This window comes from Rutidosis leptorrhynchoides, chromosome 4 (genome assembly GCF_046630445.1).
Source record: "Rutidosis leptorrhynchoides isolate AG116_Rl617_1_P2 chromosome 4, CSIRO_AGI_Rlap_v1, whole genome shotgun sequence".
Lineage (NCBI taxonomy): Eukaryota > Viridiplantae > Streptophyta > Magnoliopsida > Asterales > Asteraceae > Rutidosis > Rutidosis leptorrhynchoides.
The window spans coordinates 158493313-158565401 of NC_092336.1; positions in this window are offsets into that span (position 1 = coordinate 158493313).

Below are 72089 nucleotides of genomic sequence, written 5' to 3' on the forward strand. Positions count from 1 at the left end.
TTTGCCACATTCGCCTAAATGATGTTTGTAGCACTCATTACAATACGGTAGGTGTCCGGTATAACCCCTCTTGCCGTCGGAGGTGTAAGGCTTCTTAGCAAGGTTGTTGTTGCTTGATTGAGAGGGTTCCCACTTTCTTTTGTTGCCGCCCGATTTATCCTCGGCCTTAGGTGCCGGAACTACGATTTCGTCAACCGTTTCAATTAGTTGGCGAGCCATGTTCATAGCGGCTTGATGAGTAGTGGGTTTGGATGACATCACCCCTTGTTTGATGCTTTTTGGAAGACCGAGCATGTAGAGCTCAATCCTTTGAGATTCGGGGTTAACAAGATTAGGACACATCAAGGATAGTTCGGCGAAGCGTTGATTATAAGCTTTAAGATCGTTTCCGACCGCTTTCAAAGCTCTTAGTTCTTCCTCAAGCTTTCGGGTTTCTTCGCGCGGAAAATATTCAACAATCATCTTTTCCTTTAGATCGGCCCAAGAGAGGGCATGAGCTTCATCGGTACTCACCGATTGAACATAGGTGTTCCACCATGTTAGAGCAATTCCGGAGAAAGTGTGAGTGGAGTATTTGACCTTGTCTTGGTCCCGACAACCGCTTATGCTAAAGACGGCTTCCGTTTGCTCAAACCATCGGGTGAGCACGACCGGTCCCCCGGTTCCATCAAAAGTGTGAGGTTTGCACCCCATGAAAGCTTTATAGGAGCATCCCTCGTTTGAGTTTCCGGCTCCATTGTTGTTGTTGTTGTTGTTGTTGTGGTTGTTATTATTATTGTTGTTGGATGAGTGACCGGCCATGGCCGCATCTACGGCGGTAGCTATCATCCGTTCGAGAGCTTGTTCGGGAGTTTCATTGCGGCGTACACGACGAGGAGCCATTGTTCCTTCAAGACACAAGAATATCGTTGGTTAGTATTTTCAACAATACTAACCGGAGTATGGAATAAGGATAGAGAGAAAATTTTCCTTGACTCGCCCTAAATTCTTTATGTCATAATGTCGGAACGTCCATGTGAATCACCGTAATATAATCCCGGAAATTATATTACCCTGATTCTCATGTGCATTTAACATTACTTCATAAAGTCAAGGTGGCGCGTCAACAAAATTTATCAACATAAGATCAAGATCGAATACGAGTTAGATATCATAGAAGAGTTCGAGTATAAGTGCACAAATAGTCAAGTAATTCCTACTGCAGTCTATATGCCGGTTGTAGTCTAGATTCACCTATGTGCCCTATGACTCGGGGTGGACACAAATGAACTCTAAATCCCTACAACCAAGGCTCTGATACCAACTGTAGCGACCCCATGAAATCGTCAAGTGACGGCGTCGGCTACGTGGGTCCCATTACCTGATTATAAGTCCTTAAGATAACGTTTGACCAAAATATGTCGCCTTCATTTCAAAATAAAGATTGTTTCAAAGTTTACAAGAATTGTTCAACCAAAAGTTAAGTTACAACGTTATAAGTACGATTGAAATCTAGGCGACACGGTTTAAAGTAAAGTCAAAAGACGCTCCATGAAATGCATGTATACTCGACATCCAATGCAAGTATCAATTAATGAGCGGAAGCATGTATCAAGTAGCCAAGTATGAACCTGAGAAAACATGTAGAAAACTGTCAACGAAAAACGTTGGTGAGATCATAAATGTATTTGTAAAAGTATATTTTGAATCACAAGGTTTAGTATCAAGGCGTATACATCTCTAAAGATGTGTTTGTAAACCATAAGATTTAGTATAAAGTGAATTTCAAGCGTATACATCCCAAAAGATGTTGTCTGTATCACGAGCACCCAATTACCAAAACTTAACTGAATCTTCCCTCTGAATTTTGAATATAGTGTTAGAACATACACTATGCACGTTGAAATTACATTTCATCCACTAACGGTAGCGAACCGTCTGAATGAGGGTTCGTTAAACCCGTATGGCCACACAACATAATCACTCGCTTACACTTACACCCTGCAAGTGGAACTAATGATAATTGGATTGAGGACTTTTGTTCTAACTCGTCTGTATCTTTGTATTCGTATTTGTGTTCAAAGTATAAAAGTATGAAAAGTATATATACATGTGAAATGTATATAAATATGTAATGTATATGTTTCTCAGCCCACGATTTAAAAGAATAACAGTTATTGAAAAGGTGGGACTATGATCTCACCTTGAGTGCACGAGTAGTAAAGTACTTCAACAAGTAAACGTGTGCAAAGAACAATGCTAGTCTTGACCTAAACAATAGGTTGTATCAATAACGGTAAACACGATAGGTCAAAGATGTTCAATTAGTCCTATGGCTCGTTACGACTCGATTATTTAGCATGTGAAATCAAATTGCCAAGTTTCATGCAAGATACAAGTATATAAATAAGTTAGGAAGGTTGCATAATCATTTGGTTAAGTTTGACAAAAAGTCAAACTTTGGTCGGTCAAAGTCAACGAAAGTCAACACGTTCGGGTCGGGTTCCGAACTATTTTTCTAATCTTAGAAGTCATATATGAGCATGTTGGCCAAGTTACATGTTAATCGGAGGTGCGTAGCATAGCAAACATTATTCGAAAATTGACCAAATTGGACAGACCCAATCGGCGCGCCGCGCGGGGGGTATGGCGCGCCGCGCCACCCTGCTGCTTCAGCTATTTTTCTGCTTTTTAAATGTGCACGAACCAAAACCAATTCTAACACAATTCTTGACCCGCAAACGCTTGTAACGCCTATCATACATCGTTGGAAAGGTATTTTGACAAGGAATGCAACTAACCACATATCATCAATCAAAAACATCATTTACAATAAACGAAAACTCGTCAATTGATCGAGAAAGGTTTATTTTCAAGTTTCAAGTTCGTAAAACGTATTTTATGATTCGGGAATCCAATTTACACATACGATATGCCGTTTTGAAGGTAATCAAACACACATTGCAACAAAACACTTAACAACAATATCTCATAGCATTTTACGCATCAAAAGTTCATGTAAAGCTTATCAAACCCTAATCCAAGTTCACAAAATCATTAATCATGTTCTTGGAGTTTCCTTAATCAACCTATGAATCAAACCGAAGCTAATGATACTAGTAACACTTTTAAAACATGCACTTTAACAATCTAACAACATTTGATCATCCAAAATCAAGGATTTAGCAAGTAATTTTCATATTGAACTAGTTACACCAAAAACAACGAATCGAGCATACAATTTACATACACGACATCACAATGAGCCATAGACACTAATTAACAACTTTATAACTCAAAAATCTCAAGAACACATAAAATTAGTGATTTTAGAAAGTTACCCAAAATGGATGAGGTTGGTATCAAATCGAAGAGGATGAAACGAGGATCAAGAATATGTAGTCGGATTTGTTGTGAGCTTCCTAAATCAAAATTAGATGATGAATTGCTTTTTGAAAGATTGAAAGAAAATGGAGAAGTATGAGAAGAAAATGGAAAAGAAAATAAAAGAAAAATGGGGAGGAGGTTGACTAGTCAAAGTGCTAGTCACCTCTTTGTCTTTTTGGCAAAACTAGTCCCTTTAGTTTGTAATCGGGTGCGAGAGTTAACCGAACGAATATTTTAAATTACACGGGAGTACGGGAGACGTTATAATCCGATAACGAGAATATTTTAAAATGTTACTTAACAAGGATACGAATCTAGATACGAAGGGCATTATTCAAAAGAAAAAGACGGGCGTTAAAATAATTTAACGGAAAAATGCGGGATGTTACATGATGCACAAAGTGTGAAGAATAAAGAAGTGATTCTAGTATTTCAAGACTATATTGCTTGAGGACAAGCAACGCTCAAGTGTGGGAATATTTGATAATGCTAAAAACGAACATATATTTCATAGCATTATCCCTCAAGAAAGACAAGCTTTTAGTTGCAATTGTTCTATTTACAAGTGATATTCGTTTAAATAATAAAAGGTGAAGACAAAAGATAGATTCGACGAATTGAAGACGCAAACGACCAAAAAGCTCAAAAGTACAAAATACAATCAAAGAGGTTCTAATTATTGATAAGAAACGTCTCGAAATTACAAGAGTACAAGATTCAAAACGCAAAGTACAAGATATTAAATTGTACGCAAGGACGTTCAAAAATCCGGAATCGGGACCAGAGTCAACTCTCAACGCTCGACGCAACGGACTAAAAATTACAAGTCAACTATGCACATAAATATAATATAAAATTTAAATAATTCTTATAATTATATATATATATTATATAATATATTATAAACTGTCGGAAAATTAAAAGACAAAATGGTGTGAGCTGGTTTTACGAACTCCGCGACTTGCGGAGTTCGAAGAGGAAAAAGGCCGCGAGTCTCGGAGGCCCAAATTATGAAACTGCCTATAAAGCTCGCGCGTTCTGATCGTAAAAATATCCATAAAATCAATCTCTCTCTATATATGTATACGTAAATATTTATATTTATATTTTAATTTTAATTTTAATTTTAAATCCTAATAATAAGGGTATGTTAGCGAATGTTGTAAGGGTGTAAGTCGAATTTCTGTCCGTGTAACGCTACGCTATTTTTAATCATTGTAAGTTATGTTTATATTATTTTCATTAATGTCTCGTAGCTAATTTATTATTATGCTTATTTAATACCGAAGTAATCATGATGTTGGGCTAAAAATATTAAAATTGGGTAATTGGGCTTTGTACCATAATTGGGGTTTGGATAAAAGAACGACACTTGTGAAAATTAGACTATGGGCTATTAATGGGTTTTATATTAACTAAACAATACCTTGTTAATTTAATATACAAACTTATAATTTGACGTATTTATATATAACCATATACGCTTGACTGGGTACGGTGGGCGGGATATCTATAAATACCAATAATTATTCATTTTACCGGACACGGAACTGGATTAATAGTTAATAGACTTGTTGAAACAGGGGTGAATTACATTAAAGGGTAATTGGTGTAATTGTTAACAAAGTAGTAAAACCTTGGTTTACACGCAGTCGATAACCTGGTCTATTCATTAAACAAAGTATTAAAACCTTGTTACAATTCGAATCCCCAATTAGTTGGAATATTTGACTTCGGAAATAAGAATAATTTGACGAAGGCTTTCGCTCTTTATATTTATGACTGATGGACTATTATGGACAAATCCGTATGGAGATATTAAATAATCCAGGACAAAGAACAATTAACCCATGGGAATAAACTAAAATCAACACGTCAAACATCATGATTACGGAAGTTTAAATAAGCATAATTATTTTATTTCATATTTAATTTCCTTTATTTTATATTTAATTGCACTTCTAATTATCGTACTTTTTAATTATCGCAATTTTATTTTATCGCACTTTTATTTATCGCAATTTCATTATCGTTATTTACTTTACGCTTTAAATTTAGTCTTTTATTTTTAATATTTTACATTAGGTTTTAACTGCGACTAAGTTTTAAAATCGACAAACCGGTCATTAAACGGTAAAAACCCCTTTTTATAATAATAATATTACTTATATATATTTGTATTTTTATAAAATAAAACTAATATAGCGTTAAGCTTTGTTTAAAAGATTCCCTGTGGAATGAACCGGACTTACTAAAAACTACACTACTGTACGATTAGGTACACTGCCTATAAGTGTTGTAGCAAGGTTTAAGTATATCCATTCTATAAATAAATAAATATCTTGTGTAAAATTGTATCATATTTAATAGTTTTTTCTAATAAAATTTAATAGTATTTAGTTGCAAAAATAAAGCTATTTTATATACACCTCGTCTAACATCAGGCTTATTAAAAATATACATTTTGAAGCTAATAAATTAATTTCAACACTTTTCACATTTTACCCATAATCGAGAGGGATAGTAGATGTAAGTGTTATTTAGTAAATTAATAATTGAATTTTATACCATAATAACCCAAATAAATAAATATATTTAATTAAAAAATTTGGGATTGAAGGCTTTTATCCGTCACTGATTAACAACAGAGTACGAAATAATATCTCTATAAGAGTGTCGGCATAAATTGACAAATATAGATGGCAACTGGATTCAATTAATGTACTGTTATTATTATTATATTAATTTATTTCCTTCTTTTTAGAAGACATGTTATTATAATTAATAATTAATATTATTATATTATATAACATAAAATTTTATATCTACATATTTACATACACACGACTTCATGTAGGAATGAACACTAAATCATTTTCGATCATAATCATGTAACCGCTCCTTCATTCTCATCTCCATCATGGCCAAACCTGGCAACCATCATCACCACTTCGCCCCCGCCCCCTTTGTTGAACCACCTTCACCACCATTAAAACCCATATTTCTCTTCTCAATTGTTGTCTGCTACTACAGTCACTCAACACTTATAACCGCTACTAAACAGCCACCATTCTAACCACTTCACCGTATCACTTCTTTTCTCTTTTTCTCTTATCCACGAAAGCACCACCAATTGGTCACACCCAAATTACAATCTCTACATAAACCTGCTTGTTTGCCATCCGGTTCACTGCAGCTGCAAAACACCACTTGAACATCCCCTTGTTGCAACAAGAAAACCCTCCACACCATGCTACTAACTTGCGATTTATGCTACAGTGGCAGTTTGTTTTTGTTTTAGTTCATGTTCAACACAAACCGACGGAGGGAGTATACTCAAAAAGTGCTATCTATATTTTTGATATATATGCTAACAGATCAGCTACGGTTGTAGCTAATATTCATGTTATTACAAATCCTATTTTTTTTCTTTCACGATGTTAACCGATAGCCATTAGACCACCATAACAACCATCGACAACTTATGCTAATGTTATTTTTTTTTGTTTGAACTTCATCCCAAAATCCACAACACCACCAATCGAACACCTCTGCACCATTGTTATCGGTTGTTGCTAGTTTTCTATCGACACCCAAACACAAACACAAGATCTTCTTTGCTCCGTTTTCGAACACCATTGTTCGCAACATTTGTTCGATGAGAAGAAGGTGTGAAGGAAGATGATGTGAAGCCAAAGGAAAACAATATACTCGTGATGATTAATCTGATGAGGTGTTACAGTGAATTTGATGATGGAGATGATAAAGATCGATGGTGAGGTGATATATCCTGAATCGAAACTGATTCACATATTAAATGGGTTTTATACGATTGGACTTCTTTTCATTAAATGGATTGCTGTTGGGCCGTTAAGTGTGGTTGGGCCGTAGCATGATTAGAAGAAGATGAGTCCTGTGTTTTTTTCTGTTTCTACTCCTATGACCGTTTGAAAGTTAAAAAGTCAAACACATATAATTGCTTTTGCTTCGGGCTGTTAATGGACCAATAATTACAACTTGGGCTTGTAAGGCAAATTGGGCCTGATATGGTTTGTGTTGTTGGGCTTGGAAATTGATTATGATTAATGAGTGTTTATGTTAATGAAGAAGAAATAGGAGACATATTAGTTAAAGTTAAAAGGTTTTAATGGGTGCATAAATCATAGAAAAACGAGATGGATTAGATGGTTAAAGGTGTTATTGGGTTAGCGGGACGTCGTGGGTTCAAACCCGGACTTGGGCATTTTTAAGGACTACTTCTTTGAGGTAGTTTAATTATTACTTATTATTATTATTATTATTATTATTATTATTATTATTATTATTATTGTTATTATTATTATTATTATTATTATTATTATTATTATTATTATTATTATTATTATTATTATTATTATTATTATTACTACTACTACTATTATTATTATTAAAATGATAAGGTTAGGTTTAAAAAAAATAAAAATTTAAGATTAAGTTTATGATTTAAAATAGGTTAATGATATGATTATGATTATTAAGAAAAAGTATGATTAAGTTTATGACAAATACCTATTAGTATTTTTGAAAATTATTAATATTATTGTTATTAACACTATTATTATTATTATTATTATTATTATTATTATTATTATTATTATTATTATTATTATTATTATTATTATTATTATTATTATTATTATTATTATTATTATTATTATTGTTATTAAGTATCATCATTATTATTATTAGAATTACCATTATTCCTATCATTATCATTTTTATTAACCCCATTATTATTATTTTTAACATTAATATTTTTTAATTTATTACATTATTATTATTATTATTATTATTATCATTTTTATTATTACTAGTATCATTATTATTTTATTAAAAACCATATTATTATTATTATTATTATCAATATTACTACTAATATTATTATCATTACTACAATAAAAATTAGTCATATAGAAATATAATTAACTAAACTATATTAACATTTTTATTTATTTATTTAAAGTATATAAAATAAATACATTTAATTAAGTTATGAATGAAACACACAATTTATTAAAATAACAAGTATATCACTAATAATATATAAATTTGTTCGATTACAATTATATGTGTTAATATATATAAATGATATAAGTTCGTGAATCCGAGGCTAACCCTACACTTGTTCAATGCCGTCATATGTATTTTTACTACAAAATACAGTATCGTGAGTTTCATTTGCTCCCTTTTACTCTTTATATTTTTGGGACTGAGAATACATGCGCTGCTTTTATAAATGTTTTACGAAATAGGCACAAGTAAGCGAAACTACATTCTATGGTTGGATTATCGAAATCGAATATGCCCCTTTTATTAGCTTGGTAGCCTAAGAATTGGTGTTTATTATAATTACCACCAATTGACGCGAATCTTAAAGATAGATCTATGGACCTTGACAAGTCCCATTAGGGTTACGAATGCTTTAGTACTTCGATTATCATACCCGATGAGAATTCCAGAATGATGGGGATATTCTATATGCATCCTGTTAGTTCGGTTATCAAGCGTTCACTATATGAATGAATTTTAATTCACGGGTTACGCGTGTTATTATGTACTCGGGTTACGTGTACAATTAAATATCTAAAATCTTGTGGTCTATTAAAATAATGGAAATGAATGTTTAAGATAAACTGATGAACTCACTAACTTTTTGGTTGACACTTTAAAGTATGTTTATTCTCAGGTATGAAAGAAATCTTCCGCTATGCATTTGCTCATTTTAGAGATATTACTTGGAGTCATTCATGACATATCTCAAAAGACGTTGCATTCGAGTCGTTGAGTTCATCAAGATTATTATTAAGTTAATTATAGTTGGATATATTATGAAATATTATGCATGCCATTAACTTTCGATGTAATGAAAGTTTGTCTTTTAAAAACGAATGCAATGTTTGTAAAATGTATCATATAGAGGTCAAATACCTAGCGATGTAATCAACTATTGTGAAACATTTATAATGTAAATGAACGGGGTACTTAAGTTGGTATCAGAGCGGTGGTCTTAGCGAACCAGGTCTTGCATTAGTGTGTCTAACTGATAGTTGTTTAGATGCATTAGTGAGTCTGGACTTCGACCGTGTCTGCATGTCAAAAGTTTTGCTTATTATTTCTAGTCAGAAATCATCTACTTATCATCTGTAGGAAATTACCTACTTATCATTCCTAGTCTAGACACGTTTTACTGCATTGATTGCATGAATAGTGTATAGACAAAATTCATATCTTAGCGTATATGCTAATCCATATCTTAGCGTATCTGTTACTTGAGACTTTGCCTAGCATATTCCGCAAATTCCTCCGTAATCTACGAAATATTTTGTTCTATATATGTAGATATTATGTATAATTAGAATACCATCTGATAGCCAGAAATCAGTTCATATCAAAAAAAAAAAAAAATCCTTTATTCAATCATACGAAATGGAACTCGCCACTAGTTCAAGTCCCTCGGATTCTGATATGGAGTCTCACTCGAGCTCCGAAAGCAGTGTGACCGGAATTGATCAACAAATCAGTCATCATCAATTCTGGATGAATTGGGAATGGGTTCGTAGTTGACTTAATCAATGGAGACGTGAAGAAGGCAATCCCTTCCACCAACCGAATTCACCTCTTGGTGAAGCACTTACCGGCGAACCTATCCGAAACACCATTTTCTCTCTCATTTCTAGAGTAACTCATCACGATTATATTCTATCCACAATTCTAAACCTTATTCATCCGCTCGTTCCGATCGACAATCATCCTGGAGTAATGGAAGAAGTCAACGAGCTTCGCGCTCGAGTAATCAATTTGGAAAACGTGGTGCAAAACCTACCAGCTTCAGCAACAGCACCGGCAACACCAGTACCACCAACAACAACATCCGCAGCACAAGCCTCAACACTACACGCCTCAAACTCACAGTCTGTACCTCCAGCATAATCATCATATTACATGATGTCCTACATCGATTATCTTCGTTCTACATGACGTTCTACATCATTTATCTTCGTTCGACATGGCGAATATGTAATCTCTAATGTTTTAGAGATTAAATATTTTTTAACGGTAAATCATATGAGTTTAATATCATATTAACTCATTAAATTCATGGTTACATCTGAAGAAAATATATATGTAAGTATATATTCATAAAGAAGGTAATTAAAAATTCTTTTGTACAAACTGTTAATGGTGAAAATATTTTAACGGGTAGGTAATACCCGAGGAATATTTAAATTTCACATTAATAAGTTACACTGTACATTCTTCGAATCTGATTCAACAGTCATTTACTATCCTACTTACATCCACAGATATACGTATCCGTTCACCACAGAATAACCATTTTCATTCAATTTCATATTTGGATTTTGATTTATCAGAATCCAACAAGTGGCATAATGAAGATAACATTGGACAAAATAAAATTTGTTAGAAACAAACAAATTAACTATGAGAAATTTTGTTAAGAATGCACGCTAACTATTCCTAGCTATCTGTTCCTAGCTAACTATTAATTCTGTATTACATTTTATTTATCGCAATTTAAATTCTCGCAATTTTATTTATCGTCATTTAATTTCTGTTATTTATTTTACACACTTTAAATATCGGGACACGTATACAATGTTTTGACATATCATATTGACGTCATCTATATATATTATTTGGAATAACCATAGACACTCTATATGTTGTAATGCTCGAGTTTGCTATACAGGGTTGAGGTTGATTCTTAAATAATATATATACTTTGAGTTGTGATCGAGTCTGAGACATGTATATAATGGGTCACGACATGTATTAATTAATTCGAATATTATATATTAAACTATATATGAATTGTTGAACTACTAATTGTGGACTACTAACTGTGGACTAATAACATTGGACAATTAAAATGAATTAAAATATTGATTACAACAGATGAAACTAAACATTTCTTTAAGTTTGCCACTTGATTTCATCTTAAACCTCATTTGTATCTTGACGATTACAATTTGCGTTCAAACCTTTCATGATTCTTGAAAACACCTCAATCGAGAGGATGAACCAACCGCACTTCATCTACGGAAGGAAAGATTCATGCATATAGTTATGCACCTGAAAAACTCTCGGAAACTGAGTAAATGTTTAACACGTAGCTGTGCTAATTCCTTTAGCGTTATTATTACTGAAAATAACCTTGCAACTCCTATTCGAGATAGCCAGTTTTGTCACAGCTCCAGTAAGTCAACTTCGACTTTTCGTTCAAAACAACTTTATTATAACCTTGATATATATGCGTGCTCTATCGTTACCGGAGAACCTTTTAAAACCTACCATATTACCAGCAGACGTACCAGCAACCTCGTTGCTCCTTGACTTAAATCTCTTCGACAAATCAGTATATTTATCTATTGAAGTCTTATCATAAACTTATCAGCATCTTTTAACGATAGTTACCATACCAAATACCGGGATGCATTAATCGATAATCTCGAATTTCTCAGTGATTTTACGACATCAATTATATATATATATATATATATATATATATATATATATATATATATATATATATATATATATATATATATATATATATATATATATATATATATATATATATATATAAACTTGTATCTCTTGGATTTACGAACTTCAATTCTGAATTTCTGAAAAGCGCTTTAGCCTATGAATCAGTTCTCGAGTTTTAAAAAACCTGATGAAGCAGTGAAAACTGAAGACTGCCTTAACAGCTAAAAGTTTAATGATAAAGAATTGTATGTTGGCAAAGCTCAAAAAAGTTGGAACTGGAAAACGGATTGGGCAAACCATTAAGGAGGCTATGGATAAATCACAAAGACTAAACCTGCCTTCAAAGAATCCAAATGATTCAGTATCTGCTGAAGTCATTAACGAATACCTTGCTCCTGACTCTAAACCTTTACGGACAAATCTTCTTCATCATCCTTCGTTATTAGAAATTCTAAGATATCATCGTATCTTTCATTATAAATATCCTCGATATATCTGAAGATATTTTCATAATTATTCTTATCCGAAATCATTTATCTCTTCGCGATATCAGTGTTACATCAGAAAGGAAACTGTTTTAGTTTCTAAATTCTGAAAAATTCGAATTTAAAGTATGAATGTTTTTAAAGTAGTGTTGGGAACTGAAACATGAGTTAGTATAATATAATGACACTTGATCAATGTGATTATATTACAGTAAGTCATGCTGAGTTTCTAATAGAACGTGATGATTCACAGACCATAACATCATCATGTGCCATTTTACACGACTCTTACATTCTACCTAATCTCCAAACATATCAAGGATATACCTTCTTGAGTTTTATCTTTTCTCTTGAATTCTGGTAATTTAACCAATCAAGATCGTGCTATTAAAATCTCTCTCTTAGAACGTTAGCTATGTTCATTTGGAATTTCATACCTACAAATTCTGGACCATTATTTATCTAAAGTCAGGAAGAGAAAACAAAATCATGGAGCTCCGAAATATAAGGGAGAATATAAAGCCCGATAACAACACAAAAACTACAAGCCGTGTATATCAATGTTTATCATAACATAAAGACACGGGAGAATTAAAAACATTATAACCCCAAGGGCGAAGTAAAAGATAACAGAATCCTCCGGTGGGAGTTGGAAAAGAAGAACGATCAATGTGATAGACAGGATAAGTACAAGAATTAGAACTGGATTAAGCATTTTCAACAATCTCTTGGGTGTATAAATTAAGAGAGAAAGTATTGATGTGGAACGGAAAAGGCAAATTTATAATGAAAATATCCGACAGAGCAATCAAGGTAGATAATCGCATTTAATTATAGAGATCTTAATTTCCTTACTCACCGAAGAAACAAATCTTTTAGATTTCGAAGATTTTCTTTAAATCACTTGAATTTCGGAATTTAACCAAGACAACGTCAAAAGTTAAGATGCACCTTATTTTCCAAATTCAAATGTGACTACATCAAAAGTTAAATCTCTATCTCAATCTTTTGTGACAGCTTCATTCGTACTCTTCGAATAATTGAATTATTTTATCTATATTACTCAATGATGATAAAACTCTTTTTATCAACTCATATTCGTCATGAAAACATTTTTATTGTTAGCCATGACCACCTCACTCAAATTTCGGGACGAAATTTCTTTAACGGGTAGGTACTGTGACGACCCGAAAATTTTCGATCAAATTTAAACTTTAATCTTTATATGGTTTCGACATGATAAGCAAAATCTATTAAAATTGAATTTCAGAATTGTTGAACTATTTTATGAAATCATTTGACCTTCGACCAGTTCCGATGATTCATGAACAATTAATTGTAACTTAATAGGTGTATATATATATATATATATATATATATATATATATATATATATATATATATATATATATATATATATATATATAATTGGAAATATAATTTTAAATATTGTACGTTGTTGTTACTAAAATTTATTTATGTAAAGTAAAATAAAAATAGAATATTATAATAATTATTATTTAAAATATATCTCTATATATAAATAAAGTATATTAAAAATAAATATTAAATGATTGTTTTACTCGTTTGATGTTTCGATTGATATTAAGCAAGTTAAATTCAAACTTATGTAATTTTAAAATAAATGGTGATTCGAAAATGAGCTATATAAATTTTAGGCTTATTAAAAATACATTTAGAGGCTAATAAATTAATTTCAACACTTTTCACATTTTACCCATAATCGAGAGGGACAGTAGATGTAAGTTTTATTTAGTAAAATAATAATTGAATTTTATACCATAATGACCCAAATAAATAAATATATTTAATTAAAAAATTAGGGATTTTTTCGAAGACTTTTATCCGTCACTGATTAACAACAGAGTACGAAATAATATCTCTATAAGAGTGTCGGCATAAATTGACAAATATAGATGGCAACTGGATTTAATTAATGTACTGTTATTATTATTATATTAATTTATTTCCTTCTTTTTAGAACACATGTTATTATTATTAATAATTAATATTATTATATTATATAACATAAAATTTTATATCTACATATTTACATACACACGACTTCATGTAGGAACGAACACTAAACCATTTTCGATCATAATCATGCAACCGCTCCTTCATTCTCATCTCCATCATGGCCAAACCCGGTAACCATCATCACCACTTCGCCCCCCGCCACCTTTGTTGAACCACCTTCACCACCATTAAAACCCATATTTCTCTTCTCAATTGTTGTCTGCTACTACAGTCACTCAACACTTATAACCGCTACTAAACAGCCACCATTCTAACCACTTCACCGTATCACTTCTTTTCTCTTTTTCTCTTGTCCACGAAACCACCACCAATTGGTCACACCCAAATTACAATCGCCACATAAACCTGCTTGTTTGCCATCCAGTTCACTGCAGCTGCAAAACACCACTTGAACGTCCCCTTGTTGGAACAAGAAAACCCTCCACACCATGCTACTAACTTGCGATTTATGCTACAGTGGCAGTTTGTTTTTGTTTTAGTTCAAGTTCAACACAAACCTATGGAGGGAGTATACTCAAAAAGTGCTATCTATATTTTTGATATATATGCTAACATATTAGCTACGGTTGTAGCTAATATTCATGTTATTACAAATCCTATTTTTTTCTTTCTTTCAGGATGTTAACCGTTAGCCATTAGACCACCATAACAACCATCAAAAACTTATGCTAATGTTATTTTTTTTTGTTCAAACTTCATCCCAAAATCCACAACACCACCAATCGAACACCTCTGCACCATTGTTACCGATTGTTGCTGTTTTTCTATCAACACCCAAACACAAACACAAGATCTTTTTTGCTCCGTTTTCGAACACCATTGTTCGCAACATTTGTTCGATGAGATGAAGGTGTGAAGGAAGATGATGTGAAGCCAAAGGAAAACAATATACTCGTGATGATTAATCTGATGAGGTGTTACAGCGAATTTGATGATGGAGATGATAAAGATCGATGGTGAGGTGATATATCCTGAACTGAAACAGATTCACATGTTAAATGGGTTTTATATGATTGGACTTCTTTTCATTAAATGGATTGCTGTTGGGCCGTTAAGTGTGGTTGGGCCGTAGCATGATTAGAAGAAGATGAGTCCTGTGTTTTTTTCTTTTCTGTTTCTACTCCTATGACCGTTTGAAAGTTAAATAGTCAAACACATATAATTGCTTTTGTTTCGGGCTGTTAATGGACCAATAATTACCACTTGGGCTTGTAAGGCAAATTGGGCCTGATATGGCTTGTGTTATTGGGCTTGGAAATTGATTATGATTAATGAGTGTTTATGTTAATGAAGAAGAAAGAGGAGACAGATTAGTTAAAGATAAAAGGTTTTAATGGGTGCATAAATCATTGAAAAATGAGATGGATTAGATGGTTAAAGGTGTTATTGGGTTAGCGGGATGTCGCGGGTTCAAACCCGGACTTGGGCATTTTTTAAGGACTACTTCTTTGAGGTAGTTTAATTATTACTCATTATTATTATTATTATTATTATTATTATTATTATTATTATTATTATTATTATTATTATTATTATTATTATTATTATTATTATTATTATTATTATTACTATTATTATTATTATTATTATTAAAATGATAAGGTTAGGTTTAAAAAAAAATTTAAGGTTAAGTTTATGATTTAAAATAGGTTAATGATATGATTATGATTATTAAGAAAAAGTATGATTAAGTTTATGACAAATACCTATTAGTATTTTTGAAAATTATTAATATTATTGTTATTAACACTATTATTATTATTATTATTATTATTATTATTATTATTATTATTATTAAGTATCATCATTATTATTATTAGAATTACCATTATTCTTATCATTATCATTTTTATTACCCCTATTATTATTATTTTTAACATTAATATTTTTTAATTTATTACATTATTATTATTATTATCATCATTTTTATTATTACTAGTATCATTATTATTTTATTAAAAACCATATTATTATTATTATTATTATCAATATTACTACTAATATTATTAGTTATATAGAAATATACTTAACTAAACTATATTAACATTTTTATTTATTTATTTAAAGTATATAAAATAAATACATTTAATTAAGTTATTAATGAAACACATAATTTATTAAAATAACAAGTATATCACTAATAATATATAAATTTGTTCAATTACAATTATATGTGTTAATATATATAAATGATATAGGTTCGTTTGATAAAAAAAATAATAATAATAATACTCCGTAAGATAATAAATAAATAAATATAATATATATATATATATATATATATATATATATATATATATATATATATATATATATATATATATATATATATATATATATATATATAGTATAGATTAGTGTTATATTAGATTAGTTTTGGGTTATGCAAAGGTTATTTTACGGGTTTTAAAGTCGGAGCTGTAGTGACCCGAACTTTTCCATGTTTATATATATTAATTGAGATTGATATTTACATGATTAAATGTTTCCAACATGTTAAGCAATCAAACTTGTTAAGACTTGATTAATTGAAATATGTTTCATATAGACAATTGACCACCCAAGTTGACTAGTGATTCACGAACGTTAAAACTTGTAAAAACTATATGATGACATATATATGGATATATATATAGTTAACATGATACTATAATAAGTAAATATATCATTAAGTATATTAACAATGAACTACATATGTAAAAACAAGACTACTAACTTAATGATTTTTAAACGAGACATATATGTAACGATTATCGTTGTAAAGACATTTAATGTATATATATCATATTAAGAGATATTCATACATGATAATATCATGATAATATAATAATTTAAAATCTTATTTGATATTATAAACATTGGGTTAACAACATTTAACAAGATCGTTAACCTAAAGGTTTCAAAACAACACTTACATGTAACGACTAACGATGACTTAACGACTCAGTTAAAATGTATATACATGTAGTGTTTTAATATGTATTTATACACTTTTGAAAGACTTCAATACACTTATCAAAATACTTCTACTTAACAAAAATGCTTACAATTACATTCTCGTTCAGTTTCATCAACAATTCTACTCGTATGCACCCGTATTCGTACTCGTACAATACACAGCTTTTAGATGTATGTACTATTAGTATATACACTCCAATGATCAGCTTTTAGCAGCCCATGTGAGTCACCTAACACATGTGGGAACCATCATTTGACAACTAGCATGAAATATCTCATAAAATTACAAAAATATGAGTAATCATTCATGACTTATTTACATGAAAACAAAATTACATATCCTTTATATCTAATCCATACACCAACGACCAAAAACACCTACAAACACTTTCATTCTTCAATTTTCTTCATCTAATTGATCTCTCTCAAGTTCTATCTTCAAGTTCTAAGTGTTCTTCATATATTCTACAAGTTCTAGTTACATAAAATCAAGAATACTTTCAAGTTTGCTAGCTCACTTCCAATCTTGTAAGGTGATCATCCAACCTCAAGAAATCTTTGTTTCTTACAGTAGGTTATCATTCTAATACAAGGTAATAATCATATTCAAACTTTGGTTCAATTTCTATAACTATAACAATCTTATTTCAAGTGATGATCTTACTTGAACTTGTTTTCGTGTCATGATTCTGCTTCAAGAACTTCGAGCCATCCAAGGATCCGTTGAAGCTAGATCCATTTTTCTATTTTCCAGTAGGTTTATCCAAGGAACTTAAGGTAGTAATGATATTCATAACATCATTCGATTCATACATATAAAGCTATCTTATTCGAAGGTTTAAACTTGTAATCACTAGAACATAGTTTAGTTAATTCTAAACTTGTTCGCAAACAAAAGTTAATCCTTCTAAATTGACTTTTAAAATCAACTAAACACAAGTTCTATATCTATATGATATGCTAACTTAATGATTTAAAACCTGGAAACACGAAAAACACCGTAAAATCAGATTTACGCCGTCGTAGTAACACCGCGGGCTGTTTTGGGTTAGTTAATTAAAAACTATGATAAACTTTGATTTAAAAGTTGTTATTCTGAGAAAATGATTTTTATTATGAACATGAAACTATACCCAAAAATTATGGTTAAACTCAAAGTGGAAGTATGTTTTCTAAAATGGTCATCTAGACGTCGTTCTTTCGACTGAAATGACTACCTTTACAAAAACGACTTGTAACTTATTTTTTCGACTATAAACCTATAATTTTTATGTTTAGATTCATAAAATAGAGTTCAATATGAAACCATAGCAATTTGATTCACTCAAAACGGATTTAAAATGAAGAAGTTATGGGTAAAACAAGATTGGATAATTTTTCTCATTTTAGCTACGTGAAAATTGGTAACAAATCTATTCCAACCATAACTTAATCAACTTGTATTGTATATTATGTAATCTTGAGATACCATAGACACGTATACAATGTTTCGACCTATCATGTCGACACATCTATATATATTTCGGAACAACCATAGACACTCTATATGTGAATGTTGGAGTTAGCTATACAGGGTTGAAGTTGATTCCAAAATATATATAGTTTGAGTTGTGATCAATACTGAGATACGTATACACTGGGTCGTGGATTGATTCAAGATAATATTTATCGATTTATTTCTGTACATCTAACTGTGGACAACTAGTTGTAGGTTACTAACGAGGACAGCTGACTTAATAAACTTAAAACATCAAAATATATTAAAAGTGTTGTAAATATATTTTGAACATACTTTGATATATATGTATATATTGTTATAGGTTCGTGAATTAACCAGTGGCCAAGTCTTACTTCCCGACGAAGTAAAAATCTGTGAAAGTGAGTTATAGTCCCACTTTTAAAATCTAATATTTTTGGGATGAGAATACATGCAGGTTTTATAAATGATTTACAAAATAGACACAAGTACGTGAAACTACATTCTATGGTTGAATTATCGAAATCGAATATGCCCCTTTTTATTAAGTCTGGTAATCTAAGAATTAGGGAACAGACACCCTAATTGACGCGAATCCTAAAGATAGATCTATTGGGCCTAACAAACCCCATCCAAAGTACCGGATGCTTTAGTACTTCGAAATTTATATCATATCCGAAGGGTGTCCCAGAATGATATGGATATTCTTATATATGCATCTTGTTAATGTCGGTTACCAGGTGTTCACCATATGAATGATTTTTATCTCTATGTATGGGATGTGTATTGAAATATGAAATCTTGTGGTCTATTATTATCATTTGATATATATAGGTTAAACCTATAACTCACCAACATTTTTGTTGACGTTTTAAGCATGTTTATTCTCAGGTGATTATTAAGAGCTTCTGTTGTCGCATACTTAAATAAGGACGGGATTTGGAGTCCATGCTTGTATGATATTGTGTAAAAACTGCATTCAAGAAACTTATTTTGTTGTAACATATTTGTATTGTAAACCATTATGTAATGGTCGTGTGTAAACATGATATTTTAGATTATCATTATTTGATAATCTACGTAAAGCTTTTTAAACCTTTATTTATGAAATAAAGATTATGGTTTGTTTTAAAAATGAATGCAGTCTTTGAAAAACGTCTCATATAGAGGTCAAAACCTCGCAACGAAATCAATTAATATGGAACGTTTTTAATCAATAAGAACGGGACATTTCAGTTGGTATCCGAGCGTTGGTCTTAGAGAACCAGAATTTTGCATTAGTGTGTCTTATCGAGTTTGTTAGGATGCATTAGTGAGTCTGGACTTCGACCGTGTTTACTTGAAAAATGATTGCTTAACAAATTTTGTTGGAAACTATATATTTTTAACATGTGAATATTATGTGATATATTAATCTCTTAACGCATTTGATATTATGTGATAGATGTCTACCTCTAGAACAAGTCCCATTGACTCACCTAATAATAATGAAGAGTCAAATGTAAATTGGAATGATTCGTGGACTGATTCACAAGTTACCGAAGAGGAACCGGAAGAAGAGTCGGAACCGGAAGAAGAATCGGAACCGGATGAAGAAATAGAACCGGTGGGGGAAATAATAAAACAGTTAAGTAAAAGAAAATCCTCAACCAACCGACCAAGGTTAATTATGGTCAATGGTGTTTCCGCCAAGGAAGCAAAATATTGGGAGGATTACCAATTCTCCGATGAATCGGATTCCGACGAGAATTCCGATGATGTTATAGAAATTACCCCAACTGAATTTAAAAAGGCAAAAGAAAATAATAAGGGAAAGGGCATAAAAATAGAGAAATCTAATTCCAATCCCGATGAACTTTATATGTATCGTCAACCCCCGAAGTCCTTAAGTTGTAACAATGACCCGGGAACCTCTAAACCACCAGGTTTTTCTAAACCAATGTGGAAAACGACGGCTCGTATTAGGGGAACATCATATATCCCTAGAAACTTGGCAAAACGAACCAAAACCGAAGAAGAAGAAACAAGCGAGTCGGAATAAGATAGTTGTATTCGTGTGGTGTAATATATGTAATATAGTGTGCTTATGCTTTATGATATATGTAAAAATTGTTTGTATTAATAAGTATTTTTTTTATGAATCTAACTCTTGTCTATTTTACAGTATAAAAACACAAAATGGATAGACAACCCAATATTTTAAGAGACCTACCCGGAGACATGATTGATGAAATCTTGTCTAGAGTCGGTCAGAATTCTTTGGCACAACTATTTATGGCGAGATCAGTTTGTAAGACATTCGAAGAACGTTCCAAGAATGCCTTGGTTTATAAAAGGCTTTCGTTCGAAAGATGGGGGATATCACATTGGGAAATCCATAAGTTACGATGTGTTTACTTTGACGCATATATTGCGGGAAACCCAAATGCTATTTTACGCAATGGGTTAAGAAATTATTTTGACTCAATATATCCGAATATTGGACTTCGTGATTTAGAAAAAGCGGCTAACATGCAACATAAAGAAGCATGTTATGCTTACGGATTAGTAATGTTCGCTTCTCACCAAAGTGAGAACAAGAACATCGGGCTACAACTATTAAACAAAACGTTCCCATAAGTGACGGAGTCGGTAATTGGGGTAAGAAATGAGGTTTTTAGATTGTTATGGGACTGTTGGACATTACGTAACCCTCGTCCCTTTGACGACGTTACAACACGCTGTCTTATCAACGGCCATAACGGTTATGTTCCACAAGACCAAGGATGGGAAGTAATCCTAGTAAAACCAGAATGCATAACTTGTTTCTGGACGTATGAATTACGTGTCTCTATTGCCTTTGCTGAATGACTTGTGTACTAGCTAGAATTATCTTCACAACCATCTTGTATCAAATTTACTGTGTGCTATATTTCATGCTATATGTAAAATAAGCGGTATTGTAAGTTTGTAAAATATTGTGTAAAAGTTTGAACGCGAAATATTATTATAATCAGTTTTTCATATAGAATTGTAGTAGTTGAATTGTATATTAGCTACTAAGTATGAACTTAACGGGTAGGTACTACCCGAATTTAAACTTATAAAACGCTAATATGAAGAAAAAGCTTTTATAAATGAGTTCATATTATGCTACGAAATACTATTAACTACTCTTAATATTCTGTATGATTAATTTGTTCCATTTGACTATTTTGATGGAAATGGCACCGACTACTCGACACACCGTGAATATGAATGAAGAGGAATTCCGTACTTTTCTAGCTTCAAACATAGCCGCAGTACAGGCTGCGCTACATATCAACAATAACCTTGGATCTAGTAGTACAGGAAATTGTGTAGGATGCACCTACAAAGAATTCACTGCCTGTAAACCTTTGAAATTTGATGGAACCGAAGGACCGATCGGATTGAAACGGTGGACCGAGAAGGTCGAATCGGTGTTTGCCATAAGTAAGTGTACTGAAGAGGACAAAGTGAAGTACGCTACGCATACCTTCACAGGTTCTGCGTTAACATGGTGGAATACCTATCTAGAGCAAGTGGGACAAGACGATGCGTACGCACTACCGTGGTCAGCATTCAAGCACTTGATGAACGAGAAGTACCGTCCCAGAACCGAGGTCAATAAGCTCAAGACAGAACTTAGAGGGTTACGAACCCAAGGATTTGATATTACCACGTACGAAAGACGATTCACAAAATTGTGCCTATTGTGTCCGTGAGCATTCGAAGATGAGGAAGAGAAGATCGACGCGTTTGTGAAAGGATTAGCAGAAAGAATCCAAGAAGATATAAGTTCACACGAGCCCGCCTCCATACAACAGGCATGTAGAATGGCTCACAAACTAGTGAACCAGATTGAAGAAAGAATTAAAGAACAGACTGCTGAAGAGGCCAATGTGAAGCAAGTCAAAAGAAAGTGGGAGGAAAACGGTGATAAGAATCACCAATACAACAACAACAGCAATTACAACAATAATCGCAATAATTATCCCAACAATCGCAACATCAATCGCAACTACAATAAACGGCCCAACAATAACAACAACAACAACAACAACAGCAGCAACTACAACAATCATCCCAACAACAATAATAACCGCAATAACAACAACAATCAGAAGCAGCTATGCCAAAGGTGTGAAAAGTATCACTCGGGGTTCTGCACCAAATTTTGCAACAAGTGTAAAAGAAATGGTCATAGCACGGCGAAGTGTGAGGTCTACGGACCATGGGTTAATAGAACGAAAGGAACAAATGGTGTCGGAACGAGTAATGGTGGAGCAAGTAGTGTCGGAGCAAGTTATGCCAATGTAGTTTGTTATAAATGTGGAAAACCGGGCCACATTATTAGAAATTGCCCGAACCAGGAGAACATGAATGGACAAGGCCACGGAAGAGTTTTCAATATTAATGCGGCAGAGGCACAGGAAGACCCGGAGCTTGTTACGGGTACATTTCTTATTGACAATAAATCTGCTTACGTTTTATTTGATTCGGGTGCGGATAGAAGCTATATGAGTAGAGATTTTTGTGCTAAATTAAGTTGTCCATTGACACCGTTGGATAGTAAATTTTTACTCGAATTAGCAAATGGTAAATTAATTTCAGCAGATAATATATGTCGGAATCGAGAAATTAAACTGGTTAGTGAAACATTTAAGATTGACTTGATACCAGTAGAGTTAGGGAGTTTTGATGTGATAATCGGTATGGACTGGTTGAAAGAAGTGAAAGCAGAGATCGTTTGTTACAAAAATGCAATTCGCATTATACGAGAAAAAGGAAAACCCTTAATGGTGTACGGAGAAAAGGGCAACACGAAGCTACATCTTATTAGTAATTTTAAGGCACAAAAACTAATAAGAAAACGTTGCTATGCTGTTCTAGCACACGTCGAGAAAGTACAAACTGAAGAAAAGAGCATCAATGATGTTCCCATTGCAAAAGAATTTCCCGATGTATTTCCGAAAGAATTACCGGGATTACCCCCACATCGATCCGTTGAATTTCAAATAGATCTTGTACCAGGAGCTGCACCAATAGCTCGTACTCCTTACAGACTCGCACCCAGCGAGATGAAAGAACTGCAAAGCCAATTACAAGAACTTTTAGAGCGTGGTTTCATTCGACCAAGCACATCACCGTGGGGAGCTCCTGTTTTGTTTGTCAAGAAGAAAGATGGTACATTCAGGTTGTGTATCGACTACCGAGAGTTGAACAAACTTACCATCAAGAACCGCTACCCACTACCGAGAATCGACGACTTATTTGATCAACTACAAGGCTCGTCTGTTTATTCAAAGATTGACTTACGTTCCGGGTATCATCAAATGCGGGTGAAAGAAGATGATATTCCAAAGACTGCTTTCAGAACATGTTATGGTCATTACGAGTTTATGGTCATGCCGTTTGGTTTAACTAATGCACCAGCTGTGTTCATGGACCTTATGAACCGAGTGTGTGGACCATACCTTGACAAGTTTGTCATTGTTTTCATTGATGACATACTTATTTACTCAAAGAATGACCAAGAACATGGTGAACATTTGAGAAAGGTGTTAGAAGTATTGAGGAAGGAAGAATTGTACGCTAAGTTTTCAAAGTGTGCATTTTGGTTGGAAGAAGTTCAATTCCTCGGTCACATAGTGAACAAAGAAGGTATTATGGTGGATCCGGCAAAGATAGAAACTGTTGAAAAGTGGGAAATCCCGAAAACTCCGAAACACATACGCCAGTTTTTAGGACTAGCTGGTTACTACAGAAGGTTCATCCAAGACTTTTCCAGAATAGCAAAACCCTTGACTGCATTAACGCATAAAGGGAATAAATTTGAATGGAATGATGAACAAGAGAAAGCGTTTCAGTTATTGAAGAAAAAGCTAACTACGGCACCTATATTGTCATTGCCTGAAGGGAATGATGATTTTGTGATTTATTGTGACGCATCAAAGCAAGGTCTCGGTTGTGTATTAATGCAACGAACGAAGGTGATTGCTTATGCGTCTAGACAATTGAAGATTCACGAACAAAATTATACGACGCATGATTTGGAATTAGGCGCGGTTGTTTTTGCATTAAAGACTTGGAGGCACTACTTATATGGGGTCAAAAGTATTATATATACCGACCACAAAAGTCTTCAACACATATTTAATCAGAAACAACTTAATATGAGGCAGCGTAGGTGGATTGAATTATTGAATGATTACGACTTTGAGATTCGTTACCACCCGGGGAAGGAAAATGTGGTAGCCGATGCCTTGAGCAGGAAGGACAGAGAACCCATTCGAGTAAAATCTATGAATATAATGATTCATAATAACCTTACTACTCAAATAAAGGAGGCGCAACAAGGAGTTTTAAAAGAGGGAAATTTAAAGGATGAAATACCCAAAGGATCGGAGAAGCATCTTAATATTCGGGAAGACGGAACCCGGTATAGGGCTGAAAGGATTTGGGTACCAAAATTTGGAGATATGAGAGAAATGGTACTTAGAGAAGCTCATAAAACCAGATACTCAATACATCCTGGAACAGGGAAGATGTACAAGGATCTCAAGAAACATTTTTGGTGGTCGGGTATGAAAGCTGATGTTGCTAAATACGTAGGAGAATGTTTGACGTGTTCTAAGGTCAAAGCTGAGCATCAGAAACCATCAGGTCTACTTCAACAACCCGAAATCCCGGAATGGAAATGGGAAAACATTACCATGGATTTCATCACTAAATTGCCAAGGACTGCAAGTGGTTTTGATACTATTTGGGTAATTGTTGATCGTCTCACCAAATCAGCACATTTCCTGCCAATAAGAGAAGATGACAAGATGGAGAAGTTAGCACGACTGTATTTGAAGGAAGTCGTCTCCAGACATGGAATACCAATCTCTATTATCTCTGATAGGGATGGCAGATTTATTTCAAGATTCTGGCAGACATTACAGCAAGCATTAGGAACTCGTCTAGACATGAGTACTGCCTATCATCCACAAACTGATGGGTAGAGCGAAAGGACGATACAAACACTTGAAGACATGCTACAAGCATGTGTTATTGATTTCGGAAACAGTTGGGATCGACATCTACCGTTAGCAGAATTTTCCTACAACAACAGCTACCATTCAAGCATTGAGATGGCGCCGTTTGAAGCACTTTATGGTAGAAAGTGCAGGTCTCCGATTTGTTGGAGTGAAGTGGGGGATAGACAGATTACGGGTCCGGAGATTATACAAGAAACTACCGAGAAGATCATCCAAATTCAACAACGGTTGAAAACCGTCCAAAGTCGACAAAAGAGCTACGCTGACATTAAAAGAAAAGATATAGAATTTGAAATTGGAGAGATAGTCATGCTTAAAGTTGCACCTTGGAAAGGCGTTGTTCGATTTGGTAAACGAGGGAAATTAAATCCAAGGTATATTGGACCATTCAAGATTATTGATCGTGTCGGACCAGTAGCTTACCGACTTGAGTTACCTCAACAACTCGCGGCTGTACATAACACTTTCCACATCTCAAATTTGAAGAAATGTTTTGCTAAAGAAGATCTCACTATTCTGTTAGATGAAATCCAAATCAACGAAAAACTTCAATTCATCGAAGAACCCGTCAAAATAATGGATCGTGAGGTTAAAAGACTTAAGCAAAACAAGATACCAATTGTTAAGGTTCGATGGAATGTTCGTAGAGGACCCGAGTTCACCTGGGAGCGTGAAGATCAGATGAAGAAGAAATACTCGCATCTATTTCCAGAAGATTCGTCAACACCTTCAACAGCTTAAAATTTCGCGACGAAATTTATTTAACGGGTAGGTACTGTAGTGACCCGAACTTTTCCATGTTTATATATATTAATTGAGATTGATATTTACATGATTAAATGTTTCCAACATGTTAAGCAATCAAACTTGTTAAGACTTGATTAATTGAAATATGTTTCATATAGACAATTGACCACCCAAGTTGACCGGTGATTCACGAACGTTAAAACTTGTAAAAACTATATGATGACATATATATGGATATATATATATAGTTAACATGATACTATGATAAGTAAACATATCATTAAGTATATTAACAATGAACTACATATGTAAAAACAAGACTACTAACTTAATGATTTTTAAACGAGACATATATGTAACGATTATCGTTGTAAAGACATTTAATGTATATATATCATATTAAGAGATATTCATACATGATAATATCATGATAATATAATAATTTAAAATCTCATTTGATATTATAAACATTGGGTTAACAACATTTAACAAGATCGTTAACCTAAAGGTTTCAAAACAACACTTACATGTAACGACTAACGATGACTTAACGACTCAGTTAAAATGTATATACATGTAGTGTTTTAATATGTATTTATACACTTTTGAAAGACTTCAATACACTTATCAAAATACTTCTACTTAACAAAAATGCTTACAATTACATCCTCGTTCAGTTTCATCAACAATTCTACTCGTATGCACCCGTATTCGTACTCGTACAATACACAGCTTTTAGATGTATGTACTATTGGTATATACACTCCAATGATCAGCTCTTAGCAGCCCATGTGAGTCACCTAACATATGTGGGAACCATCATTTGGCAACTAGCATGAAATATCTAATAAAATTACAAAAATATGAGTAATCATTCATGACTTATTTACATGAAAACAAAATTACATATCCTTTATATCTAATCCATACACCAACGAGCAAAAACACCTACAAACACTTTCATTCTTCAATTTTCTTCATCTAATTGATCTCTCTCAAGTTCTATCTTCAAGTTCTAAGTGTTCTTCATATATTCTACAAGTTCTAGTTACATAAAATCAAGAATACTTTCAAGTTTGCTAGCTCACTTCCAATCTTGTAAGGTGATCATCCAACCTCAAGAAATCTTTGTTTCTTACAGTAGGTTATCATTCTAATACAAGGTAATAATCATATTCAAACTTTGGTTCAATTTCTATAACTATAACAATCTTATTTCTATAACTATGATAAACTTTGATTTAAAAGTTGTTATTCTGAGAAAATGATTTTTATTATGAACATGAAACTATACCCAAAAATTATGGTTAAACTCAAAGTGGAAGTATGTTTTCTAAAATGGTCATCTAGACGTCGTTCTTTCGACTGAAATGACCACCTTTACAAAAACGACTTGTAACTTATTTTTCTGACTATAAACCTATAATTTTTCTGTTTAGATTCATAAAATAGAGTTCAATATGAAACCATAGCAATTTGATTCACTCAAAACGGATTTAAAATGAAGAAGTTATGGGTAAAACAAGATTGGATAATTTTTCTCATTTTAGCTACGTGAAAATTGGTAACAAATCTATTCCAACCATAACTTAATTAACTTGTATTGTATATTATGTAATCTTGAGATACCATAGACACTTATACAATGTTTCAACCTATCATGTCGACACATCTATATATATTTCGGAACAACCATAGACACTCTATATGTGAATGTTGGAGTTAGCTATACAGGGTTGAGGTTGATTCCAAAATATATATAGTTTGAGTTGTGATCAATACTGAGATACGTATACACTGGGTCGTGGATTGATTCAAGATAATATTTATCTATTTATTTCTGTACATCTAACTGTGGACAACTAGTTGTAGGTTACTAACGAGGACAGCTGACTTAATAAACTTAAAACATCAAAATATATTAAAAGTGTTGTAAATATATTTTGAACATACTTTGATATATATGTATATATTGTTATAGGTTCGTGAATCAACCAGTGGCCAAGTCTTACTTCCCGACAAAGTAAAAATCTGTGAAAGTGAGTTATAGTCCCACTTTTAAAATCTAATATTTTTGGGATGAGAATACATGCAGGTTTTATAAATGATTTACAAAATAGACACAAGTACGTGAAACTACATTCTATGGTTGAATTATCGAAATCGAATATGCCCCTTTTTATTAAGTCTGGTAATCTAAGAATTAGGGAACAGACACCCTAATTGACGTGAATCCTAAAGATAGATCTATTGGGCCTAACAAACCTCATCCAAAGTACCGGATGCTTTAGTACTTCGAAATTTATATCATATCTGAAGGGTGTCCCGGAATGATGGGGATATTCTTATATATGCATCTTGTTAATGTCGGTTACCAGGTGTTCACCATATGAATGATTTTTATCTCTATGTATGGGATGTGTATTGAAATATGAAATCTTGTGGTCTATTATTATGATTTGATATATATAGGTTAAACCTATAACTCACCAACATTTTTGTTGACGTTTTAAGCATGTTTATTCTTAGGTGATTATTAAGAGCTTCCGCTGTCGCATACTTAAATAAGGACGAGATTTGGAGTCCATGCTTGTATGATATTGTGTAAAAACTGCATTCAAGAAACTTATTTTGTTGTAACATATTTGTATTGTAAACCATTATGTAATGGTCGTGTGTAAACAGGATATTTTAGATTATCATTATTTGATAATCTACGTAAAGCTTTTTAAACCTTTATTTATGAAATAAAGATTATGGTTTGTTTTAAAAATGAATGCAGTCTTTGAAAAACGTCTCATATAGAGGTCCAAACCTCACAACGAAATCAATTAATATGGAACGTTTTTAATCAATAAGAACGGGACATTTCAGGAGCTCTGTCCGTGTAACACTACGCGATAAATAATAAATGTAAGCTATGTTCTCCTTTTTAAATTAATGTCTCGTACTTAAGTTATTATTATGCTTATTTGAGCCAAAGTAATCATGATGTTGGACTAATTACTAAAATTGGGTAATTGGGCTTTGTACCTTAATTGGGGTTTGGACAAAAGAACGACACTTGTGGAAATTAGACTATGGGCTATTAATGGGCTTTATATTTGTTTAACTAAATGATAGTTTGTTAATTTTAATATAAAGATTTACAATTGGACGTCCCTATAAATAACCATATACACTCGATCGGACACGATGGGCGGGATATTTATATGTATGAATAATTGTTCATTTAACCGGACACGGGAATGGATTAATAGTCTATGAAATTATTAAAACAGGGGTGAAATTATGTACAAGGACACTTGGCGAAATTGTTAACAAAGTATTAAACCTTGGATTACACGCAGTCGATATCCTGGTGTAATTATTAAACAAAGTATTAAAACCTTGTTACAGTTTAAGTCCCCAATTAGTTGGAATATTTGACTTCGGATATAAGGATAATTTGACGAGGACACTCGCACTTTATATTTATGACTGATGGACTGTTATGGACAAAAACCAGACGGGCATATTAAATAATCCAGGACAAAGAACAATTAACCCATGAGAATAAACTAAAAATCAACACGTCAAACATCATGATTACGGAAGTTTAAATAAGCATAATATATTTTATTTCATATTTCCTCGTACTTTTATTTATTGTCATTTTAATTATTGTTATTTATTTTATATTGTTAGTTAAATATCGTCATTTACTTTACGCTTCGCTTAAAATATAAAATCGACAAACCGGTCATTAAACGGTAAAACCCCGTTTTATATATTATTAATATAATATATTTTGTACAAATATAATTGTTTAAAAATATAGTGTGCAATAAGCCCGCTCCCTGTGGAACGAACCGGACTTACTAAAAACTACACTACTCTATGATTAGGTACAATGCCTATAGTGTTATAGCAAGGTTTAGGTATATCTCATTTGTAAATAAATAATTAAAACTTGTGTAAAATTGTACCATATTTAATAGTATTTCCTAGTAAAAATATAAACTATTTCGTACCCCCACGCTACGACATCAAGTTTTTGGCGCCGCTGCTGGGGACTCGGCGAAACGCTATATTTTTAATTTATTTTTGTATTAATATATTTATATATATTTTTAGAAAAACAATATAAAATTTAAAAAAAAACACGTTTTTTCAAACTCCACGACTCGCGGAGTTTGCATGCTTAAAACTCCACGACTCGCGGAGCCACCCTGACGCGCCTGCAGAAACCCTAAATTTGCATTTATTACAGTGTTTTAATTATTATTATTAATTATTTAGTATTTAGGGTTAATTAATTTAGTATTTAATTTAAGTTTTAATTAATTTGTAATAATTAATTTTAATTAGTTTTATTTAAATTGTAAAATTAATAGTTTTATAAAATAAATAATATAAAAATAATATTTTTATAAAAATTGTACTTTTTACAACTTTTAGTATATTTTTATATTTTGTTCCTTTTTAATTGTTTTAGAGTAATTTTTGTATTTTTTTTATTTAGTTTTAAGATATAGTTTTTGCCATAATTATTTTTACTTCTAGATTTTTAGGCTTTGCCGTAAAATCTCTTAAGTGCTTTTTCTTTAGACTAAGATCTAGGTGCTTTAGAATTTTGCGACGCCTTTTTAAGTTTTTGTACCTTTTTAAGTTATTGCCATTTGGGATATAGTTTTACTTGTAAGCTTTAATATTTTTAGACGCAACTTTTAATTTTTTAGTTTTTAGTACCTTTTAAGTTACGACGCGCTACTTTCTTTTTATTTTCAACCTTATATTTTTCGACATTTTTCGGCGCGCAATCTTTTTCTTTCTTATTTCTCGACACGCTAGTTTTTAGGACTTAGAATTTTCTCTATTTCTTCTCTATAATTTCTTTAAAATTTCAACGAAAAATTATTTTAAGCGGTTAAATTGATAGACATCCAAATTTTCTGCTTCGTAGTAATAGTTAGATTTGTTAGTGGCTGAGTTGCGAGCTTCCGATTTAAAGGGTTCTGGCTCCCTGCTGCATCTTTTGGCTATTCGAAACGTGGGCAAAAGCAGAAAAGTCTATTAATTGGACAACTTATATAAGTTTTTCTATTTTTATAACTAATAGGATAATTAGTAAATGCACCACATTGTAGCTAAAATTTGGCCATCGCAATAAAATGGAAAATTTTGAAAACAAGGCTATGGAAACTCTTTTTGATATCCAAAATCAATTAAGTCAATACTCTCAAACGAGTGTTGATGACAATTCGATCAGTCAATCTTGGATCACGAACGACGAAACAATAACTGGTTGTGAAATCTGTGGAGATTATCACTCAACATGGGAATGTTACTATTACATTCCTATGGAAAATTACGCACCCATGGAACCTGAATGGAATGATTATGAGGAATGCAATTCTAATTGGGATTATTCCCAAGAATATATCCAAACTCAACAACCAGTAGACGAGGAAAATTATGTGTCTGAAAATTTATTAGACAATATGAAAATCAAACTCGAAGAACTTGATGCTCAAAATGAACAAATGAGAGAGTTTGTAAATAGGCAAGCTGAAACTCTATCAGATTACACACCTATTGATCTGAGGAGTCGTGTGCAAGAAAATCTCATATCATCGAATTTTGATGAATTCGAGAGCTCCGAAATCACCAATTATCCCGATGATACTTTTTATTCAGCTTTAGTAATTTCACAACATATCGACACATTAGCCTCAACCGATGAAATCATCGATCCATCTATGGATGAAGAAGAAGTAAGGATGACAAATTGGTACTCTTGGGAAAACGATAACATTGAAAATTTTACCCCCGAGACCAAAATGGTGGGACCGATAAGTACCGTTAATGAAGAAGAATTTGCTTCAATCCAGCCACAACCTTCCAACCCAATATTCTCAATAGACGAGTCATCTACCAAAGATGAACTACAAGCTGTAATAGATATTAACACCTCGAATTTCACCCAATTGGGTAATAGAGGTGAAAACTTTGATTCCGAGAATGAACGAAAGGAAGTGTTAGGAATTGTCCACCTTATAGAAATATGTATGTCGTTGTATATCGATCCATTTGACCAAGAACCAGAAAAGAGACATATCCATTTACTAAAAGCTACACTTAAAAAAGAATTAAGTAGTGACGATCTGGTGGGTCTAAACTTTAAACTCATTGATATATTTTATACCACCCGAGATGTAAATAACTGGCTCACTATTTTAATTCGTGGAACTTATTCTACCGACTTCACATGTCGTCAGCTAAGTGTGGGGAAGTCTAACCCCACTTAACGTTAAATTAGGGGTTCGGGTTAGCGCATAAGTCGTTAATAAAAATGAACAATTAGGGTAAAAGACGCACTTTCAAATATTAGCAAACAGTTCAGAAAAGCAACCGTTTTTGAAGAAAAACATGTGTGAAATAACAAAAGAAGGAATGAACGATGAGGCGCGCCATCTATCATTCGACGAGCTTTGTAATTACAAACTGGGTATTTTCAATCACTTTTCTACACTAATCACCCTCATGAATTTACAATTAGAGTCTGATTTCATGCAAATGAGGGCATTGCATGATCTCAAGTGTGGGGAAGGGTTATAAATTCTCTCGGGTTTGCACTTAGTTTATTTGCCAAATTTTGTGAAAATTTGAAAAATTTTCAACTAAATGAAGTCAAAATCATGTTTATACATATTTATGAACGATGAAAACTAGGTGTTAATACCGAAATTATCGTTACCTCGGAAAGGACATAAATTGAGAAACACCCTAAAACGATTGAATTCATTTAAAATGGAATAAAAGAGAATAAAAAGGCAAAGAAAGAAACTAAGTGTGGGGAGAATGTACCAAGTTATTCAATTAAAAACTATCTATCACATGTTTCTGTAAATTTATTGCAGGTACTTTTGTTTTGGACGATTTTAATCAGTTTTACCAGATTTACTATAATATATTTGAAATAAAAGATGGATCTACACGATGAATCAATTCCATCATTAAAAGGAAGTAAAGTCTTCCGAAAAAGAAACGCGCTTCTTGATTTAGGTCATGAAGTTGTCGTCCAGACCAGCTGTAGGTTGATGAAAAATCTAGAAAAGTCATCTCTAAAATCAGCAGGAAATCCACGGACCTCAGCATCAAACAGGGTCGCCATGTGGTCAGATTTATCCTAACCATGAGAAGGATTTATCTCGTACAATGGGGGGGGGGCACCGTGCAAATTAGCTTGATAAGACTAATGAATCAGATCTCCAGAAAGGATAATCTCCTTAAAGATTAGAAATCAACTTTTAAGCCTGATATTACTCAATCCTTGAGATTGACCTTAAAGATCGAGAATTACAAACTCATGGAATTCAATGATATCTAAACTCGAGCTTGAACGAGAAAATATTTTGATCAAAATTAAAACCGATTTGTTTTATGAAAACCTATTTTCAATGCGTTCATTACCATTGAACGTAAAATCCTAGGAATTCACCTGGAATTCATTAGGTCACCTGAACCAAATCAGGTATCAACCGTAAGAACGGTGGTTGCATAGCATGGTCAAAGACAGGACCTTGTGCCAGACCGGAAAATTATAAGGGTGAGCTTTACTATTGCTCCTACAAAGGATAGTAATTGCGTCCGACACGTTATAGACCATAATTAAAAGTATGTCAGGGGACATTGCCTTAACAGTTGCTTGTTCAACGCTTTCCTTTACAACCGGACGGTAGTTTACCGAAAGGTAATATACGGAGCAAGTATACTGGATGTGTGCTTTCCTAAATACAAGGTTAGCAAGTGGGTGACACAAAACCTCAAGTTTTGAGCTAAAATTTTAAATCTGAAACCCACAAAACCCACAAAAATATTTTGCAAACACCGGTGAAGGGTTATTCCGGAAAACTTGTCTAGGGTAAAATCTAGCTTGAGTTTTCAAAAGATCAAATGTTTTCATAAAGATCCAATTTCCTAACGGATCTAAATTTTCATAGTCATGTGGGACTGTAAACCGCCTTTCAAATGTGCACTTTGCTTTGGAAACCGAAAGTAAATCGGCTATTTGATTGCAAGTGTCGTTGACCTAAACCCGAGGCAATTGTGGATGACACACCTACCTTTAACCATGGTTCTATCGTTACTACCATTGTTCATACCGCTATCTCAAAATCACTAATGTATAAAGTGTGAAGAATAAAGAAGTGATTCGTGTGATGTATTATATTTCAAGTTCTGTATTGCTTGGACAAGCAACGTTCAAGTGTGGGGATATTTGATAGTGCTCCAAATGAACATATATTTAGTAGCAATATCCTCCTAACATGTAAATTATTTAGTTGTAATTGTCCTATTTTAAGTTGTAATCATTTATATTAAATAAGTGCGAAGACAAAAGGAGAAAAAGACGATTTGAAGACGCAAATGACCAAAAAGCTCAAATGTTCAAGATACAATTCAAAAGGTTCAATTTATTGATGAAAAACGTCTAAAAAAGACAAGAGTACAAGTTACAAAACGCAAAGTACAAGATATTAAATTGTATGCAAGGGCGTTCGAAAATCCGGAACAGGGACATGAGTCAACTATCAACGCCTGACGCAACGGACCAAAAATTACAAGTCAACTATGCACATAAATAAAATATAATATATAAATAATTCTAAAAAATTATATATATATTATATTATTATTTAATAACGTCGACAAGCAAAGATCCAAAATGATGTGAGCTGGAAAATCAAACTCCACGACTCGCGGAGTTTGAAGGCCAAAAACTCCACGACTCGCGGAGCTGTCAGAAATCAAAACGCCTATAAAAGGCCATGCATTCGTTCGATAAAAAATAATAATAATAATAATAATACTCCGTAAGATAATATATATATATATATATATATATATATATATATATATATATATATATATATATATATATATATATATATATATATATATATATATATATATATATATATAGTATAGATTAGTGTTATATTAGATTAGTTTTGGGTTATGCAAAGGTTATTTTACGGGTTTTAAAGTCGGAGCTCTGTCCGTGTAACACTACGCGATAAATAATCAATGTAAGCTATGTTCTCCTTTTTAAATTAATGTCTCGTACTTAAGTTATTATTATGCTTATTTGAGCCAAAGTAATCATGATGTTGGACTAATTACTAAAATTGGGTAATTGGGCTTTGTACCTTAATTGGGGTTTGGACAAAAGAACGACACTTGTGAAAATTAGACTATGGGCTATTAATGGGCTTTATATTTGTTTAACTAAATGATAGTTTGTTAATTTTAATATAAAGATTTACAATTGGACGTCCCTATAAATAACCATATACACTCGATTGGACACGATGGGCGGGATATTTATATGTACGAATAATCGTTCATTTAACCGGACACGGGAATGGATTAATAGTCTATGAAATTATTAAAACAGGGGTGAAATTATGTACAAGGACACTTGGCGTAATTGTTAACAAAGTATTAAACCTTGGATTACGCGCAGTCGATATCCTGGTGTAATTATTAAACAAAGTATTAAAACCTTGTTACAGTTTAAGTCCCCAATTAGTTGGAATATTTGACTTCGGATATAAGGATAATTTGACGAGGACACTCGCACTTTATATTTATGACTGATGGACTGTTATGGACAAAAACCAGACGGGCATATTAAATAATCCAGGACAAAGAACAATTAACCCATGGGAATAAACTAAAAATCAACACGTCAAACATCATGATTACGGAAGTTTAAATAAGCATAATATATTTTATTTCATATTTCCTCGTACTTTTATTTATTGTCATTTTAATTATTGTTATTTATTTTATATTGTTAGTTAAATATCATCATTTACTTTACGCTTCGCTTAAAATATAAAATCGACAAACCGGTCATTAAACGGTAAAACCCCCTTTTATATATTATTAATATAATATATTTTGTACAAATATAATTGTTTAAAAATATAGTGTGCAATAAGCCCGCTCCCTGTGGAATGAACCGGACTTACTAAAAACTACACTACTCTACGATTAGGTACACTGCCTATAGTGTTGTAGCAAGGTTTAGGTATATCCCATTTGTAAATAAATAATTAAAACTTGTGTAAAATTGTAGCATATTTAATTGTATTTCCTAGTAAAAATGTAAACTATTTCGTATCCACACGCTACGACATCAGTAGCCTAAGAATTGGTGTTTATTATAATTGCCACCAATTGACGCAAATCCTAAAGATAGATCTATGGACCTTGACAAGTCCCATTCGGGTTACGAATGCTTTAGTACTTCGATTATCATATCCGATGAGATTCCCGGAATGATGGGGATATTCTATATGCATCCTATTAGTTCGGTTATTAAGCGTTCACCATATGAATGAATTTTAATTCGCGGGTTACGCGTGTTATTATGTACTCGGGTTACGTGTACAATTAAATATCTGAAATCTTGTGGTCTATTAAAATGATGGAAATGAATGTTTACGATAAACTAATGAACTCACCAACCTTTTGGTTGACACTTTAAAGTATGTTTATTCTCAGGTATGAAAGAAATCTTTCGCTGTGCATTTGCTCATTTTAGAGATATTACTTGGAGTCATTCATGACATATTTCAAAAGACATTGCATTCGAGTCGTTGAGTTCATCAAGTTTATTATTAAGTCAATTATAGTTGGATATATTATGAAATGGTATGCATGCCGTCAACTTTCGATATAATGAAAGTTTGTCTTTTAAAAACGAATGTAATGTTTGTAAAATGTATCATATAGAGGTCAAATACCTCGCAATGTAATCAAATATTGTGAAACATTTATAATGTATATGAACGGGGCACTTCAATAATGGTCCAGAATTCGTAGCTATACATTTCGGAATGAAATGTTCTAAGAAAGAAATTGTAATGGCATGATCTTGATTTGTCAAATTACCATAATATCCGAAAAAGACCGAATCATCAAGAAAAATATTTTCTTGATATATTTAGAGATTATATAGAATGAAAGAGTTATGTAACATGGTTCATGATGAGGGTATGATCTGTGAATCCTTATCACGTTCCATTAGAAACTCAACATGACTTACTGTAATATAATCACGTTGATCAAGTGTCATTATATTATACTAACTCATGCTTCAATTCCCAACACTACTTCAAAAACATCCATTTTTCGAAATTTTTTAGAATTTAGAAACTAAAATAGTTTCTTTTATGATGTAACACAGATAGCGCGAAGAGATAAATAATTTCAGATAATAATAGTTATGAAGATATCTTAGAATTTCTAATATCGAAGGATGATGAAGAAGATTTGTTCATAAAGGTTTAGAGTCAGGAGCAAGGTATTCGTTAATGACTTTAGCAGATTCTGAATCATTTGTATTCTTTGAAGGCAGGTTTAGTCCTTGTGATTTGTCCACATCCTCCTTCATGGTTTGCTCAATCCGTTTTCCAGTTCCAACTTTTCTGAGCTTTGCCAACTTTTACTGTTAAGGTCGTTTACAGTTTTAGCTGCTTCATTCAACTTTTTCAATATTCAGAGTATTGATTCGTAGACTGGGTGCTTTTCAGAATTTCAGAATGAAAGATCATAATTCTAAGAGATAAATGTTATATGTATGCATATAACTGTCGATGTAGAAACGCTGCGAGATTCAAAATACTGATTGCTAATTCCCGGTAGTTGGTATGACAATTATTGTTACAAGATGTGGATGAGTACATGATAGGGTTTCAATGAGTATAAGGATTTTTCGGAAGGTCAAGGATCAATGAAGTTGTTGGTAAATTTACTGCTAATGTGGTGGGACATGAAAGGTTCCCCGGTAACAAGAACGTATATGTCAAGGTTATAATAAGGCTAATCTGAAAAGTCAAAGTTAACTGGTTGGAAGTGTGATAAAACTGGATACTTTGAAAAGGGATTGCAAGATTATTTTCGGTAATAACAATGCTAAAGGATCTTTCACAGTTTTGAAGTCAAAGTATAGCTTTGAAAGATGTAGAGATCTAAGAATGATGTCACTTGTTAAATTTTGACTTGGATTATGTTTTGTCAGAATATGTAATCGAATTTGTGTGAGAATGATTGTATATCGCTGTGAAGGTAGTGAGTATAGTTAATGATTTTTTGTATCAAGATTGAAGAATGTACAGTGTAACATATTAATTGCGAACTTAAATATTTCCCCGGGTATTACCTACCCTTTAAAGATTTCACAAGTAATATTTTGTACAAAAGAATTTTTCATTACAGTCTTTATGAAAATATATGTATGTATATTTTTCTTCAGATGTAATTCAGATTTTAATGAGTTAATATCATATTAAGCTCATTTGATTTTTGGCTTGAATTATAAATAAATAATCTCTAAAATATTGGAGATTACATAATCTTCGCGGAGTATTTCACTAATGAAATCAATACATCATTATTTATTCTTATTGATATTCCTCGATGAAGGATGTTGGTGCTCGTGGAATTTTTATGAACCTTACAAGGCACATATGATGTTTTCTGGAAGGTTTTGAGTACATCAAAAATGAAAATGTAAAATCAATTATGTAATTGAATAATACACTTGGTTTATTATGAAATGGAATTCATTGAGTTGAAACAGAGATTGTAGTTAACGATGGTTAAGTCGTTAATGAAGGATGTACATCATAGCATTTTAGTTGTATGAATTAACCGAGTAATATTTACCCCTTAAAATTCATACGTAATTGCTTTAGTACGAAAAGATATATTATGGTTTCAAAATTTATATATATATATATATATATATATATATATATATATATATATATATATATATATATATATATATATATATATATATATAATATAACATAAATTCTTTGGAAATAATAAGTTATTACTTCATAACTCATTATTACAATATACCCATTGGTGATTGTGGTGTCGATATCGTCAGTGGTTATGGAGCTGGTGGAGCTTGTGGTGATACAGGTGTTGCTAGTGGTACTTCTGGTGATGCTGTATAACAAGTCTAGCTTGTAAATCACGTACCATTCCTGTCAGGGTTTCTATTCTTCCTTCTATCATCTCTATTCATCTGATTTACAGTTAGAACTGGGATAAATAATCTCTAAGATTTTATAGATTACATAATCACCGTAGAATAATTCTCCGATGAAGTTATGAATTCATACTTCATCATTTGTTGTTGTTGGTACTCCTTGGTATCTATGGTGCGTATGATGTTGATATCCGAGGTACAGATTGTGATGTTGAGGCGTGTGATGTGGATGTTGTTGTTGGTGGTGTTAATGGTACTGTTGGTGTTGTTATCGTTGGTACTGTTGCCGCTGATGATGGTAGTGCCTGTGATGCCTGCAAGTTGTGCATCATGTTCTCCAAAGTTACTACTCGAGCGTGAAGTTCGTTGACTTCTTCTACTACACCGGGATGATTGTTGGTTCGGATGAGTGGATGAATAAGATTAAGAATTTGGGATAGTATATAATCGTGATGAGATACTCCGGAAATGAGATAGAAAAGGGTGTTTCGAACAGGTTCGCCGGTAAGTGCTTCAGGTTCTTCGCCAAGAGGTGAATGTGGTGGATGGAAGGGATCACCTTCTTCTTGTCTCCAATGATTAAGAAGATTACGAACCCATCCCCAATTCATCCAGAATAGATGATGGCTAATTGCTTGATCCATTCCGGTTACGCTGCTTTCGGAGCTCAGGTAGAATTCCAAATCGGAATAGCTGTCGGAATCTGAGGAATTCGAACTAGATGCGGAATTCATCTTACACGGTTAGATAAAGAAATTTTGATATGAAATGATTTTTGGATATCGGATGATATTCTAATTACATAGAATACCTATATATAGTACAAGGGATCCCGCAAATTACGGAGGAACTTTCGAAAGCTGTCAGACAAAGTGTACTGTAATAGATATGCTAAGATATGAATTTTGTCTAAATACTATTCATGCAATCAATGCAGTAAAATGTGTCTAGACTAAGAATGATAAGCAGGTAATTTCCGACAAGAAATGATAAGCAAAACTTTTGACATGTAGACACGGTCGAAGTCCAGACTTACTAATGCATCCTAACAACTATCAGTTAGACACACTAATGCAAGACCTGGTTTGCTAAGACCAATGCTCTGATACCAACTGTGATGACTCGTCCAAATCTATATGGACGAATACGTCATTCATCGATTTCATTGCGAGGTATTTGACCTCTATATGATATGTTTTGTAAACATTGCATTCTTTTGAAAAGGCACACCATAAATGAATATATAAATCCAAGGTTTTCGACATCTAATGATTTCTACATATAGACAATCACCGTAAATAATAGTTTACAATAATACTTCTGTTGACAATGCAGTCAAAATAGATACATGGTGATGATTTTGTGAATGCAACATTTTCTCGAATAAAGCATGTATGACTCCATGCACATAGCTTGTATAACATATAAGCAAACAACAGAAGACTTCTAGGGAACCTGAGAATAAACATGCTTTCAAGTGTCAACACAAAGGTTGGTGAGTTCATAGTTTTAATTTTTTGCATAATCTGTATATAAAGGTGGACCACAAGATTTCAGTTGTTTCATCCGAAACGTTTATCAAAAGATTCTACGAAATTGAGCACCCCGGTAACTAAACTTAACGTATATAATAAGTACCCCTATTTTAACATACATATAACGAACCGTCCTAATCCATCTGGACGAATACATTACATTTGGTTACATCGCGAGGTATTTAACCTCTATATGATACATTTTACAAACATTGCATTCGTTTTTAAAAGACAAACTTTCATTACATTGAAAGTTGACATCATGCATACCATTTCATAATATATCCAACTATAATTGACTTAATAATATTCTTGATGAACTCAACGACTCGAATGCAACGTCTTTTGAAATGTGTCATGAATGACTCCAAGTAATAACTCTAATATGAGCAAATGCACAGCGGAAGATTTCTTCCATTTCTGAGAATAAACATGCTTTAAAGTGTCAACCAAAAGGTTGGTGAGTTCATTAGTTTATCGAAATCAATCATTTCCATAATTTTAATAGACCACAAGATTTCATTTATTCAATAATCATACACTCGCAAGTGTTTAAAAATTCATTCGTATGGATTGAATACCTGGTAATCGACATTAACAAAATGCATCTAGAATATCCCAATATATAAATATCGAAGTACTAAAGCAGTTCAAATTCTCTGACTGGGCGTGTCAAAGCCCATAGATCTATCTTTAGGATTCGCGTCAATTGGTGGCAATTATAATAAACACCAATTCTTAGGCTACCAAGTTCAATAAGGGCGATATCTGGTATAACGATTCAACCATAGAATGTAGTTTCGATTACTTGTGTCTATTTCGTAAAGCATTTATAAAAGCGCATGTATTCTAAGTCCCAAAAATATATATATTGCAAAAGCATTTAAAAAAGGAGGAAATGAAACTCACGATACTGTATTTTGTAGTAAAAATACATATGACAAAACTGAACAATGCAGGGTTGGCCTCGGATTCGTGAACCTATATCAGTAATATATATCAAATTATATAAAGAATTTATTTTAGTACAGTCTATATTTTAATTGTTATGTATATATATATATACTTTCATATTCGTCTTAATATTTTAATAATTAAAAAGTTAATTAAATATGTTAGATACTTATTTCAAAATATGTTTATATATATATATATATATATATATATATATATATATATATATATATATATATATATATATATATATATATATATATATATATATATATATATATATATATATATATATATATATATTTAAGCGCGTATAAGTTAAATTAGTATTTAATAATAAAGATGGTTTTATATTTATTAATATTTTCATAACTTATAAATATAATCTTTTAATAAAGATTACTTATAATTATATTCATGGTATAGTTATCATATTTTCTATTTTTCTTATTATGTATTTAATAATATTAGTAATACTAATAATGATAATGATAATAATTATAACTTTGATGATAATAACAATAATAATAAATGATCATAAATTTGTATTAGTAATAATAACAATAATAATAAATATATTATTAATAACAATAACAATAATAATCATAATAATAATTAATAATAATAATGATAGAAATATAAATAAGAATGTATACCCCTTCATAAGCTTTTTCTAAAAAAAATGCCCTGGACCGGGCTCGATCCCCTGACCTCTCGAATAAGACCCAACACCCTTAAAAAAAAGCTCCGCTTCATATTTTTTTATAATAATCTCTGATTAAAACCATATAACCCTTATGTCCGTCTGTTCTTCTTTTTCTTCTTATTCTTAAAAAAAAAATGCCACAGTACAGGCTCGAACCCGAGACCTTTCGCTAACCAAAACACCCTCCTAACCGTTCCTCCATCTGGTTCTTTCTGATTAAACTCACAGATTATATTTATTTCCCTTATTTTCCTGTCTCTTCTACTTCTTCTTCCTCTCTACCTAAATCTTGACATGATCATCATACTTAATCCATTATCATCATCTACGCATCATCATCTTTACTAATTATCATCAATATTTTATTTCTTGATCATCGTTATTAATATCGTGTTTCATGACCACAATCAACATTATCTCCCCATCAACGTTCATCACTTAACATCATCATCATCCTAAACGTTCGCTAATCTTCAACACATAAAATTTTTATGTTGTCGACCAGGAATGTGAGATGAGAACTAGTGTCTCAGCCAACAACATAAGCAAACGCAAATACACAACTAAATTTATAGATCCATAAAGCGTGGCCCAACAATTTTAATTTTGGCCCAACATGTTACATGGCAAAAATTTAATTTCGTTTGTAATAGACTCTCGATGGTTTAATATAATTTGAGCAGGCAACATTTTAAAACACTAATATTATGCCAACATATAATAAGTGGGAGACACATGGTGGGATTCATTTGAAAACAACAACAACTACATTTCTTTCTTTATTACCTCAACAGAACGTATTTATGTATAAATATATCTTGCAGCAAAAAGTCGCTTACAGTGTTTTTAGTTGATGTGTTCTGGGTGTCGACCGAAAGAAGGAAGAAAAGAAAAAAAATATCTATAACAGCTGAAACAGTGGCGGTGTTGTGGTGGTTGTATGCATGTTTTGGGGGTAGTCTTTGGTGGTTACAGCGAAAATAGGAAGGAACACAAGTAGTAGTCACTCACAGCTATATGCTGCTGTATTCAAACAGCACCTATAGGGGTAACGAGCTTGTTGGGTTTTAGGGTGGTTTAATGATGGTGTTCGGCTAACAACTCAAAGATGGAGGTAATGGTTTCATCGAATAGTAATTTACGAAGAGAGTAACACTAGCATGAGTTTTTGTGAAGTTTGAAGAAAAAAAATATATTTACGATGGTTAAGTTTGTTTTTGGGTTGATGATGGTTGTTTAACGAAATTTGTAGTGATGGAGTGGAGGTTGAAAGGCGGTGGTCCGGTGGATCACTATGGTGGTGATTGACGACTTAGGTGGTGATGCTAGGGTGGTTTAAGATGGTAGCCGTGATGGTGGTTCCCGGTGGTAAGGTGGTGGTGGCGATTAGTGATGGACGATGATGAATATAAGATAAGGAAAATCGTGAATGCGAGTGTTTGATTGAGCAAGATTTTTAGAGTTGTGGTTATATAACTCTTATTTTTTCCATACATATAACTGCACACCTTTATGATTATAATATAAATAATTAATAATAATAATAAAATATTGAATCTTAATTCAAAGAAAAAACAGTATACATAAATGATAATTGAATTCGTCACGGGTGACTCTGCCGACACTTTATCACGCACTATTATATCGTGCCCCTTTGTTCACTTAGTGGCGAATAAAAGTATTAGGAAAAATTTCAAAATTTTAAATTAAGTATCTTTATTTATTTAGGTCATTATGGTATAAAATTTGGTCATTAACTATTAAATAAATATTACATTAATTATTCGCTCCCAACCCCAAGTAAAAATATAAAAAGTTTTAAAATTTATCAAATAACTTTTAAATGTATTATTAATAAGCCTATACTTTATAAAACTCATTTTTGGATCACCATTTATTTTAAAATCACATAAGTTTGAATTTAACTTGCTTAATGTCAATCGGAACATCAAACGAATATTACAATCATTTAATATTTATTCTTTATATACCTTATTTATATATATAGACATGTTTTAAATAATAATTATTATAATATCCTATTTTTATTTTACTTTACATAATTAATTTTTTTAATATCAATAACCTATAATACTTCAAATTATATTTCAAATTATTAAATTATATATTTATATACAAGCATATCTATTTACAATTAATTGTTCGTGAATCATCGAGCACAGTCAAAGGGTAATTGATTTCATGAATATTGTTTCAAAATTTTCGAGACTCAACATTACAGACTTTGCTTATCATGTCGAAATCATATAAAGATTAAGTTTAAATTTGATCGAAAATTTTCGGGTCGTCACAATACATGCAACCAACATGTACAATACACGCAATCCAACAAGTATTAAACTCAAATAGCATATGTGTATTTTATAGTTCAGGCTAGGGTCTCTATATCTGGAACAGACGGGGATGTTAAGCCCTATGGATCCATATACAGTTATTCGCGCCCACCAGTCCACATCCTATGTACTGGCAGCTACTAGTTACCAAAGCTAGGGATTTTCTGTTTAACTCAGTGTTGAATTAAGTATGTACTTGTGTCCATTGCATTTAAAATAAATTGCATGTATTCTCAGCCCAAAAATATATTGCAAAAGCAATTAAAAAGGGAGCAATGAAACTCACGCATATAATTATTATAAAATGGTTATTAAAACTTTGCATGAATTCACAGTCCAAACATGTAATGAGTAAAAGGGAGCAAATGAAACTCACGTATCAATATTGTGATTCAATATTACAGGAAAGTGCGTAGACGCAACAGAGATGATAAACACTAGGTTTGACTTGTAAATAATAATCACGAACATTACCCATAACCTCCATAGTTATAACCCATAATTTCCTTAGCTCTATCCCGTTCGAAAACTAATTTTGAAAGTGACACGCTCATGACCTCGTCGTAGTATTTTATATATAATACTACTAATAATAATAAGATTAATATTAATATTAATCTTAATCTTAATAATAATAATAATAATAATAATAATAATAATAATAATAATAATAATAATAATAATAATAATAATAATAATAATAATAATAATAATAATAATAATAATAATATATAAATATATACAGAGCAGATATGTGAGGATGTGTGTGATTGAATGAATCAGAAACAGAAATCGAGTTCAATTTATAGACATTTCAGCAACTTACACCCCATGCGATCGCATGGGGTTTGTGCTTCATGGCCATGCGATCTCACGGAAACCTGGGATAGCTCATAATCATTGCTCCACGATCGCGATGTTTTTGTAGGTGGGAGCTCCGCGATCTCGGAGTCCACCTTTCCAGCTCACCATCATTTTGGCCTCTAGCTCGTCGACATATTTAAATATAATATATATAATTTAAATTAATTAATTATATTTTATATTTTATTCCCGTGCATAGTTGGTTTGTAATTTTTGTTTCGATAAGTCGTACATCGTCACCCGACTTATGTCCCGGTTCCGGTTTTTCGAACTTCCTTTCGTACGCTAAGAAAACTTGCACTTTACGTTTCGTGACTCATACCTTTATCAAAATATAGACTTAAATTATCAATAAACTATACCACTCGAAATATAACTTATACATTTGAGTGTTTTGGTCATTTACTTCTATAAATCATCTTCTCGTTATTTATTAATATAATAATATTATCAAACGTTTTATAACCAAGTTAATATCTATTCTCTATATTTAAAAACACGTTTTAAATACACACCGCAAGTTATTCATACAATTAATATTCAAACTTATCATATATATTCAAATAGATATTTAAACCAATAAGTTTAATGTACGGTATCATACAATTAGTACATTCTTACGTTTTCAAGTTATAGTGTATATATGTATCTATTTACATATAATTGTTCGCGAATCGTCGAGAACAGTCAATGGGTAATTGAACATATGAAAGTAGTTCAAAAATATTGAGATTCAGTTTTACAGGCTTTGCTTATCGTGTCAGAAACGTTAATCATACAAAGATTAAGTTTAAATTTGGTCAAAAACTTCCCGGTCATCACACTTTACGCGTAACACGTTTTTCTGGAATTTCTTCATTTTTGTTTAACATTCGGATCACGTGGGTCAGTACCTGATGATTCCATAGCTTAGATGAAGGAAATCAATAGGAAATACAGCAAAAACAACAAAAAATTGCAGGTTTGGGCGGTTGAAGACGGATTAGAGACCAGAATCGCCAAAATCGCCTCAGTTAAGCTTGGATCTTTGAGCTAGATTGAGCTAGATTTTGATGAATATGATGAAGAACACTTAGAACAAAATGATAGAACAAGAGAGAGAGATCAAATGGATGAGAGAAAATTGAAAAATGAAAGTGTGTGAGTGAGTGATGGAAGAAAAACGTGAATGGGGGTGTCCATTTATGCAAGTCGTAGTTTGATTTTTAGTGTAATAATTCTAGCTAGTTTCCAAATGGTTGGTTCTACATGTTGGTAACTCATCTAGGGCTGCTAAGGAGCATATTTTTATTGGTATACATCAATAGTATATACATCTAGAAGTTGCGTATAATACGAGTACAAATACTGTATGAATACGAGTGGAATTTTTGAGAAAATCGAATGCGAATACGAGTATATTTATCTTTGTTGAGTATAAGTATTTTGATATATATATATAAGTCTTTCAAAAGTGTATCAATACATCTTAATACAATGCATATATATACATTTTAATTAAGTCGTTAATTCGTCGTTAATCGTTAAATATATGTATTGTTTCGAAACCCTTAAGTTAGTAGTCTTGTTTTATGTATATAGTTCATGGTTAATACACTTAATGATATACTTAATTATCATTTTATCATGCTAAAGATAGTGTATTAATATATCTCAATACGATACATATGTATTTATTTTAATTAAGACGTTACTACATCGATAATCGTTACATATATATCCCGTTTCGAATTCCTTAATTTAGTAGTCTCATTTTATGCATATAACCCATTGTTAATATACTTAATGAGATACCTACTTATCATAATACCATGTTAAATATATATATATATATATATATATATATATATATATATATATATATATATATATATATATATATATATATATATATATATATATATATACCTACTTATCATAATACCATGTTAAATATATATATATATATATATATATATATATATATATATATATATATATATATATATATATATATATATATATATATATATATATATATATATATATATATATATATCATGTCGTTTTTACAAGTTTTAATCGTTCATGAATCGTCAAACAAACTGGGTGATCAAATGTTTACATGAAACTCGTTTCAATTAATCAAGTCTTAACAAGTTTGATTGCTTAACATGTTGGAAATATTTATGCATATGAATATTAATATCATATATATAATCATGGAAAAGTCCGGGTCATTACAAATAGCCCCAAAAAGATAACATGACACGACAAGTTTTCAATAAAGAAATCATCACTTTTACAATTCCTCAAAAGGAATTTGACGTGTAAAAAGTTCTCTAATTAAAAAAGTGTTGCCATTGAGGTAAAAAATTGTTAACTAAAATATTTTCATAATTTTTTACTGATGTGTAAATTCCACAACATTTTTTTTGTTGATTTAAATAAATTATAGTGTAAATTGCGAAATAGGAAAAAAGTCAATTTGTTGTGTTTGAGTAGTTTATAACTACTTTTAGTGGCATAATATAACTAGAAACTTCTCAATTATATAAGATTATAGAGTGAATGGGAAGATTATAGAGTGAATGGAGAGAAAGAATAGAAACACTTCTATAAGTGTAAGAAATAATGCAAGTTCAATGATTGATTCATATTCTATTTATAATAACTTAGGGTAATACTTCGTACAATACTAATAAATAATTTGTACAAATAATTGATCATCCATCCTTTATCTTCTTTATTTTATAACACTCTCCCTTGATAACAATTTTGTTTCATTAGAGATCAATTAGTACTGTTTCGTTAAAAATCTTGCTAAAGAAAATTCAGTTGTAAAAAAAAAAAAAATTTAGCTAAGGAAAAAAGAGTGCAATATAAAGTTGACTTCCACTTAAGTAGTCATCATTGAGCTGTTAAATCTTTTGTACATGTCGCATGCTGATATTATGAATATGTTTTCTGAAAATATCAGTAGCAAATGCTTTGGTGAAAAGATGAGCTGAGGTTTTGCTAGATTGAAAATTTCTCATTTGATTGTCCTTAATGAGATCTTACGTGTAAGAGAAGAATATATGAGGTATATGTTTTGTTCCGTCACTTTTGATATACCCCCTTTATATGTGTTATGCAAAGTGCACTATCTTCATAAATAGTTGTTGGACTTTTATCGCGTTTTAGTTCACAAGAACCATTAATGAGTTGTGTTATTGATTTTAACCAAAAACACTTCCAAGTAAATTCATGTAATGCAATAATAACAAATTATGTGTATGTTGGTACGATTTTCCGTATAGCATTAGGTCACTTGAACCCAATCGGGTGTCAACTGTAAGTACGGTGGTTGCATAGCATGGTCGAAGACAGGACCTTGTGCCAGACCGAAAAATTATAGGATGATATTTACTATTTCTCCTACAAAGGATAGTAATTGCATCCGATACGTTGTGGACCATGAACATCTGCATGTCATTAGACATTGCCTTAACAGTTGCTTGTTCAACGCTTTCCTTTACAACCGGACGGTAGTTTACCGAAAGGTAATATACGGAACAAGTAAACTAAAAGTGTGCTTTTCTAATACAAGGTTATCAAGTGGGTGACACAAAACCGCAAGTTTTGAGTTAAAATTTTCAAATCTGAAACCCACAAAACCCACAAAAATATTTTGCAAACACCGGTGAAGGGTTATTCCGAAAAACTTGTCTAGGGTAAAATCTAGCTTTAATTTTCAAAAGATCAAATGTTTTCATAATGATCCAATTTCCTTAAAGGATCTAAATTTTTATAGTCATGTGGGACTATAAACCACAACGTTACTATCATTGTTCATACCGCTGTATTAAAATCACTGATGTATAAAGTGTGAGAATAAAAAAGTGATTCGAGTGAAGTGTGATTTTATTTCTAGTTTAGAATTCCTTGAGGACAAGCAATGTTCAAGTGTGGGGATTTTGATATTGCTTATAATGAACATATTATCAGTCGCAATATCAGTCCTTAATGTTATGATTTTATGTATAATCGAGTAGTTTTTGGGTTGTAATTGGTAAAAATGTCTAAAACGTCGAATTAAATGTTATTATGGATTATGAATGAAGTAATGCTCAAAATGAAGACAAACCGAAGATTTCTTATGAGCAATAAAAGACCATACTTTAATAATTCACTTTAATAATTCACACTTTAATAATTCATACTTTAATAATTCACTTTAATAATTCATACTTTAATAATTCACTTTAATAATTCATACTTTAATAATTCACTTTAATAATTCATACTTTAATAATTCACTTTAATAATTCATACTTTAATAATTCACTTTAATAATTCATACTTTAATAATTCACTTTAATAATTCATACTTTAATAATTTAATTTAATAATTTATACTTTAATAATTCATACTTTAATAATTCACTTTAATAATTCATACTTTAATAATTCACTTTAATAATTCATACTTTAATAATTCACTTTAATAATTCATACTTTAATAATTTACTTTAATAATTCAAAAATCTATTATAAATAGAATTCAATAGGTTTTATTATTTCATAGAAACTTGAAAATATATTTCTCTAAACTCTCTCAATCGATTTATATATATATATATATATATATATATATATATATATATATATATATATATATATATATATATATATATATATATATATATATATATATATATATATTGCTCTGTATTATTTCAAGATATTATTAGTATATATAAAATATTACGACGGAGTGCTGTCCGAGTAATTTCAAAATAGTTTTTTTTTTTTAATGAGTCGAAGCTAAGAAAATTATGGGTTATAGCTATGGAGGTGATGGGTATGATTCATGGGTATGCTCGTGAGGTCAATCTAGTGTTTATCATCTCCGTTGCGTCTACGTACTTTCCTGCAATATTGAATCTCAATATTGATACGTTCGTGAATCCGAGGCCAACCTTGCACTTGTTAAATGACGTTATATGTATTTTTACTATGAAATACAGTATTGTGAGTTTCATTTGCTCCCTTTTATATATATTTTTGGGACTGAGAATACATGCGCTGTTTTTATAAATGTTTTACGAAATAGGCACAAGTACTAAAACTAATTCTACGTGGGTTTAAACCAGAAATATACCCTTAGCTTGGTAACATTAAACTACTTGTCTATGTACGGTAGGCGCGAATCCTAAAGATAGATCTATTGGGCCTAACAAACCCCATCCTGACTATGGGATGCTTTAGTACTTCGAGGTTATTTTAAACACACCTGATCTGGTGTACTTCAGAGGGTAAAACATGAACGTTAAGGCTTGTTACCGGGTGCCTACAACTTATAGAATACTTTTATACACTTGCGAGTGTACATATATTTATAAACGGAAATCTTGTGGTCTATTAATGTATTAAAATGATTGTTATGATAAACCTATGAACTCACCAACCTTTTGGTTGACACTTTAAAGCATGTTTATTCTCAGGTATTAAAGAAATCTTCCGCTGTGCATTAGCTCATTTTAAGGATATTACTTGGAGTCATTCATGGCATATTTTGAAAGATGTTGCATTCGAGTCATTGAGTTCATCAAGATTATTATTAAGCCAATTATAGTTGGATGTATTATGAAATAGTGTGCATGCCGTCAACTTTCATTGTAAAGAAACTTTGTCTTTTAAAAACGAATGCAATGTTTGTAAAATGTATCATATAGAGGCCAAATACCTCGCGATGTAATCAACTATTGTGAATCGTTTATAATGTATATAAATGGGTCCTTTCAGTTGGTATCAGAGCGGTGGTCTTAGCGAACTAGGTCTGCATTAGTGTGTCTAACTGATAGTCGTTAGGATGCATTAGTGAGTCTGGACTTCGACCGTGTCTGCATGTCAAAAGTTTTGCTCATCATTTTTGTCGGAAATTACCTGCTTATCATTCTTAGTCTAGACACATCTTATTGCAATGATTGCATGAATAGTGTATAGACAAAATTCATATCTTAGCGTATCTGTTACTGTAAATTTTGCCTGACATATTCCGTAAACTCCTCCGTAATCTACAAAACCTTTTGCTCTATATAATTAGAATACCACCCGATAGCTGAAAAATCATTTCATATCGAAAAATTCTTTATTCAATCGTACGAAATGGAATTTGTCATTAGTTCAAGTAGCTCGGATTCCGAAATGGAATCCCACTCAAGTTCCGAAAGCAGTGTGACCGGAATGGATCAACCAATTAGTCATCATCTATTCTGGATTAATTGGGGATGGGTTCGTAGCCTCCTTAATCATTGGAGACAAGAAGAAGGTGATCCCTTCCATCCACCACATTGTCCTCTTGGCGAAGAACCTGAAGCACTTACCGGATAACCTATCCGAAACACCATTTTCTCTCTTATTTCTAGAGTATCTCGTCACGATTACATACTACACCAAATTCTAGATTTTATTTATCCGCTCGTCCGAACCGACAATCACCCCGGTGTAATAGAAGAAGTCAACGAGCTTCGCGCTCGGGTAGTGGTTTTGGAGAATATGGTGCAAAGGTTACAAACACCAGCAGCAGCAGCAGCACCAGCAGCATAAACAGTACCACCATCAGCAACACCAACAGTACCATCATCACCACCAACAACAACATCCACATCCCATACCGCAACATCACAATCTGTATCTCAAACATCAACGTCATACGCCCTGTAAATATCCAGGAATATCAACAACAACAAACGATGAAGTATTAATTCATAAACTTCATTGAAGAGATATCTCTGCGGCAGTTATGTAATCTCCAAAATCTTAGAGATTATTTAATTCTGACCATAAATCGGATGAGTGAACGGAGATGGTAGAGTAGAAACTTTGATCGAAAATGGTGTACGATTTACAAGCTAGAATTATTTTACCAACAGCATCAATAGGACCGTAGCATCATCAACACAGTCAGTGTCGTCAGTATCGTCAGAATCAACAGCACCTTAACATCACAAACTCTGTCAGTTCAAGAATCATTGTGGACATCATTACGAATCAACAACAAATATATTGTATCAACGAGTTATGAAGTATTAACTCATTTCCAATCGAAAGATTTATATGTATATTTTATATGTATAAATTTTTAAACCATAATAAATCTTCCCGTACTAAGCTATTATGTGTGAATCTTAACTACTCAGTTAATTCATATTACAAATATGCAATGATGTACGTCCTTCGTCCGCAACTTAACCATCGTTAATTACAATCTCTGTCTCAATTCAATAAAAATCCAATTCATAATTAATCAAGTGTATTATTCGAATATATGTTTGATTTTACACTTTCATCATCGATGTACTCGAAACTTTTCAAATAACATCATTCGTACCTTGCGAAGTTCACAAGAATTTCACGAAAACCAACAAATAACAAAGTAATGATTCATAATTTCAATATTATTGAAGAAATACTTATGCAATTTATAAAGTTTTAGGGATTACTCAATTCTAGTTCCAACCATAAAACAAATGAGTTTAATTTAATATTAACTCATTAAATCTATATTACATCTAAAGAAAATATACACATATATTTTCATAAAGACTGTAATAAACTTCTTTTTGTACAAAATATTAATTGTGAAAAATTTTTTAACGGGTAGGTAATACCCGAGAGATATATAAATTCACAACTAATATATTACATTTTTCGAAACTGATTCAGCAATCATCAACTATACTCCCTACTTTCACAACAATATCCATTCTTTCATATAAATCAAATCAATCATACTCATTCAAATTTAATTACATATTCTGATTTTGAAATCGCATAATTCAATTCGAAATATAACTAGTATCATCACTCTTAGATTCCTATATCTTTCAAAGCTATACTTTGACTTCAAAACTGTGTTAGAACATCATATGTATTAACGGTTACAATATGTGCTCAAACCCTTCGAAATTCCTGAAGACACTTCAACTAAGGAACAATCAAGATGATGATCCAACCACATGTTACCCACAGTTATACACCTGAAAAAAAAAACTCTCAAAACCCAAGTCATAGTTCGACACGTATCCGTGTTAGACCCTTTGGCATTTACTAGCTAAAATAACTTTTCAATTCCGTTTCAAAATAGACAGTTTTATCACAGCTCCAGCAAGTCAACTTCAACTTCTCAATCAAAACAGTCTTATTATAACCTCGATAGATACGTTGCCCTTTTCGCCAACGTTACCGGGGAATCGTTTATATTCACCACATTAGCAATAAACTTACCAACAACTTCACTGATCTTTGACTTTCCAAAAAAAAAAAAAATCATTATAATTATCGAAACCCTATCATATACTTATTCGTACCTTATAACAAGAATTGCCATACCAATTATTGAGAATCAGCAATCAGTATTTTGAAACCTCGCAGCATGTCTACATCAACAATTACATATACACACAACGTCTACCTCCAAGACTTACATTCTTTGAATGAGAAATTTCTGAAAAAAACCCTAAACTGCGAACCAGTTCTCGAAATTTTGAAAAATGCTGATGAAGCAGCAAAAACTGTAAACGACCTTAACAGTAAAAAGTTGGATGATAAAGGATAGTATATTGGCAAAGCTTAGAAAAAGAGAAGCTTTGGAACTGGAAAACGGATTGAGCAAAGTATAAAGGAGGCTGTGGACAAATCACAAAGGCTGAACCTGCCTTCAAAGAATCCAAATGATTCAGTACTTGCTGAAGTCATTAACCAATACCTTGCTCCTGACTCTAAACCCCTGCGGACAATATCCTTCATCATCCTCTGATATTAGACATTCTAAGATATTTTTATAATTATTCTTATCTGAAATCATTTACCTCTTCGCGCTATCTGTATTATATCATAAAAGAAACTATTTTAGTTTCTAAATTCTGAAACATTCGAGTTTAAAATAGGAATATTCTTGAAAAAGTGTTGGGAGCTGAAGCATGAGTTAGTATAATATAATGACACTTGATCAATGTGATTATATTACAGTAATTCATGCTGAGTTTTTAAATGGAACATGATGATTCACAGATCATAACGTCATCATGTGCTATGTTACACGACTCTTATATTCTCTTTGATCTCTAAATATCAAGAAAATATTTCTTGATGATTCGGCCTTTTTCGAGGTATTCTGGTAATTTGACAAGTCAAGATCGTGCCATTACAATTTCCTTCCTAGAACATTAACAATGTTCATTCTAAAATTTATATCTGCGAATTCTGGACCATTACAAGCGATGCTTAATCGCAAGAAGAAGAAAAGAAAGGACAAAGCTCTGAACTAGAAATGGGAGTATAAATCATAGCAAATAGAGGAGAGCATTAACTGTGGATGACAATGATTATAGAAGAAGCAAGGACTTTGAAATATAAGGGAAGATATAAAACCCAACAACAACCCAGAAATCACAAACTGCATATATCAATGCATATAGCAATATAAAGACACGGGAGAACTAAAAACACTATAAAACCAAGAGTATAGTAAAAGTAAATAGATTCTTCCTGAGGCAGATGAAAAAGAAGAGCGACAGATATGAAAGTGAGGAGTATATCAAGAATCAGCACTGGATGAAGCATATTGACAAATACTTTAAAATATGAGTTGAGAAGGTGTGAGTTGTAAGAAAACAAGTGAGGTGGATTTATAGTGAAATATCCGACAGAGAAATCAAAATGGATTATCGCATTAATTCGAAGAGGATCATAATTTCCTTAATCGCCGAATAATCAAATCCAATATAGATTACAAAGATTTTCTTTTCGAAGATCAATCGTGATGACGTCAAAAGATACGACGAATCACTATTATCTTATTTCATTCATTTACGATAACTTCACTCACACGCTTCGAGTAATCAAATTATTTTATCCATTCTTCTTGAACATGATAAAACTCTATAATCGTTATAATAACATTCTTATTGTTAGTCATGACGACCTCTATCAAATTTCGGGGACGAAATTTCTTTAACGGGTAGGTACTGTGACGACCTGGAAATTTCTGACCAAATTTAAACTTTAATCTTTATATTATTCCGACACGATAAGAAAAGTTTGTTAAGTTAAATCTCAAGAATTTTAAACTGTGTTCATACATTCATTATAACCTCGACCAAATTCCGACGATTCATGAACCGTTATATATAAATAGATATGTATATGTATGTATGTATATATATATATATATATATATATATATATATATATATATATATATATATATATATATATATATATATATATATATATTATAACTTGAGAATATTAATAAAGTATTAAACGTATAATACTTTACACGAACGTATTTGTTTCAATATGATTTTTGACGAAATTAAAAAAAAATATATTAAATGATTGAATTATCAGAAACATTGAATTATGATTACAAGTCTCTGTTGAGAGGTCCACTATGATTTGAGAAAATCTATTCCTCTTAACGATATTCAGAATAATTTGTAAAGCTATTTATAAATAAAAACAAAAAGTGTCATTTACAAAAGTTAGACAAAAGTTAGTGGAGAATTGGTTTCCATAATATTCTATTAATCTATTTTCAAACGTACAAAGACGTTTTCAGTTTAAAAAAGAACTTTATTATTAAAACGTATATAACTTTTATAAATATCTAGAATCACTTTTAACAACTCATTAGTTAACCAGTATAATAAATATAACGATATTTATATTTTATTTCATTAAATATATATAACGATTTAAATTAATATTATATATATATTTATACGCGTATTATACATACATAGTTTTTATACTTTTACTATACTTTAACTTTACCTTTACTTACTTTTACTTTACTTAAACTTTAATAATTCACTTTAATAATTCATACTTTAATAATTCACTTTAATAATTCATACTTTAATAATTCACTTTAATAATTCATACTTTAATAATTCACTTTAATAATTCATACTTTAATAATTTACTTTAATAATTCATACTTTAATAATTCACTTTAATAATTCATACTTTAATAATTCACTTTAATAATTCATACTTTAATAATTCACTTTAATAATTCATACTTTAATAATTCACTTTAATAATTCACTTTAATAATTCATACTTTAATAATTCACTTTAATAATTCACTTTAATAATTCATACTTTAATAATTCACTTTAATAATTCATACTTTAATAATTTATACTTTAATAATTCATACTTTAATAATTCACTTTAATAATTCATACTTTAATAATTCACTTTAATAATTCATACTTTAATAATTCACTTTAATAATTCATACTTTAATAATTCACTTTAATAATTCATACTTTAATAATTTACTTTAATAATTCATACTTTAATAATTCACTTTAATAATTCATACTTTAATAATTCACTTTAATAATTTATACTTTAATAATTCACTTTAATAATTCATACTTTAATAATTCACTTTAATAATTCAAAAATCTATTATAAATAGAATTCAATAGGTTTTATTATTTCATAGAAACTTGAAAATATATTTCTCTAAACTCTCTCAATCGATTTATATATATATATATATATATATATATATATATATATATATATATATATATATATATATATATATATATATATATATATATATTTGCTCTGTATTATTTCAAGATATTATTAGTATATATAAAATATTACGACGGAGTGCTGTCCGAGTAATTTCAAAATAGTTTTTTTTTGAATGAGTCGAAGCTAAGAAAATTATGGGTTATAGCTATGGAGGTGATGGGTATGATTCATGGGTATGCTCGTGAGGTCAATCTAGTGTTTATCATCTCCATTGCATCTACGTACTTTCCTGCAATATTGAATCTCAATATTGATACGTTCGTGAATCCGAGGCCAACCTTGCACTTGTTAAATGACGTTATATGTATTTTTACTACGAAATACAGTATTGTGAGTTTCATTTGCTCCCTTTTATATATATTTTTGGGACTGAGAATACATGCGCTGTTTTTATAAATGTTTTACGAAATAGGCACAAGTACTAAAACTAATTCTACGTGGGTTTAAACCAGAAATATACCCTTAGCTTGGTAACATTAAACTACTTGTCTATGTACGGTAGGCACGAATCCTAAAGATAGATCTATTGGGCCTGACAAACCCCATCCTGACTATGGGATGCTTTAGTACTTCGAGGTTATTTTAAACACACCTGATCTGGTGTACTTCAGAGGGTAAAACATGAACGTTAAGGCTTGTTACCAGGTGCCTACAACTTATAGAATACTTTTATACACTTGCGAGTGTACATATATTTATAAACGGAAATCTTGTGGTCTATTAATGTATTAAAATGATTGTTATGATAAACCTATGAACTCACCAACCTTTTGGTTGACACTTTAAAGCATGTTTATTCTCAGGTATTAAAGAAATCTTCCGCTGTGCATTAGCTCATTTTAAGGATATTACTTGGAGTCATTCATGGCATATTTTAAAAGACGTTGCATTCGAGTCATTGAGTTCATCAAGATTATTATTAAGCCAATTATAGTTGGATGTATTATGAAATGGTGTGCATGCCGTCAACTTTCGTTGTAAAGAAACTTTGTCTTTTAAAAACGAATGCAATGTTTGTAAAATGTATCATATAGAGGTCAAATACCTCGCGATGTAATCAACTATTGTGAATCGTTTATAATGTATATGAACGGGTCCTTTCAAAAGGACAATTAACCCAGAGTAATAAATTAAAATCAAAACGTCAAACATCATGATTACGAAAGTTTAAATAAGCATAATTCTTTTATTGTATTTCTCATCGTACTTTTATTTACTGTCATTTTAATTATTGTCATTTTATTATTCGCAATTTTATACATCGTCGTTTAAATATTGTTATTTATTTTACGCATTTTAATTATCGTCATTTATCTTTAAACTTTATTTAAAATCGACAAACCGGTCATTAAACGGTAAACCCCCTTTTATAATATTACTACCTATATATAATTATATATATTTTGTATAAATATAATTTTATAAAAATATAGTACATAATCACTAGCTCCCTGTGGAACGAATCAGACTTACTAAAAACTACACTATTCTACGATTGGGTACACTGCCTATAGTATTGTAGCAAGGTTTAGGTATATCCCATCTACATAAATAAATAAAACTTGTGTAAATTATACCGTATTTCGTATTAAACTATAATACTATTTCGTACGCCACCTCGCACACATCAAGTTTTTGGCGCCGCTGCAGGAGAACTCGGTGAAAAATACTATATTTTATTAAAATTATATTTTTGTAAAAATATATTATTTCTTATTCCCTAAAAATATTTTGTATTTATAATAAATGTAAAAAAATATATATATATATAAAAAATATATATATATTTTTAAGATTTTGTCTATAATAAGTATTTTTATTTTTATGTCTTTTAGAGTTTGTATTTTTTTTATCATTTAGTTCGTAATTATAGTTTTAGTTATAATTTCGCCTTAGTTTAAGTTTTAATTATTTAATTTCTAATTTTTGCCGTAATTTTTCCCTTAAGATCTTTTTCCTTAGAACTAGATTTTAAAAGCCTTAGAAATTTACGACATCGCTTTTCGCTTTAATAGATTTTAGTACCTTATAAGTAATTGCCGATTTCCTTTTAGAATTATATTTTTGGTTTTAGTACCTTTAGATTTTAAACTTTAGTCGCAACTTTTAGTTTTAAGTTTTTAGACGCTAAGCTTTAGATGTAGAATTTTATTTTCTAATTTTTAGACTTTAAAGTTTTGACGTATTTCTTTCTTATTTTTATTTTTCGACGTTTTTCGACGATTTTCTTTTTCTTTTTCATTTCTACGCGCTAGTTTTTAGGACATAGATTTTTATTTTCTTTAAATTTCGACGAAAAAAATTATTGTAAGCGATTAAATCAATAGACATCCAAAATTTTCTGGTTCGTAGTAATAGTTGGATTTGTTAGTGGCGAGTTGTGTGCTTCCGATTTAAAGGGTCATGGCTACCTGCTGCATCTATTGGCTATTCGAAACGTGGGCAAAAACAGAAAAGTCTATTAATTTTATAACTTATATAATTTTTATCTTTATAACTAATAGGATATTCAGTGAACACACCGAGCAAAACGTTCACCACCTTTCATAAGTTCACCACCTGTAACCCGATCAAGACATCTAGCAAATATTTTCGCCGTTGATTTTTCTTTAGAATCATCATCTAGTCGAACAAGTACTCCAATACAAAATTACGATAATCCATTTTTTGAATCCGAATTCACAATTGAGAACCCGAAGGATATTCAAGGACAATTCCAAGATCCTGAACCACTAATCGTTCCTCCTAAACCACAAACCATTAAATCAGAATCTTCTAGTGATTCGGATTCAACAAATTCAAAAATGGAAATAATGGAACCTCAAAGTATGGAAGATCGAATGAGAGCCACACGCACGGGCCAAGGTCACGCCATTAATCAGCCAGATGTTAGAGCACCAGATTTTGAAATCAAAGGACAAATCCTACACATGGTCACTAATCAATGCCAATTCGGTGGTACAGTAAAAGAAGATCCAAACGAACATCTTCGAACTTTTAATAGGATTTGTAATCTATTTAAAATCCGAGAAGTTGAGGATGAAACTATTTATCTTATGTTGTTTCCCTGGACTTTAAAGGGAGAAGCCAAAGATTGGTTAGAATCGTTACCTGAAGGAGCGATTGACACATGGGATGTTTTAGTTGAAAAATTTCTTCAAAGATTCTTTCCGACATCTAAAGCCGTGAGACTTCAAGGAAAAATTGCCACGTTCATGCAAAAGCCAAATGAAACGTTATATGAGGTGTGGACAAGATTCGGAAGGATGTTGAGAGGATGTCCTCAACACGGTTTAGATACTTTTCAAATAGTGCAAATCTTCTATAAAGGCTTCGACGTCGCCACACGAAAAGACATCGACACAGTAGCTGGTGGTTCCATTATGAAGAAAACGGCAACTGAAGCTCACAAGATAATTGATAATACAGCCTCCCACTCTCATGAGTGGCATCAGGAAAAAGATATCTTTCATTCATCTAAAGCAGCTAGATCCGATTCTAGCCATGACTTTGATTCCGTTTCCGCAAAAATAGATGCTTTCGAGAGACGAAGAAAAGATGACTAAAGATATTCACGCAATACGAATCAGTTGTGAGCAATGCGGTGGACCACACTTAATGAAAGATTGTCACATTGAACAAACGATGGAACAACGTGAGAATGTTTCTTACATGAACCAAAGGCCGGGAAATAATTATCAGAATAATTATCAACCGCCAAGGCTAAACTTCAATCGAAATCAAAACATTCTTTACAATCCAAATGGACCCAACAACAACTCGTACAACCAACAAGGTTTGAATAACCAACCAACTCAAAACAACACTTTCAATCAACAAAGACCTAGCTTGTATAAACCACCACATCAAACCGAAGAGAAAAAGTCAAATCTGAAAGAAATGGTACAAAAGCTAGTTGAATCTCAAACACAATTTATTGAAACTCAAACCCAAATGAATGAGAGGTTTAATCAGTCATTTAGAACTCAACAAGCTTCCATTTGAATCTAGAAAAACAAGTAGGTACTCTAGCTAACTTGATGAGTGAGAGGGAACAAGGAAAGCTACTGATTAATACTGAAGTAAATCCTCGAAAGGAGAATGTTAATATGGTGTCAACAAACTCTGAAAAACCAGCACCAGAAGATGGGAAGGTTTTAGAAATGAGTAACGATGAAGAAGTTACACCACCACCACCTGAGTATGTAAAGCCAGTGGTGGCACCATACAGACCACCCATCCCGTTTCCAAGAAAAGGAGTTGAGTATGAGCAAGTGATAGGTAATAAAGTTTGTAATACCTCTGGAAGGAAGAAGAAGAATAAGAAAGTGCAAGAAACAAAAACTGTAAAAATAAACCCGGTGAAGACAGTTCCACCGAAACTTCCACCCAAGTTGGGTGGTCCGGGTGAATTTATTGTTCCTTGTCTACTTAGTGATTGTGTCATGTATGATGTACTAGCAGATTTAGGCGCGAGTGTGAGTGTTATGCCTCTTTCATTATATAAGAGATTAGGAGTAAGTGAGTTAAGTCTAACGGAAATGAGTGTTCGACTCTTTGATCAAACCATTAGGCACCCAGTTGGAATTGCTGACAACCTACCGGTTAAAGTGGTAATTTAACCTTTCTAACCGAATTTATTGTCATTGACATAGAAGAGGACTCAAACATTCCTTTAATTTTAGGTCGACCATTCTTAGCGTCCAGCGGGGTGTTAATTGATGTAAAAGAGGGTAGAATGACACTTAGTAATTGTGAAAAATCAGTCACCTTTATGATTCGTAAGTCTAAATCTCCACCAACCAAAACCGTTGAACCAATAAAAACGATTGGTAAGAACCATATTGTTTTACCAACTCCAACGGTAGTGCTTAACAATAATAAAGCGCCTAAGTGTGGGGAAGATGAAGTAACACCTAATGATGACTTGATAACAAAGAACCCCATTGTTGATACGAAATTAAATGACCCCGTTATTAACAGTTCAATGAAGAAACTTTATAAACGGGTACACGATGCTAGAAATAAGGGGAACTTTAAGTTATGTAACCGGTTAGTATCTAATCTGTCGCCTAAAGAAAAAGCAAAACTAGTTGAATTTGTGGCTGTTACAGAAGAAGCCGGCCACTGGCTTAAAGCAAAAGTCACAGATATGCAAGTTGATTATGGTCCAAGAGAAATTGACGATGAAGTTAATCACAATTTCGACACCACAGCTACCTAAGTGTGGGGAGATTCAAATGTTCTAAAAAGAAAATGCTGTCTATAGTTAGTTGTTCTGTTCTCGTGTAGTTCCGAGAATGGAATCCGATTGGTCTTTTCCACTAGCAGACACTAAAGAACTAGTTTTCTCCCCTCATTCTGAATTTTTTTAATAGGTTTTGTATGAAATTAATATGCATTTTAAATTTAAGTTTTGTGTGAATTTAAAATCAAAATTTACTTTATTTTATTAAGTTTAAAAAATGATTTCTAAAATTCGTCGTGAGTTAAACACTAGGTCATAGAACCGAAATTGCTTTACCCAAGGACGGGGCTACAAATTTTGTTATCATTATTTTTAATTTTATTGATCTAAAGTATGCAAAAAAATATATTAGATTTTATAAATTTTAGAACGTGGGGTTATATACCAAACTTCAAAAATATGTATATATATATATATATATATATATATATATATATATATATATATATATATATATATATATATATATATATATATATATATATATATATATATATATATATATATATATATATATATATATATATATATGTTTGTATTTTATCATATACACAATAGGGTAAAATAACGTACTTTCAAAGACTGACATTAAGTTCAGCAAAAGCTACTAATTTTGACGACAAGACGCAAAATATCAAATGTGATATAAAACAATATGTTTGCAAACTCGGTATTTTTAATCACTTTTTTACACTAATCACCTTCATGAATTTATAATTATAGTCTGATTTCATGCAAATGAGGGCATTGCAAGATCTCAAGTGTGGGGAAGAGTTATAAATTCTCCCGGGTTTACACTTGGTTTAATTACCAAATTTTGTGAAAATTTGAAAAATTTTCAACTAAATGAATTCAAAATCATGTTTATACATATTTATGAACGATAAAACTAGGTATTAATACCAAAATTATTGTTGCCTCGGAAAGGACATAAATTGAGAAACAACCCAAAACGCTTGAATTCATTTAAAATGGAATAGAAGAGAATAAAAAGGCAAAGAAAGAATAAATAAAAGCTAAGTGTGGGAAGAATTTACCAAGTTCTTTAAAACATATATCACATATTTTTGTACAAGATTATTGCAGGTACTTTTGCTTTGAACAATACTAATCAGTTTTACCCGATTTACTGTAATATATTTGAAAGAAAGATGGATCTACACGATGAATCAATTCCATCATTAAAAGGAAGTAAAGTCTTCCGAAAAAGACACGCGCTTCTTGATTTAGGTCAAGAAGTTGTCGTCCAGACCAGCCGTAGGTTGACGAAAAATCTAGAAAAGTCATCTCTAAAATCAGCAGAAAATCTACGGACCTCAGCATCAAACAGGGTCGCCAAGTGGTCAGACTTATCCTATCTATGAGAGGATCTGTCTCGTAAAATGGGGAGGGCGCCGTGCAAATTAGCTTGATAAGACTAATGAATTAGACCCCCAGAAAGGAGAATCTCCTTAAAGATTAAAAATCAGCTTTTAAGCCTGATATTACTCAATCCTTGAGATTGACCTTAAAGATTGAGAATTACAAACTCATGGAATTCGATGATATCTAAACTCGAGCTTGAACGAGAAAATATTTTGATCAAATTAAAACCGATTTGTTTTCTGAAAACCCATTTTCAATGCGTCCATTACCATTGAACGTAAAATCCTTAGAATTCATCAGAATTCATTAGATCACTTGAACCGAATCGGGTGTCAACTGTAAGAACGGTGGTTGCATAGCATGGTCTAAGACATGACCTTGTGCCAGACCGAAAAATTATAGGGTGATCTTTACTATTTCCCCTACAAAGGATAGTAATTGCATCTGACACGTTGTGGACCATGAACATCTGCATGTCATTAGACATTGCCTTAACAGTTGCTTGTTTAATGCTTTCCTTTACAACCGGACGGTAGTTTACTGAAAGGTAATATACGGAACAAGTAAACTGGACGTGTGCTTTCCTAATACAAGGTTAGCAAGTGGGTGACACAAAATCGCAAGTTTTGAGCTAAAATTTTTAAATCTGAAACCCACAAAACCCACAAAAATATTTTGCAAACACCGGTGAAGGGTTATTCCGGAAAACTTATCCAGGGTAAAATCTAGCTTTAATTTTCAAAAGATCAAATGTTTTCATAAAGATCCAATTTCCTTAAAGGATCTAAATTTTTATAGTCATGTGGGACTGTAAACCACAACGTTACTATCATTGTTCATACCGCTGCATTAAAATCACTGATGTATAAAGTGTGAGAATAAAAAAGTGATTCGAGTGAAGTGTGATTTTATTTCAAGTTCAGAATTGCTTGAGGGAAAGCAATGTTCAAGTGTGGGGATTTTGATATTGCTTATAATGAACATATTATCAGTCGCAATATCAGTCCTTAATGTTATGATTTTATGTATATTCGAGTAGTTTTTGTGTTGTAATTGGTAAAAATGTCTAAAGCGTCGAATTAAATGTTATTATGGATTATGAACGAAGTAATGCTCAAAATAAAGACAAAACAAAGATTTTTTATGAGCAATAAAAGACCATAACATCGCGCCTCAAGACTACAAGTGGAAACGATCGAAATCACCAAATATGCGCGCCTGAACGAGAAAAATCATAACTAAATCAAACGGACTCAAAAAAAGGTGAATCCAAAGCCCAGCCGTTTGTAACTCAGAGAACTACAACTTTTATTTGAATGTCTACCTTAAATTATCCATACAAATTGACGGTTTAATGACAACATCACGAAAAAACTAAAATAATATTATTATTTTATGGCTACTTGAAAGGACCCGTTCATATATTTTATAAACGATTCACAATAGTTGATTACATCGCGAGGTATTTGACCTCTATATGATACATTTTACAAACATTGCATTCGTTTTTAAAAGACAAACTTTCTTTACAACGAAAGTTGACGGCATGCACACCATTTGATAATACATCCAACTATAATTGACATAATAATAATCTTGATGAACTCAATGACTCGAATGCAACGTCTTTCAAAATGTGCCATGAATGACTCCAAGTAATATCCTTAAAATGAGCTAATGCACAGCGGAAGATTTCTTTAATACCTGAGAATAAACATGCTTTAAAGTGTCAACCAAAAGGTTGGTGAGTTCATAGGTTTATCATAACAATCATTTCAATATATTAATAGACCACAAGATTTTCATTTATAAATATATGTACATTCACAAGTGTATAAAAGTATTCTATAAGTTGTAGGCACCCGGTAACAAGCCTTAACGTTCATATTTTACCCTCTGAAGTACACCAGATCAGGTGTGTTTAAAATAACCTCAAAGTACTAAAGCATCCCATAATCAGGATGGGGTTTGTCAGGCCCAATAGATCTATCTTTAGGATTCGCGCCTACCGTACATAGACAAGTAGTTTAATGTTACCAAGCTAAGGGTATATTTCTGGTTTAAACCCACATAGAATTAGTTTTAGTAATTGTGCCTATTTCGTAAAACATTTATAAAAACAGCGCATGTATTCTCAGTCCCAAAAATATATATAAAAGGGAGCAAATGAAACTCACCATACTGTATTTCGTAGTAAAAATACATATAACGTCATTTAACAAGTGCAAGGTTGGCCTCGGATTCACGAACCTATATTAATTATATATATTTATATGTTGGTCAATATTTGTCTAACAATTTTTAGTCAAGTCATAGTGTACCACAATCCTAATGCTCGAGACTAATATGCAAAAGTCAACAAAAGTCAACTTGACCCAAAATGACTTCTAAAATTTATACGTGTTTATTATATAACTTAACTATAGTCGTTTTATATATTTAAATATATTTATTAGATTTTATAATAATAAAAGTCATTTATTAATAAAAATTTATATTAACGTTTATATATAATAAAATATACTTTTATATATCTTAAGTAGTAAAATTTATAAATTTCACTTAATATCGTAAAACTATAGTGGTAAGTATTATTAATGTAATTATATTACGCGTGGTGAAAAATATCTTTATATCCCCTATTTATTTGATAAAATAATATTGATCATAATAATAATAAGTAAAAGTTGTATTATTTTGTAATAATAATTATTATTATTCTATAACAATATTTATATTTACTTGAAATGGTATTATGATAAAATGATAATACTAACATAATAGTAATAATGATATTTTATAATAACAATGATATTTTTATTAAAATAATAACGACGATAGTAATAATAATCATTTTAACAATAATACTAAAATTCAGTTGACTATAACTTCTAATCCGTTCATCGAAACCGTTCGATATCTAAATGAAAAGTTCTTAATTTTTTTCTAGCTTTCCAATGACATGCATATCATATACCCTATCTCAATAGCATATGTATCTAATTCAGGATTCAACAAACCTATCTAAGGACAATATCGAATGTACAAGCATGCATAATCCTATATACTCGAGCACTAGTCAGGGATACACTATTGATATATAAAAGTTAAGTTATGAGTGCTCACGTATCAATATTGAGATTCAATATTGCAGGAAAGTACGTAGACGCAACGGAGATGATAAACACTAGATTGACCTCACGAGCATACCCATGAACCATACCCATCACCTCCATAGCTATAACCCATAATTTCCTTAGCTTCGACTCATTCAAAAAACTATTTTGAAATCACTCGGACATCACTCCGTCGTAATATTTTATGTATACTAATAATATCTTGAAATAATACAGAGCAAATATATATATATATATATATATATATATATATATATATATATATATATATATATATATATATATATATATATATATATATATATATAAATCGATTGAGAGAGTTTAGAGAAATATATTTTCAAGTTTCTATGAAATAATGAAACCTATTGAATTCTATTTATAATAGATTTTTGAATTATTAAAGTGAATTATTAAAGTATGAATTATTAAAGTGAATTATTAAAGTATAAATTATTAAAGTGAATTATTAAAGTATGAATTATTAAAGTTAAAGTAAAGTAAAAGTAAAGTAAAGGTAAAGTTAAAGTATAGTAAAAGTATAAAAACTATGTATGTATAATACGCGTATAAATATATATAATATTAATTTAAATCGTTATATATATTTAATGAAATAAAATATAAATATCGTTATATTTATTATATTGGTTAAGTAATGAGTTGTCAAAAGTGATTCTAGATATTTATAAAAGTTATATACGTTTTAATAATAAAGTTCTTTTTAAACTGAAAATGTTTTTGTACGTTTGAAAATAGATTAATAGAATATTATGGAAACCAATTTTCCACTAGCTTTTGTCTAACTTCCGTAAATGACACTTTTTATTTTTATTTATAAATAGCTTTACAAATTATTCCGAATATCGTTAAGAGGAATAGATTTTCTCAAATCATAGTGGACCTCTCAACAGAGACTTGTAATCATAATTCAATGTTTCTGATAATTCAATCATTTAATATATATTTTTTTAATTTCGTCGATAATCATATTGAAACAAATACGTTCATATAAAGCATTATACATTTAAATACTTTGTTGACATTTTCAATTTATAACATATACACATATACATACATATTCATATATGTTCATTTAATGGTTCGTGAATCATTGGAATTTGGTCGAGGTTTAAATGAATGTATAAACATAGTTTAAAATCCTTGAGGTTTAACTTAACAAACATTGCTTATCGTGTCAGAATAATATAAAGATAAAGTTTAAATTTAGTCAGAAATTTCCGGGTCGTCACACTACTACTTTACAAGTTAGGTTCAATTGAGTGAGAAGGCACATGGGATTAAAATATAACTCAAGTTAGGCCACACATTGGCCATGAATAATTATCAAAAGGAGTATTAAATGGAGAATTGGAGAAAGTGGTAGGACTAGTTGAACTTTATTGGAATAATATATCACTGATCAAGCTGAATTTACAGAGTAGATTATTATTCTTAATCAGTTTTCAGAACATACATATTGTGACGACCCGAAAATTTTTGACCAAATTTAAACTTAATCTTTGTATGATTAATGTTTCTAACATGATAAGCAAAGTCTCTAAAACTGAATCTCAATATTTTTGAACTACTTTCATATGTTCATTTTCCCTTCGATTGTTCTCAACGATTCGCAAACAATTATATGTAAATAGATACATATATATATATATATATATATATATATATATATATATATATATATATATATATATATATATACTATAACTTGAAAACGTAACAAAGTATTAATTGTATGATACTGTGCATTAAACTTATTGGTTTAAATATCTATTTGTATATATATGATAAGTTGGAATATTAATTGTATGAATAACTTGCGACGTATATTTTAAAACGTGTTTATAAATATTGAGAATAGATATTAACTTGGTTATACAACGTTTGATAATACTATTATAACAAGACGATGATTTATAGAAGTAAATGACCAAAACACTCAAATGTATAAGTTATATTTTGAGTGGTATAGCTTATGGATAATTTAAGCCTATATTTTGGCAAAGATACGAGTCTTGAAACGTAAAGTGCAAGTTTTCTAAGTGTACGAAAGGACGTTCGAAAAACCGAAACCGGGACATAAGTCGAGTGACGACGTATGACTTATCGGAACAAAAATTACAAATCAATTATGCACGAGAATAAAATATAATATGTAATTAATTAATTTAAATTATATATATTATATATATTATCATGTCGACAAACAAAATGACCAAGAATTATGAGCTGGAAAGTGGGCCTCCGCGATCGCGGAGCCCACACACACAAACATACAGCGATCGCGGAGCAAAAGAATCTGAGTTGTCTCAGGGTGCCATGCGATTGCATGGTTTATACACACAAACCCCATGTGATCGCATGGGGTGCAAAATCAGGAATTGCCTATAAAAGGCCACGAATTCAGTTGATGTTTACACACACATATAGATAGATAGATAAGTACTCTGTAATATTATGAATTATTATTATTTTATTATTATTTTTATTATTATTATTATTATTAAAGATTATTATTATTAATATTAGTAGTATTATTAATTAGTATTATACATAAAATACTACGACGAGGTCATGAGCGTGTCACTTTCAAAATGGGTTTTCAAACGAAAAAGAGCTAAGGAAATTATGGGTTATAGCTTTGGAGGTTATGGGTAATGTTCATGGGTATTGTTCGCAAGTTAAACCTAGTGTTTATCATCTCTGTTGCGTCTACGTACTTTCCTGCAATATTGAATCACAATATTGATACGTGCGCATTCATATCTTATCTTTTATATATTAATAGTGTATCCATGTCTAGTGCTCGAGTATATATGTTTATGCATGCTTGTACGCTAATTTCATCATTAGATACGAATTTAATACATATACTACTGATAAAAAGTATATGATATGCATGTTATTGGAAAGCTGTCAAAAAATCAATAACTTTTCATTTAGAAATCGCGTAATTTCGATGAACGAATTAAAAAATATGATCAACTGAATTATGATTGATGTTAATTGATATTGCTTTTGAATCTGCAATTAATATTTAAACAACTTGTTTATAAGATTGATAAATTGGATTTTTGAATACCACTAGTCGAGTAAATGAATCCTTATATAAGGCACGTCTTGTTTTGTTGAACAATTGTCAAAATTGACTTTTTGAAATGATTTTTGATAACTTTTGTATATCGATCTCGAGCATTAGGATTGTGATACATGATATCGGGCAAAAAGTCACGTTTTTACCCCCTAAATTGAGCCCCAAAACAATAAAGATTAAAACTTTATAAGTAAAATTATCGCCTTTTCGGTTGATTTTGTAGATCAAGTAATTACAAAGGCGATGCAAAAAGAATCAAGTAAAACGGAGCTAAAACGAAGATTCTAGAGCGAAAACGGTGAAAGACAAGAAATCAAGTTACGATCCAGTGAATCAGACTGACCAGGCGCCAAAAATGGCCTGCCAATACGGCCTGCCAGTATGGAAATGACCTGCCAGATACGGCTCACTAAACGGCCTGCCATACGGCTTGCCATGCAAACGGCCTGCCAAATATGGGCCACCAAACGGGCTGCCATACGACCTGCCAGCCTTATTTTGGCAAAAACCAAGTCTATTTAAAGGGCCTTCTCCATCCATTCCAAGATACACTCAACTTGCAATTCAATTTATATTTTCAATCTTTTAGTTAGTGTTAGTAGTAGTTAGCTTAGCTTTTATTTTCCGGAAGATATCCCGGCGAGTCCCTGCGATCTCGGGCAGATTTGTTCGGCCTTTTCAGGTTTTTATCCGAAATGCTTGTCTTTTGTATTAAACATGTATGCTTATTTTTTATGTTTAATAATGCGTTCTGATATTGCCATGATAGCTTAATTTATCTGTATGTTGCCATGATAGAAGTTTGGGTTAGCGTAATTATGTTAATTTAGTACGATTACTGTTATAATACTGAACTAGGAAGTCTGATAGATTTGTATGCTAGCATCTTAAGGATTGACCAACTTTGGTTGTGATCAGGACTTGTCCACCTATATGAAATTAGCTACTTCATAGGATTAAGACCCCTGTTTATACTGTATCTGAAGATTCTATGAACTCGGTATGGCCGGTGTTCCCGAGTGGCATCTAATGCACTTTTAGGACACAGAACCTAGGAATTGAGACATGAATGACCTAGTATGCCTATTGACTATTCTGAAGAGACCTCTTAGGAGCTGTTAAGATCTAGTTAGTACCTTTACTGTATGACCCAAGCCTATTGCATGTTCTTGTCTGATTATTGCCCTAGGTTTTAGTCATGTCAACTGTTTAGGTATTCATTAGGTTTCTATCTGCTTTACTATCAGTATGTTAATTGTAATGCTGTATAATGCTTGATTTGTTATGATCTCATTAGTATGATGGAATGGTTGTTAGTTTTCATCTAAGGTTTTGCCAACTTAAACTGACGGACTCCTTCCGTTTGTGATCAGTGTTCAATCAACACGGCACGTTGTTATTCAGTTACCTAAACTGATAACGAGGTTTAGGATTAGAGCTTAACTCACTAATAAACCTAGTACTCTACGGAG